Here is a 72,089-nt window from a genome sequence, read left to right as displayed (position 1 = left end):
ATGATTGTGCTATATAATTACTATTATATATGTTATACTATTGTGCTATATAAGAAATGATGAGCAGGCTGATTTCAGAAAAACATGTAATACATGAACTGATACAAAGTGAAGTGAGCAGAACCAGGAGAACATTGTATGCAGTAACAGCAACATTGTATGATGATCAACTGTGAATGACAGCTATTCTCAGCAATACAATGATCCAAGACAATTCCAAAGAACTCATGATGAAAAATGTTATCCACATCTGGAGAAAGAATTGATAGATTCTGAATGCATATGGAAGCATACAATTTTTCACCTTTTTTCCACTTTTTTTTCCTCTTGGTCTGTGTCTTCTTTTACAGCATGACTAATATGGAAATGTTTTGCATGATTGCACATGTATAAACTATATCAAATTGCTTACCATCTCAGGGAGGGAGGAGGTGAGGGAGAGAGGGTGAGAATTTGGAACTCAAAATTTTTTTAAAAATGTTTAAAAGTATCTTTACATGTAGTTGAGAAAAATAAAATATTATTTAAAAAAAGTTAGGAGAGAGGTTAGGGATGGATATATAAATCTGGGAATCATCTGTATATGATTATTTCATATTGGGAGCTGATAAGGTTATCAAGTGAGATAGCATAGAGAGATAAGAGGGCCCAGAACAGTCTTTGGGGACATCTATGGTTAGTGAGAGTGACCTGGATAAAGAATTAGCAGAAGAGATTGAGTAGGAATGGTCAGAGAGGTAGGAGGAGAAGCAGGAGAGAGTAGTGTTGTAAAAATGGAGAGAGGAAAGAGCATCCAAGAAAAATAGGTAATGGACAGTGCCACAGACTGCAGAGAAGACAAGAATTAAGATTGAGAAAAGGCTATAAGATGTGGTAATTAAGAGATCATTGATGACTTTGGAAAGAAATTTCCATTGAATAGCTGGCACCAACTTCTCAAGGAGATTAACAGAGAAAAGGAAGAGAAGTTTAGTCATATCTTTTCCCCCCATTGTTAGATAGGGACTGTATAAACATCTTTGAGATCATAGGCTCCCAAAGTTAGTTGGAAGAAACCTTACAATCTATCCTGGTCTAATGCCTTCATTTTAAAGATGCAGAAATTGAGACCCAGAGGAGTTAAGTGACTTGTCCAAAGTCACACAATCAGTGGCAAAGCCAGGTTTCAAGCTCAGATCTTCTACCTCCCAATCCAGCACTCTTTCTACTGTACCAGACTTCTAAGTTATCTAAAACATTTTGTTGTTATTGAGTCATTTCAGTCATGTCTGACTCTTTGTGACCTCATTTGGAGTTTTCTTGGCAAAGATACTGGAGTGGTTTGCCATTTCCTTCTGAGGCAAACAGGGCTAAGTGACTTGCCCAGGGTCACACAGCTAGTAAGTGTCTGAGGCCAGATTTGAACTCAGGAAGAACGTGCCCTTCCCATAAGGTTAAAAAGATCTCTAGGCTCCCTTCATTTTTTTTCTCAACCTTCCTCAAACAGACATACATACTCCAGTGTTAAAATGAGACTATATCTTACACCTGCAAGTATCATAGTCTAAAGAAATACGAGATGTGAGTCATACTTCCTGTTTTTTATGAAAAAAAAAAACCCCAACACATTTCCTTTCTAAAGCCTTAAATCCTTTAAGGTCCAGTCTAATTTTTTCTAAGTCTTAGGTCTTATATACCTATGGTCATAAGATGAGTAGGAGTGTACAGTGTTAGTAGGAAAAGCAGGAGAGAATAGTGTCATGAAGACAGAGAGAGGAAAGAGTATCCAGGAGAAGTAGGTAATGAACAGTGTCAGAAGCAACAAAGAGGTCAAGAGTGAGGATTGAGAAATAGCCTTGAGATTCAGTCACAGGCAATTAGCGGCAGAGCTGGGAATGGACCTGGGACTATGGTCATCTGTTACATCTCACTAGGAAAGTAGATAGTAACTGCTACACATCATGTCATCACTTTTGTTCAACATCACAGAGACTGCCAAAATGCTCATTTAAGGTATAGGACTAACTTCCATAAATCCCAGGCCAACTGGCAGGATATAAATTAGTTATGTTTTATCTCAAGGAATAAAAACCTAGTTGCATATGCCTTAAAGCTGACTCTACAGGGTTTAATATACAAATCCCTGGGGGTACATACAAAAAGGATACAAAATACATGAGTTATTCAGCTCCCACCATCCACCCAATTCCTCACTCTCTATTGTGATCTGAATATTTATGGTTAATTCTTTTAATACTTAATTATTTTACTGGGTTGCTACAGCCAAAGATCCATCACTTAGTGGCTAGCCTACGGGTAATGTCAGTCTCTCTGTACTTAGCAAGACTGGTCCTCAGAAAGCAGACAGAGACTGCTATTACAGTGTTGTAAAACCTATCAGAGCTTTTCCTTCACTTTACCAAGGGCAATTTTTATGTTACACACACACACAAAAATGAAACAAAACAAAACACAACTGTGTAGAAAAGGGCATGATGTGTTATTTGATTCCACTAACCACGCCTAAAAACTAGCTTAGAATCATAAAACATTAGCACTAGAAGGACTCTTAGATAAGTCTATGTCAGCTCCTTCATTTTACAAATAGGAAAACTGAAACCCAGAGAAGTCAAGTAAGTTGTTCAAGATCACATAGTGAGTTAGCAACAATGTCAAGACTAGGACCCAGGTTTCCTATTGTTGTTGAGTTGTTTTGGTTGTGTCCTACTCTTGGTGACCTCTTTTGGGGTTTTCTTGGCAAAGATACTGGAATAATTTGCCATTTCCTTCCATAGCTCATTTAATAGAGGAAGAAACAGAGGCAAACAGGGCTAAGTGACTTGCCCAGGGTCACACAGCTAGTAAGTATCTGAGGCTGGATTTGAGCTCAAGAAGAGGAGTCTTCCTGACTCCAGGGCAGGTGTTATCCATTGTACTACCTAGCTGCCACTTCCTGACTTACAGTTATATTGCTTTTTTCATTACTTATTACCTGTGTGACCTTGGGAAAATTATTTCATACCTCTGGGCCTCAGTTTCCTCATCTGTAAAATGGGGATTGGACTAGGTGATATTTAAACCTAGTGATATCATTAGGTGATATTTAAAGCCTAAGGTCAACTCTAATTAAGATCCCACGATGCCTCCATTTGGACTGTGATGCTATAGCTGAGCTACCTCTGTCTGCTCGTTGGCAGATTACCCAAATTTCTTATGGATCAATTAATTCTATTTGTTTAAAATAGGATTGATCGTGCTTTAGGTACCAATCTTCCTTAACTAGATGATCACTTGAAATCCTTCTTTTATCTTCAACAGTAAGATCCTCAAAGAAGTTCATACTTCAACTGATCTATGATCTCATCAGTGTGGGTCTTCCCTTCACTGGTATAGATCACATTTGTTGAAGTATTAAATGCAGAGATTCGCATTAGCTATTCAAATATGGCAGTGTATATTGCCTGAGACTGGATCTCAAATTCCTAGGTATCTCTTCTTCTGTTGCAGGAGAGGAGGAAGAAGAGAATGAGGGAAATTTCCCCCTCACTCTCTTGCTAGTCCAAGGGAAAGCTCACAAAGTCTAAAGACCCTCAAAAGAGGAGGAAAATGAATGAGAGTTGTGGTGAGAACAATATCCTAACCCCAAGCCTCCATGCTAGTGAAGTTAATTTTCCCTTAAAAAGTACTCATCGTTGTCCTGAGCAAACTCAATTGGCTCAAGGGACTAAAGGCTCAGGCTGTTGACATCATTTCTGGTTGCCTGAAAACAATAGAGCCATAAGGAGTTTCAGGATCTCTCTAATGCTTGGCTGGTGAACCATAATGGGCAGCTTAGGCAAGGGAACTTTGCTCAGCTGAATCAACTCAAGGAGGCCTCAATGCCTATCCTTGTTGAGCATCCTTCTCCAGCTGTGGCCAAGTAAATCTCAGTTTGTTCATTGTTGAAGGACTTAACAGATTTCTCATTTTGTTTCAGTATTGAACATACTTTTTAAGTCTACTGAATAGGTGAATTCTCCTGGTCCAATAATCAGTCTTCTTTGGGACAGCCCCTCCTCTCACTGGAGCCAACAGACTAGCTAGGAGCCTCTAATCTTGTGTACTACTTAATTAGAGATCTAAATGCATGTTTAGAACAATTAGACCTTGTGTCTTCCACCAACCAAGAACCTCTGATCCTGCCTGCCCTTTGGAAAGATGCCAGAGCATGTGTGTCCATCACCAATATGTCACCATTACTATGAAACCAGAATACATATGCCATAGGCTTGTCCCTCTTTCATTCCATAGTACTCATAAGTTGCTGGAACAGGAAAAAAAAAACTTACCACTTGGGGTCCCCCTTTCATCAGATGAGCTTAAAGTCACAACACACACATAGCATTTATAAAAATGTTCTTTCTTATTATTATGAACTTGGCAAACAAATATTTCCTTATAGGATTGTAACTGGGCTTTCACCTAAGCCCTGGGGCATTTTGTGTAGTGCTGATTTATAGGAGGAGATGTGACTGGATTGGCAGAGAGAAAGCTGGGTGTAAATATGTATGCCCTAGTGAGGGACTTAGAGAGTTGGTGGCAGAACTTCTTGGGAGAGATAGAAGACACTCTAGAGAGATCCAGACAAGAATGGGGAGCTGGCCCCATCATATCTCCGGACTCGCTCAACATTTTAGACTCTAGATTGCTAGAATGGATCTCTTCTGGGAGAAAGTGTTCTTTGTCTTTGGGTTTAAGCTGAGATTCATCTTGCTTTCAGCTAAAGAGCAAATTCAATTTTGTGTATTCTCATTTGTATAGAATACACAAGATTCTTGTGTATTCTAATTTGTATAACTTCTCTGATTCCTGTTTGCTGTTTTGGTTCACTTACTATTTGTTATCTGCAGACTCCTGGTTTATCATTTGGTTGATCAGAATTCTAAAGTCTTTCAAAGTTGTTTTTCTCTTTAGTGTTGTTATTAATATATAAATTATTCTAGTTCTCACTTCTATGCTCATCATCTTACAATCACTAATAGTTGTCATTTTTCTTTTTTATCATCTTTGTTAACCTGGTGGACATGAGATGACTTCAGAATTGTTTTATTTGCATTTTCTTATTACTAGTGACTTGGAACGTTTTTTCATGTAGTTGTCAATAGCTTGGATTTCTTTCCTTGATAACTGTCGAGTCATATTTTTTCGCCATTTATCTGTTGAGAAATGGCTCTTGTCTTATATATTTGTATCTATTCCCTGTATCTCTTGGATGCTGGACTTTTACTAGAGAAATTTGTTTCAAATATTTTTCCCAGTTAACTGCATCCCTTCTAATTCTAACTTTGTTATTTTTGTACAAAACCTTTTCAGTTTTAAGTGAACAAAATCATTCATTTTATCACCTGTGATACTGTCTATCTTTTGTTTGGTCAAGAACTCATACCCTATGTATAGCAGATAATTTTGTTTTCTCTCTGCCTTTGCTTATTCCCTTAAATTCTTTTTCTTGTCTTATTGTTAAAGCTAACATTTTTAGCATTATATCAAATTAGAGTGGTAATGATGAATATCCTTGCTTTACATCGGATCTTATTGGGAAGACCCACAGCATTTCTCTATTATAGGTAATATAAGCTCTTGGCTTTAAGTCAACAAGCATTTATCAAGCACCTACTACTGCATTTCATTACATAATCGTTGCGGATTTTATGCCAAATTTGGGCAAAAAGTGAGGTGTGACCATTATGTGAAGCTTTTAAAAATCTGTGCTGGTATTACTTAAAAATCATTTATTACCAAACTGTCTTTGTTGAAAGATTAGGATACACAAAATACTTGGAATGTACGTTAAAACTGAGAAGATGAAAGTTTTACCACATCATATGACTTGCTCTTGGCAGCTTCTCCCATCAGCCCACTCCCCTTATTTTTGGCCCTTCATTGGGTTGAGGGACGATACCGTTAGTACTGCAGCAAACCACACAAATCAGATTTTGGAAAGACACTAACAATGTTTGTGGGCTGAGAATTCTAGGCTTGTGGCTAGCAATGAGGGAGAGAGAGATGTGTATCCACATGCCATTGGTGAGTACATTGCTGCTCTGTTTACCTTTTAAGTGGCATGACAAACAGAATTATACTGTGTGAGAATTATGTGATGAAAAGTTATAAACCAGTTTTTGGACTGAAAAAATAGGGCACGATGGTGGCAACGATTTTGTGGTGAAATATAGTATGTGCCAGGCGTTATGCTAAGCAAGAGCTGGGAATACCAAGAAAGTTTAAGAAAAGTCCTTGCTCTCAAGGAGCTCACAGTCTAATGGGAAGAACAGATAGTATTTACCATATAAAGGAAGATTGCAGTCTAATAATGATGATAGATACTCTTTATTAAGGAATAGTCCATTTATCCCTCTGCTTTTAAATGTTTTGAACAAAAATGGGTATTATATTGTGTTGAAAACTTTATATCTGTTGATATAATCATATGATTTTTATTTTTTGTTATTAATATGGTCTATTCTGTTTTCAGTTTTCCTAATATTAAAATATATGCACTTTAATATTCATAAAGCTCTTGTTTTGCTATAGGCCTGTGAGATAGGGTAAGTATTATATTTGATGTATGAGACACTGAGGCTCAAAGTGGCTAGCTCAGTGTTACACAGATAGAAAATATCTGAGCTAGGATTTGAACACAGGTCTCATGATTTCAAGTTTAATGTTTCTCTCCACTACAGCATAGTGCCTATGATAGTATTAGATAAAAGACATACAGATTCTCACTAGGTCCATATATAAATTTTTCCAGATTTGTAGGCGTTATCAGAGCAAGCTTAAGTGCAAAGCCAGGATTAGAAGTGAACCTTGCTACTCAGCTTGTTTAAATAGGAACATGGAATGACTGCATTTTGGTTTGTCCATTTATCTATCTTGGCACTAAATAGGATGGCACACCTTTAGGGAAGCTAAGAAAGATAGAAGTCTTCAATGTAAAGCTTGCAAAAACTTTTTTTTTGATATAGTGATAGTCTAAAAACTCAACAGGGTGTTTTTTTGGGGGGGGAGCTGTCTAATGCTTCTTGTGTAGGAGCATGCTGGAGTCAATTAAAACTGGATGGGAAGATTGTTAAATTTTCAGTATGAGTATTTACCCCTCAGTGTTGGTTATCTAGGCTTAACGAAGTGATGGAGAAAATGTTAATGTAGAATCTTTCCATACTTATACAGTGGCAACTTCACTCTCCTTTCTTTGGTGTCTCTCTGACTAAGCCATCAGAGATGGGAAAACAGTCAGATACATTTGAGTGAGAGGCCCCCTCCCCCCTTATAAAACTGGTGATTCCTGCATCATCAAGCTGCCCAGTTATGGGAGTGACAAAGACAAAAAGCTAATTTAATTTTAGGCTATAGTAATGAATGAATGAAAAAGCCTTTGTTAAGATTTTACTGTGTGCTATGCAATGAAGATACAAATAAAAAAGTAAAACAGTCATCATGCTCAAAGAATTCACATTCTAATTTTGTTGTTCAGTTATTTCAGTTATGTCTGACTCTTTGTGACCCCATTTGGGATTTTCTTGGCAAAGAGTCGTTTGCCATTTCCTTTTCCAGATAATTTTACAGATGAGGAAAATACAGATGAGGAAGGGCTAAGTGACTTGCCCAAGGTCACACAGTTAGGAAGTATTATGTGTCTGAGGCCTGATTTGAACTCAGGTCCTCCTGACTCCAGGGCTGGTACTCTACCCACTGTGCCATTTAGCTGCCCCTTTAATATCATTTCTAATGATAAATCAATATCCACTACTGATATTGAACAATTTGACAATGCTAAAGACTTTGATAGCAAGAACTTTCTTTTCCTATTTATCAGTAGCTGTGGCTGATGAAGAGGTAGGGATCATAGCACAAAAGTCATCAGGTTTCATTTCCATAAAGGTTATTCCCCTGGATGGTGGTTTTTTTTTTTAAGGCAATTGGGGATAAGTGACTTGCCCGGGGTCACACAGCTAGTAAGTGTCAAGTGTTTGGTGAGAGGCCGGATTTGAACTCAGGTCCTCCTGACTTCAGGGCGGGTGATCTATCTACTGTGCCACCTAGCTGCCCCGCCCTGGATGGTGGTTCTGAGAGGTCAGGCTGGAAGGCAAGCAAGTGAATAACATTGCTATTCCTGGGCCTCTTTGGGTTGTCTGACCATTGAGGGCATTCAGTCAGACGTAGGTGACGGTAGTGTCAAAGATGGTGGGTCCCTTCTCTATAGAGTCCCTAGAACTGTAGTCTCCAGAATGAGAGAGTTACAGTCTAGCACTGTACTTTATTCTTGTCATGGCACTAGAGAATTGTATCTCTTTGGTGCTGAAAGCTAAATTCTCAGCTAAAGTCCCGTCTTCTACAGGGTTTTCCCAAGGATTCCCCTTGATTCTAGTGCCTTTTCTATGTTGATTATTTCCAATTTATCCTATCTATAGCTTGTTTCTACATAACTGTGTACTGTCTCCCCATTAGACTCCTTAAGAGTAGGGACTCTCTTTTGCCTTTCCCTAGACCTTAGCACGGTGCCTGGCGCATAGTGGATTATTAATAAATGTTTATGAACTGACTGAATGACTGTTAAAGGACTGAAGAACACATTTTAGTGGAGATATTAATAAACTGAAGCATGTCTAGAAGAGGGTAATGAGGATGATGAGAGGCTTGGCCATCATGTTGGAAGACTGGTCGAAAGAACTGGGAGTATTTGTTGTCCTTGATTTTTGAAGATTTGTATATGAATTAGATTTAAGTGAGGCAGAACTATGCAAAGTTGTCAGCCTCACTCTCTCCTCCAGAGTCATCAGTCCAATTTCAAGATAAAAGTCAAGATGACTGGCGATGGCCCAGGATGCAGTGGAGAAAAGAAGATGGGGAAGAGTTGGAACATGACAGATGTCTTTAAGCATTTAAAGGGGTGAAAAAGGTATTAGACTTATTCGACTTGGTTTCAGAGGGCAGAATTAGGAACAGTGGGTAGAAGTAGCAGCATGAAATTGCAGAGAGAGTCCTGAATTTGGAGTCACAGGACTTGGGTTCAAAGCCTGGTTTGGATGGTTACTACCTGTGTAACCTTGTACAGAACACTTAACTTCTCTGGGTCTCCAGTTCAGTTCTTCATTTAAAGTAAGAGGATTAGATTACATGAGCCCCAAAATCCCCTTCAGCTTTAAATCTTATGAACCTCAAATGATGTCTCTTTGATTTGAATTCTTAGTCTTTTGTACTTGTCTCATGGGCTTAGATTTTATTTTTAATGTAGTTACTTGTATATGGTTCTTGCGCAGTGGAAATATGCAACCACTTCAGTGGATTCATTATTCACACTAAATGGACCTAGCTATATATGTCTTACCTGTTGGACTGCAAGCTCCTTGAGGATAGGGGCTTTTCCTTATTGATCTTTGAATTTTCTTCAGTGCCCAGAATAGTACCAAGCATATAATAGATGCTTAATATATATTTGTTGAATAATGAATGAGTGAGCAAATGAATGAATGTTGAGGAAAACACAACTCAAGATGACCATTTCTTTTAAAAAAATCAACATTTTATTTTCCTTCTATTGACAAGTACAGGTGTTCACATATTTAAACAAAAGCATAAGAAAAGACAATATCAAGCAAGTATGATGAAATAAAATGCCCAAGAGATTATAAATGATGATATATTTGTCTGAAAACTACTATTTACCAATTATAAACCCCATCCCAAAAGATGGGCATATTGTCATACCACTTTGTCCTTGTTTTCATAATTCTTTTTTACTTTCTTTATTGAGTATAAACTCATGGTGATGAATATAATATTTTACCATGTATGTGTGTATGTATGTAACACATATTAACAGTTGTGTTGCTGTCTGCAATTCTATAACTGTACTTAAAATAGTATAGCTAGGTGGTGCAGTGGATAGATTGCCAGCCTGGAGTCAGGAAGACCTGAGTTCAAATGTGACCTCAGACACTTACTAGCTGTGTGACCCTGGGAAAGTCATTCAACCCTGTTTGCCACAGTTTACTTATCTGTAAAATGGGCTGGAGAAGGAAATGGGAAACCACTCCAATATCTCTGCCAAGAAAACCCCAAAAATAGGTCACAAAGAATTGGACAAGACTGAAATGACTAAACAACTAAAAATAGTATACAGCTTTTTCAAACCCAAAATGTGTGTTTCACAAATCCATCCTGATAAATGCATTTTTGATGCAAATAATAGGGACAGTGTAGAGGATAGAGCAAATAGAGAATTACTTTGGTTGCTATGTGTCTTTTCTAATAGCAAGGCCCTCTGGACATTAATGCAACAAGCTACACATACATTCTGGATTTGGGGGTAATGATACTATAATCATCTTTGTTCTCATGTTCCACTTATTATATGAAATGCTAAAAGGGTCTTGCAAAATAGTATTTGATTTTGCGTGGGGTTGCTGTAATGTCAGCCAGCATAATTATCAACCACTATAAAATATAAAAACAGAAAGATAAAGAAATTAAGTGATCGGGCCATTCCCTACCAGGATTCAATATTATGACCAGCCAAGCGTTAGTAACAAGTATAGAGGTTGGTAGAGAAGCATAAGTGGAGATGTCCACCAGAGATAACCAGAGATTCCACTCTCATCTGATTTAGGAGAGGAATAGGTATTTGGGCCAGCTTTACATTTTTTTTCAGTGCTGGTATTCCTTGGTCAAAACAGACCATCTGTGCACAGTGTGAAAGAATAAGGAAATGAGCAGCCATGTAAATGTAGATAAGTTTGGGTGTGGTGATCCGAATTTTTCCCTCTCCTCTATTTCAGGTTTGTGCGTAGCCCTAGCTACTGTATCTCTGAAGAAGATAGATAGATAGATAGATAGATAGATAGATAGATAGATAGATAGATAAATAGATAGATAGATAGACAGTCATGAGCTCAATTAATGTATTTGTCTTCCATAAAGTGTTTTGTGTGGTCTATTGCTGGTCTCTGCTGCTCTGGAGCCAGGAAATAGATCATATGTTTTGAAGTAACAAAAAGAACATTGGATTTGGAGTCAAGGGCCTTGAGCTTAAATTCTGTGTTTGGTGCTCACTGAGCCATAATTTCATCATCTGCAAAATAAGGATAAGGTACTTTCATCACATACCTGGAGGAGTTGTAGTGAAAATGCTTTGTAAACCTTAAAGCACCTGCTATCTGCCAAGCACTGTGCTAAGTGCTGGGATACAAAGAAAGGCAAAAGACAGCCCCTGCCCTCAAGGAGCTTACCATCTAATGGAGTCTAGCACTGTCTTGCGACACCATGCTGCTTCTTCCTCATTAGACCACAGGTACCACATGTTGCCACTGTTGGCCTGGAAAGTTTCTCTGAAATTGTTTTTCTAATATTCCTGGGCTTAGTGACTGCTGCATTTTCTCTGAACAGATTTATCAGTTGTTGTTGTCATGTCCAACTCTTCATGATCCCATTTAAGGTTTTCTTAGCAAAGACACTGGAGTGGTTTGCCATTCTCTTCTCAAGCTCATTTTATATATGAAGAAACCAAGGCAAACAAGGTTAAGTGACTTGCCCAGGGTCATATAGCTAGTAAATGTCTGAGGCCAGATTTGAACTCATGAAGATGAGTATTCCTCTTTCCAAGCTCAGGACTGTATTCACTCCTCCACCTAGCTGCAGGTTTACCTGTAACTCAGAATTATTTCATGTATCGCATAGCATCCTAGCCAGGTCATTGGGCATCCTAGTCATCAGAGAACTAAATTAGTTAACACAAAGTGACTTCTTTGGAAGAAGGATTTACAGCATAATGATATTTTTCACGACAATGATAACCAAATGTTGGCCACTTTTGAAATAAGTAAAGGTATCCAAGTGATACTCAAATTCTTGAAGCATCCATATTTTTGGTAAAAATTTGTGAAACAAACAAATTTGTGAAAACAGTTGCTAGCCAGGAGGTTTCTGAGATGTGAGGTACTGAATTAGGGCCACTCACTTCAGCAATTGAAATGAGGACCCTCTGAGTTCATATACTTTAAAAATAAAGATACTCAGTTACTCTCTTACCCATTGAATTTCTTCATTTGGTGGTAAGTGCCCAACCAAGCAAGTTATTGTTTGTTAACTCTCATACAGAGTATTGAGATAACTTGAAAATAATTGGATAAAGTAAAAAAAGATATTCATCTAAAATTCAAATTTGAACTTCAAAACTTGAAGTTCAGAACAATCTGTTCCACTTTTCTTTCACTCTCCTTCTCTACACACTAGCCTGAAACAGAAGACTGAAAGTATTTACAATAAGAAAAGGCTTCCTTTTCTGTATTTTCAACCTAACAACATAGAAAAACACCATGACTCGAAAACCAGAGGTGCCTTAAATCACTCTCAAAAAATAAGTCAAAGGAATATGGCTGTTATTATAAGTACTAGTGGAAACCACCAGTTTTTTGTCTCTCCCCTTCATTGTTTCTAGTGATTTCTTCAGGCTTATCATGGCTTCAAGAAAATTTTCATAGCCGGGTGCTAGCTACAAGAGGAGATGATGGGGGAAAAAAACAAAACCCTCTAAGTTTTCTGAGCAACCTTTTTGTGGGCCAGCTAAGGAGACAGATGAGGTGTATTAACGACAGAGCTGGAAATGGATTGACTAGCCCCAAGTCATGGAGCCGGGGTGGTCCCACTCTATGGCTACAGTGACACTTCCCAGAAGCAGCTGCAAGGAAAGAAGAGCTTTATCAGATGGCAGCTAAGAAGCCAGAGAGCAGCAATATAAGAAACTGGTGGCCATTGGCTTCAGAGGCAGAGGGCAGAGGCACAGGTAGACATTCAGTGGGTGACAACTATGAAAGCAGAATGGTGATGGCTCAGAAGTTCCTGGACAGTGCCACCCATCTAAAGGATAGAGGTGGAGCTCAAGCAGAAATTTTCCACTAATGACAGAAAAGAGATGCCACTGGTACTGAGACCCTCCTTTACCTTAGACCAGAAGTTTTCCATGTCTTTGTTCCCTTGATCCACCAGTCTGTGATTCTATTTTTACTTAAAGGACTGAGTTTCCCTATCTCAGCCAGGCTGGAAGTGTAGAGGTTACTCAGAGCCCAGCCCCTCTCTGATCTTATAAGTACTGGAGTTGCAACCAGTTTTGTTTCCAACTTGGGTTGGTTCACCTTTCCTTAGGCAATCTGGTAGACTCGAATTAACACCAGGCTTAGTGTAGGCGCTGGATCGGCTTAGACCATGGTGCCTCAGAACTCCTGAACTCAAGTGACCCACCAGCTTCCACCTCTCTAGTAACAGGTGGTTGCTTGTCTGTGGGAGTTTGTGCTCATCTGTGTATGGGAACTGAGAATTATTCTACTGAGTGACTCCTCCCTCCCCACTATTTATTGTGCTATTTTGTCTCAGTTAATTACTTTGCTATTTGACTTATGGTTTCTGCCTGATCTATGATTAGTATAGGCACTGAAGAAGGCCTGGAGACAGATTTCTCCCAGAAAATGAATCTAAGTAATCTGTGATTCAATAGTAGAGGGGATTTGTTGTTGTTCAGTTTTTTTTTTTCTTCAGTCATGTCTGACTCTTCATGACCTCATTTGGGGTTTTCTTGGCAAAGATGCTGGAGTGGTTTGTCATTTCATTATACAGAGGAGGAAACAGATGCAAATAAGATTAAGCGACTTGCCCTGGGTCACACAGTAAGTATATGAGGCCAGATTTGAACTCAGGAAGGTGAGTCTTCCTGACTCCAGGCCTGGTACTCTATCCACTGCCCCCTCTAGCTGCTCAGTGGAAGGGGTTGCCTATTACATACTGAAAGGTTCTACTGGCGTCTAATTACTCTCATCCAAAGAGGTTTGGATACTGCTAGGGGAAAGTGGCTTTCTTCTTTCAAAGCTCACATTGCTTTAATATTTTCATTTCCCTGCTTTCAGGCCTTCCTTAGATCAGGTGAAACCTAATAGCATCTTAGAGCTGGCATTTTCTTAAATGCTAGAGAGAAAAGGTTTAGAGTGGAAGCATTTAGTTGATGAAAGGAAAGGGAGACATAGTAGCTTTTAACAAAACAATAACTGGGCTCAATTTGACCGCACATATACTAAAACTGAAATGAATACGGAATTTAGCATGGGCTCCATGCAAGTGATACTCAAATTCTTGAAGCATCCATATGTTTGGTAAAATTATAATAAAATAGTTTTTTGAAAAATAGACCTATTTACATCCTATCTTGACTATTATTATAGAGTTCCTTCTTTGCCCCAGTAAGAATGAGTTTCTCTTGGAGTTAATTTTCTTTCTTTCTTTCTTTTTTTTTTGGCCAGGCAATGAGGTTAAATGACTTGCCCAGGGTCACATAGCTATTAAGTGTTATGTGTCTGTAGCTGGATCTGAACTTGGGTCCTCCTGAATCCAGGGCCAGTGCCCTATCCACTGCACCACCTAGCTGCCCCTTAGAGCTAATTTTCAGAGAATTAGATGAATGTCTGATTGTATCTAGAAGTTACTATTTATAAACAAGAATTGTGTTTGAATGTAGGTCTGGTCTGAAAGTTTATATCACAATCTTAAATACTGTGTAGGCTTTTATTCAAGTCTGAGTGGGATATCCTTATTTACATCTGCTCTGGGCTAGGACCAGGTTTTCAAATCCTTTTTCAACTTCAGAACACCTTCCATTCTATCTGGACTTCAATCCAGAGAATTTACTTTCCTAATATATTCCCTTGGTTAGCTTGTAGCTTGAGCTTACTTATATAAGGCCGTAACTGCCCTCTCTAGAAATAAAACAGGACAGATTAGGAGAGAAGGCTGGGGATTCATTAAATCAGTATGTGTGTGATGGTAGGTCTGGTTACTTGCTAATTCAGTAAATGAACTAATTCAGAAGATCCATTTTGGGAGAAGGTTATTGAATAATTTCTGAAAACCAAGCAAACAAACTCTGATTTCCCTTGATTGGGAAGTTCTATAGTTTAAACCTCTTTCTAGCACAGCTTACCAACCTCCCCTCCTCCTGAAAGTTCAGACTTGTTTTATTTTTTTTATAAAACATTATTGACACCTTGTGTTTTTCACAGCGGAGTTATTTCTAATAGTATTTGTTATTGTTGTTGTACAGTCATTTAGTTGTGTCAGACTCTTGGTGACCCCTTTTTGGTGTTTTCTTTATAGAGATACTGGAGTGGTTTGCTATTTCCTTCCTCCAGCTCATTTTACAGATGGGGAAAGTGAGGAAAACAAGGTTAAATGACTTGCCCAGGGTCATACAGATAATGTGTCTGAGGCCAGTCTTCCTGATTCTAGGCCTGGCACTCTATCCACTGGCTGCTCTTTCCAGTAGTATAGTCTACTGGAAATACCATTATTGGCATCAAGAAGTCCTGGACTCATGTCCTGCCTGATATAAAGAGTGGCTATGTGACCCTGGGCAAGTCATTTAACCACTCACTCACCCAGATCACCCTCTCAGACTATAAGTTACAGAGGATTTGCTGATCTACATTGGTGGAGTGAATTTCTACACTGGAAGTTCTCTGCATTAATGGAATTAAAGGAAAAGAAAGGAAAGAAACAAAAAAGAAAAACAACCAACCACCTCCTTCCCTTCCACTGAAACTTGCTTTGTAATTAAAAAAAAGCTAAATAAAACTGAGTAATCACCTCTGACAAGGTATTCAACATTCCATATCTATAACCCCCTCCTCTCTATTGAGAGGAAGTACATTACATTATCTGTTCTCCAGGACCAAGAATGGTCACAGAAATTAATCAGAGTTCCGTCTGGCCCACTTTTAATAGCATTTTCGTCTACGAAAAAATAAAGTTGCCAGAAGTGGACAGGTTGTTGTTGTTCGTCCTTCATTCTTGAAGAAGACCAGTAACATCAGGAGGGTGATGTCTTGAATTTCAAGTGAATTGGATTTAAGTGAGGCAGAGCAGTGCAAAGTCATCAGCCTCACTCTCTCCTCCAGAGTCATCTGAGTCCAGTGGCAAGACCTATGGTCAGGACAACTGGAGATGACCCCAGATGCAGTGGGAGACCTTAGCCTTTTTAAGCTAAGGTCTTTCCCAGCTCTCAGTTTGTCTGCGGCAATACCCATTCAGTGATTTAAGGCTAGTAAGAAATGAGGCAAAAGATTGGTCTTGTTTGCCTACTCTCAAAAAAAAAATCAATCTGGGAGGGGAAGACCCTCAGGGTTTCTGGCCAGAATAAAAACAATTGCTATTTACACTCACTGTGAGACATCAAAACCCAAACAATGACCAAGTGAGGTTTGGGCAGCCAATCAGTGAGAGTCAGAGTGATTTGGGTTTAAGGTATAGTCAAGTAGCTCCATTTGAATCCCAATGCACTTTATCCATGCCTAGTTTTCCAGAACTCTGTTTCAAGAAATCATAAATGAAACTACATGGGATAGAAGAGATGGACAAGGATATTTTTCAAAGAAGCTTGCTCATGACCACGTGATGTGATGAGGCAAATGTGAGCTGGTGAGGTCACCAATAGAGAAAATGAAGAGAGAAAAGAGAAGAGGGACCTGGGCAGAACCTACAGTTAGTGGTCATGTCATAATGTGGATGACAAATCATCAAAGGAGACTGAGATTGAGAGGTCATACAGATAGGAGGAGAACCAGGAAGGAGCTGTACCCCAAAAACCCAGAGAGGAGAGATTATGCTGGGGGAAAAGAAATTTAAGAGGTCAAATTCAATAGAGAGGTCAGAGAGAGGAAGGATTGAGAAGAAGCCATTACATTTGGTCTTAAGGAGAGTTGGTAACTTTGGGGAGAACAGTTTCACTTGAATGAGGATGTTAAAAACCTCCTTTTTCAGGAGGTTAAAAAGAGAATGTAAAGAGAACAAGTAGAGCCACTGAAATCCACATGGGTGGATTTTTTAAGGAGTTTGGCTGAGAAAAGGAGGAGAAACATAGGACCATAATGAGCAGAGATGGTAGAATCTTGTAAGAATTTTTGGAGGATGGAAGGGACTTGGGTGTGTTTGCAGGTAGCAAGAAGAGATTAAACATTAGAAGAAAGAGGGGATGATAATGGGGGCAGTCTGCTGTAGATAGAAGGGATGGAATCAGGAGTACATATAGGAGTCAGTATTGGCATGGAGAGGTGCTGCCTCTTCAGAGACTGAAGTAAGAGAGGAAAAGGTGGGGGGCAATGTCAGAGAATGGAGAGATGAGGAGGAGAAGAGAAGAGAGAGTTGTCCATTGGGCAACCTCAATTTTTTGGATAAAGTATGAAGGTATCAGATGAAAGTTTTGGAGAGGGATGGCATTAGAGGCTTGAGGAGGAAAAAGGTTTCAAACAGCCATTATGGATAGTGGAATGGAAAGAGGGAAGGAAGGATGAAAGGAGGGAAAGAGGTTAGGAAGGAGGGAAGGAAGGGAGAAACAAGCATTTATTATGTGCCAGTCATTGAGCTAAGCACTTTACAAATTTATCTCATTTGATCCTCACAATAAACTTGGAAGGTAGGTGTTACACTTACAAACACACACACGTTTATGTGTTGTCTCTCTGAAGGAATATCAGATTCTTGAAGGCAAGGACTGTTTCATTTTTTTTTCTTTGTATCCCATTGCCTAGTACAGCACCTGGCACTTAGTAAGCATTTAGTAAATGCCTCCACCTTGGTAATGGTGGGAAATGAGCACAATTTGATTCATCACTTCCTAACAAGAGGCAATGTGTTGCTCCAAATTATGACAACAATCAGCAAACATTAAGTACTAATTGATTGAATGTTTCATCTCATTTGATGAGTCAAATTGTGCTCATTTCCCATCTTCACATGAGTGTTTGAAACTAGACTCTAGACTGTAGAGATCCCTCCTCTGTCTTGACCTTAGCTACAAATTAAGTGTTTACTTAGTGGTGCCTCTAATCAGGAAGAATCACAAACTATCTCTTTGAGATAATAGTCTAAGAGACAAGGTGGCATAGTGGATAGAAAGCTGGCTTTGGAATTGCAAAGATGTGGGTTCAAGTTTCACCTGTGACATATATTGGTTATATCTGGAATAAAACACTAACCCCTCAGAGTCTCAGACAACTCTCTAAGACTTAGTGGGAGTGAGCAATTAATTGCTTTAGCAGAGGAAGTTCCTACATTAGAAATCCCCTACACACATGTAATCACTGGTATGACAAAAATATACTTCTCTTCTGGAGAAGCTTGAGGAAGAAATGAGATCGTTGGGTTAAAAAAAAAAGTTTCTATGAACACTGCTGTAAGGTTTGCCTTTTCCATCAGTTAGTCCTAACTGCCTCCCGAAAGGTCACCTTCCGTATTCACTATTTTCATCATTTTAATCCTTTTGGAGGTTATGAGGTTATAATAGCTGCCCTCCTGGCAATAAGCTATGTATTTTCCAACAGAGTACAAGATCTAAGTTTCATCATGTGGACAACAGGGGTCCCCAGCTCCAAACAAGCATTCAAGGTAATAAATACCTGTCAGGTAAAAGACATCCTTTATTTTATCCCGTAGAACATGAAGTTGATCCAGAGAATTCAGAGGTGTGCATAAACAATTACAAAAGCACATACTATCGTGAACTAGAACTTTTGTCCTCAGCATTCCCTCAGCCCCCCTCCCAATATTTCCAACCCTCTTCTGAGCCTTCCTACTTCTGTAAAAGGTACCGTCATCCTTGTAGTCACCTGGATTCACAACCTTGGAGTCACCTTAGATTTTTCACTCTTATTCACTCCACATAGCAAATAAGTCATCTACCTATATCACATCTCTTCCAATTGTCCCCTTCTCTCCACTTACATAGCCTCTGTCCTAGTGTCTGGACTATTGCAATAGCCTACCAATGAGTGTTTCTAACTGAGGTCTGTCTTCACTCTGACTCAGGTCTCTCTTCGATCCAACTCATTCCTCACACTGCTGCCAAGGTGATTTCCCCTCCTAAATTGTAGGTCTGGCAATGTCAACTTTTTACTTGGTAAAATGCAGTGGCTCCCTATTACCTCTAAGATTAAATGTATACTCCTCTGTTATTTAAAGCCCTTCACAATCCAACCTCAACCTACCTTTCCAGTTTTTTTACACATTACTTCCTTTCACACCAAGCCAGATTGATCTTCTTACTGTTGCTCATACTTGGCAGCACCCCATTTCCCACTGCCATACCTTTGCCTTGGTTGTCCCTAATACCTAATGTGCACTAACTCTTCACCTCCAACTCTTAGAATTTCAAATTTTCTTCAAGACTCACCTCAAGTGCCACCTTCTACATGAGCCCCTCAGATGCTAGTGCTTCCCTTCTAAATCCTTATATCTTTTTGCATATGTCTATTTATATACGTTGTCTCCTCAGGATAGATTGTAAACCCCTTGAGGGCAGGGATTGGATCATTTTTGTATTTGTATTCCCAATGCCTAGCAAAATGCTTTACACATAGTGGATGCTTAATGAATTCTTATTGATTGGCTGAGTCATAGTTCTTCCTTTTAAAACTTTATTTTTGTTTTTACAGCAGACCTCAAAGGCAAAGGCGAGAAGTACATGAGGAGACACACAAACAAGGAAGGTATGCTTATTCATTCAATATTTATTAATCAATCAAGCATTTATTGAGTGCCTACTATGTGCCAGGTACTGTGCTGGGTGCTGGGGCCCAAGTACAAAGGATGAGACCATCTCACCTTGTATTCTCATATGGGAGAAAAGTACATATAGTATATACATAATGACATAAATACTGTTAATAAACACATATCTACACACATACACACATATACATATGTGTATATATATATATTGCATATTAACTATAAATATTCTTATCCCAACTCCCACCCCTACAGATGAATCAGTTCCCCAGAGGTTGGCTAACTATATCACCCTACTCAGGGTTCTCAGGGGGCCTCTGAGGGGTCATGAGTGATTCTCTGATGACATCAGCTGAAGCCCCCATTGACCTGCTCGCTCCCTTCCAGATTATCAGCTGAGAATCATTTAAGTCAGCCAGACTTAAGTAGTTTTTAGAATAGAGTATTTTTTTAAGGTGGTACCATAAAAATGGGGAGGCATGATAGAGAGAATATTTGTATGAAAGTCAAAGGATAGAGAAACAGAAGTGATTTTATCATTGTAGTGTGTTGCAGATCACCAGGACAGAAAGAGGAAATGGATGAGGAGTTTGGAAAACAGATTAGAATACTGGCACAAGGGCATGATATGTAGGGGTGGGAAGCTTCAATTATCCAGACATCTGCTGACGTTCTCTCTCTGCCAAAAGCAGAATAGCTGATAATTTTGTGCTTTGCCTTAGTGGTAATTTCATCCTTCATTTTTTTTTTTATTTTAATTTTTTTTTTGGCTAGGCAATGGGGTTAAGTGATTTGCCCAAGGTCATACAGCTAGTAAGTGTTATGTGTCTGAGGTCAGATTTGAACTCAGGTCCTCCTGAATCCAGGGTTGGTGCTCTATCCACTGCACCACCTAGCTGCCCCAATTTTATCCTTCAAAAGGAAGAACAGACAAGGAAAGTTTTATTCTGGAACTGATTCTAACATGGAGGATCTAATTGCTAGAGTGGAAATGATGGGAATCTTGGAAAGAAGTGACCACTCCATTCTAGAGTTTGTTAAACAGGAGGAAAGAAATCTGTGCATTGTCTGACATACATGTTAAATTTTGAGAAAGCATATTTCCAAAGATTCAGTGGAGAGATAGGTAAAGTCCCATGGATTTAATTGCTTCAGAGGAAGCCATCTTAGGACACTCAAAAATGAAATTCTGAAGACAGAAAAGGAAACAATTCTAACAGAGAGGAAAAATGGGATTTATCTGAAGAGACTGGTATGGATGCACAAGAAACTCACCAACTTAGATTTTTTTTAAGGAAGATGAAAGCAAGGCCAGATAACAAGGGATGAATAACTTGTGGGAATGCCCTATAAAAATAATGCCAGGAAAATGAAAACTCAGAATGGGCTCTGATTATTGAGGAAACCTAGAGATAAGGAAAAAAACAATGTTTAAAAACTATGTTCGGAGGATAAAAGAAAAAGAGACTCAAAGAAAGGGATAGGATCTCTACTTCGAATGCATGGAAAGGATAACTGATAATGGGGAGAAGGCAGAACTGCTCATCTTTTACTTTATTTCTGTTTTCTCTGCAAAAGAGAATGACCCTCAGATTGTATATGACAGAGAAAAAAATTTATTAAAGGGGAGTTGATACATACCCAAGATAAGTAAGGAAGCACCCAGTTGACCTTGATAAATTCAAGTCATCTGGCCTAGATGAACTATACTCTCAGGTCCTGAAGAAAACTTGCAGACATGATCGCTGAGCCATTGTCAGTGATGTTTAAAATCACAGGAAACAAGAGAGGTACCGTAGGATCAAGAAGGGAAAATGTTGATTGTGTAACATACTTGCATACTAGCATTCTCTCCCAGAACCAGGCTGGCTACATCTCACCTTCAAGTTTTGGGATTGTGTCTCCGCAGAGTCCAAACATCCGAGCATCCCAATAGATTTGTAGCCATCTCAGTATTGATGCCTGGAGTAGCAAGTGATGACTTTCTCAACACAACCCAATGGTGGCTAAGACAGAGACTCTTCAATCCAGCAGTCATACTGCATCTGGACATGAATTGGATGGGACCAATGTAATGTAGAAACGTGTGCTAAGAGTGAGCCCACTATCCCCAGAGACTAAGATATGGGACAAGATGAGAGTGTATTCCTGAGATGTTGGGGGAAAATGATTATAGTTTTGTTCTTGCTATATCTTCAAAGTAAGTGGCACTCTGTAAAAACCAATCAATGTTAAGTGGTTAAATGGAACTGGAGCACAACTCATTCACTGGCACCTAATAGTGGAAGGAACATAACTGTTGGGGACTCTTGCCAATGGCAGAGATACCTACAATCCCCTCAGAGCCCTGTGGAAGAGATGTAGCTGCCTCATTATGGGAGAATGGGCCAGAGTATATTTGCTACATGCAGATTTTCAAAAAAGGGAAGAGTGAACAGAGAAGAATAGTGTTTACAAAATTATAGGCCACTGAACTTGACTTTTATTCCTGGGAAAATTCTAGAATGGATCATTAAAGAGATGATTGGCTAATATCTAGAAAGGAAACAATGATTATAAAAATCCAATGTGGCTTTGTCAAAAGCAGGACTAACCTCTCTTCTTATTGATAGGACTGTTAAACTAGCAGATGAAGGGGGTGCTATGGATATAGTTTACTTAAATTTTAGAAAAGCTTTTGACAAAGAATCTTATACTATTCTTGTGGAGAAGGTAGATATGGATCAGATGATGACACAATCATATTTAGAACTGGTTAGATTGCTGGACTCAAAGAATAGTTTTGAATTGTTCAATGCCAGCATGACAGGAGGTCTCCAGTGGAGTATCCCAGGGATCTGTGCTTGGCCCTATGCTGTAAAAACACTTTGTTATCGATGAATTGGATGTAGACACAGATGGTATGCTTACCAAATTTGTATATGACACAAGGCTGGAAGTGATTGCTAATACAGTGAATGACAGAGTCAGGACCCAAAAGGGTCTTAACAAGCTGGAGATTGGGCTGAATCTAATAGGATGAAGTTCAATAGGAGTAAATGTAAGTTCCTTCAACTAAGTACAAACAATTCAACTTCACAAGTATAATGTGGTGGAAGTATGAGTAGATGCAGTGCTGAAAAGGATCTGGGGGTTTTGTTGTTCAGTCTTGCCTGACTCTTCATGACCTCGTGGACTTACTTGTCCACAAGGTTTTCTTGGCAAAGATACTGGAATAGTTTGCCATTTCCTTCTCCAATGTGTCCCCGTTTTACAGATTAGTAACCGAAGCAAATAGGAGTTAAGTGATTCATCCAGGGTCACACACAGCTAATAAGTGTCTGAGGCCAGATTTGAATTCATTGCTGACTCAAGGCCCAGTGCTCTATCCACTGCACCACCTAGCTGCTTTGAGGGGCACAGGAGTTTTAGTGGACTACAAGCTAAAGATGAGGCAGCAGTGGCATATGGCAGCCAGGAATACTATTGTGGTCTTGGCCTGTAATCAGTCAATCAGTCAATATTTATTAACTGCCTACTATGTGCCAAGCACTATGCTAAGCACCGAGGATACAAAAAGAAACAAAGACAGTCCTTGTCCTCAGGAAGCTTACGGTCTAACGGGGAAGACAATATGCAAACAAATATATACAAAATAAGTCATATACGAGATAAATGAAAAATGATTAACAGAGGGAAGGCGTTAGAATTAAGAGGGGTCAGAGAAGGCTTTCTGTAGAAGGTAGAATACAAAAATGGGCATCATTTCCAGGCATAGGGAACTGATAGATTCACTTTACTATGCCCTCATCAGGACTGATCTGAAGATATGGTGTCCAGTGCTGGGCACCACAGTTTTAAGAAAGACATCAATAAACTGCAGAGTGTCCAGAGGAGGACAACCAGGATGAGAGAGAGCCTTGACTCCATACTATATAAGGATTCCTTAAAGGAACTGGTCATGATTACCCTTGAGAAGAGAAGATTCAGGATGGGGTGGGAGTAGGAGGGGCAATATTCAATTATTTGAAGGACCGTCATATAGAAGAGGGATTAGTCTTATTCTGTTTGGCCTCAGAGGGCAGAATCAGGGGCAATGGAGGGGGAAGGGGGAGTTTCAAAGAGACAAATTTAGGCTTGATGTCAGGAAAAACTTCATTAACAACTAGAGCTTTCTGAAAATAGAATGGGTTTCCTTAAGAGATGGTGGGTCCTGCCTCATTGGAGGTCTTCAGGCAGAGGTTATACCATTGATTGATGGGTATGTGTTAAGAATGGGCCTAATGCCAGCACCCCATTAGTTCAGGTTGGATACTGTGATTTAAATGTGGCACTTACAAGTCACTGAATAGGTAACAAAAGGAAGTTTACTTTGCCCTATCACAACAAAGATATGCAGCAAGGATACCATGGCACCTAGCTTTATGGTCCTCGCTGGTCTCCATATGGAAAGGATTCTGGTCAGCAAGGCCTGAGATGGTCACTCAAGGGGACTTCCAAAATCCACCAAATTGGAGACACTCAGACTCCTCATAGCTGAGACTTTTATGCCCTTAGGAGACCAGGAAGCTTCATCAATCAAGCAAGAGTCAATCAAGTCTCCAAAAGAACTTTGTTTCCTTGTTTCCTTCTAGGGAAGACTAAAAGGAGAAACAGTAAATGACAGAGTCAGGATCCAAAAGGATCTTAACAAGCTTGAGACTGAGCTGAATCTAGTAAGATAAAATTCAATAGGAATAAATATAAAGTCCTTCACTTGGGTACAAATGGAGAAACAGAGGAACTCTGGTCCTATGACAATGTTACAGTTGGAGTTCTTTGAGAATATGATTTGGACTAGATGGACAATAGTGTCCGTTAGAACTTTGAAATTCTGTGATTGTGACCTGAAGTTGGTTGCTCTGATTATCTGTGAGGATATAGTTCACATCAAAGATAAACTATTAGATAAAGGAGATGGATTGGAGCAGAACTGAAATTAGAAAGCAATAGGAGCCTGATGTGAAGATGGGTCAGGTGATTAATAATTTCTGAGAACACTATTTTGTGAACTGAATTTTATGGTAAGAAGCAATGAAATGAAACTATCTCCTATGGTGTATATAAATTAGGGTTTTGGCTCTTGTAAATCCATGAAGCTGGCCAGACAAATTCCCAAAATGTCGATTTCTTTAGAAGCAGTAGATGACTTCTGTGTCTTCACTCTCTTTTTACCCTTCCCAAAGTGCAAAAAGAGGCAGGTTATACCACAGTCCAAACAATTGGGGGGGCAGGATTTAATGTTATTAAAATTATGATTTGATTCAAAATCTCCCAGACTCTCTGAATAAGAGCTATCTTATGGAGGAAGTGTTTACCTTGTGCTGGCATGAGAAAAGGAGAAAGGGAAGGAAGGCAGAAAGGAAGGAAAGCCAGTGGGGAGGGGAGAAAAGGGAAAACAGAGAGAACAGAAGAGAAGAGAAGTAGGAAGAAGAAAAGGTAGAGGGAAGGAAGGCAAATAATGAAAGAAAAAGAAGGAAAGGAAGGGAAGGGATATGAGGAGGCAAGGAAAAGGATAGAAGAAATGGAAGGAAGGAAATATAGGGAAGGAAAGAGGACAGGTGGAAAGGAGGAAGGTAAGGGCAGAAGGAAGAGAAGAAAGGAAGGAAGGACTGGCTTTAAAAAAAATGTTAAAAAAAAAAGTAAAAAAAGAAGTGTAATACATCCCCCCCTCCCCTACCACCCTGAGGATTTAGAGTAGCTGAAATGGAATTTGCTGGATGGGAAGGAAATCTTCAGTTTGTTTTTGATCTACTGTCAAAAGAGGGACTATTGCTCAAAGGAACATTCCTCTTGGGCTAGAGAAGTCTGAGGAGAAGTGAGGCATTCTTAGAGGTGGGGGGAGGGGCCAGGGAGGAGGAGACAGTGGTTTGAGCTTGGATGCTCTGGCCCAAGGGTGGGTGATAGTGCTGTCATTTCAGCAGTCACTGGAGTAAGCCTGCCTCCACTACCTCCTGCCTCATTGAGGCCAGTGATTAGAGGGGTGTCAGCACATACAGGACATGGTTGAACTTTCCATTTGGGAGAACTGATACCAGATGGTGATTTTGCCTATCTCTCATCCTCCCATCCCTGCCCAAGAGAGCTTATGTTAAATCCAAAGCTCATTAATTCTTAGCAGTTCATTTACATTTCTGTTCAATTAGTCTTGAAAGCTGGCATAATATAAGTGTGGTCAAACACAGGACTTTTCTGTGTTTCATTATTGAGAAAGGAATTCAAAGGAAGAAGCAGTGGCTAGCAGGTTATATATGCACAGAGCATAAGGCTGAGAAAGTAGACTCTGTCAGAAATTATCAGATCTTCGCATTTGGGGGGCTCTGGAGCTAAATAAAAGGGAATGTTTTTGGTTTATATTCCATAACTTTCCCAAATCAGGAGAGAGATTAAATGAATGCAGTCATCCCAGAGCCAGGAGTGGGGAACCTGCGGCCTCTAGGCCACGTGTGGCCCTCTAGGTCCTCAAGTGCTGCCCTTTGAGAAACTCAAACTTCCCAGAACAAATCCCCTTAATAAAAGGATTTGTTCTGTAAATCTTGGACTCACTCAAAAGGCCATACCCAAGGACTTAGAAGGCCACGTGTGGCCTCATGGCAGCAGGTTCCCCACCCCAGTGACCTAGACAAAAGACTGAGCCAAGAGTAAACAATTTTAAGTGGTGGGAGGCTTGGTGAATAATAGAAGCCAGAGGAAGCCTCCTCAGGTATATTTCTCCTTTCTTGTTCTCTGCACATGCTCAGAGACACCCTGCTCCATGGAGCAAAGGACAGTGACCAAAGAGTAAGTAGGAGATAGAGCATGGTTAGAAAAGCGTGACTCTGCCCACTTGAGAGTAGGAGCCAGAGAGAGGGAGTGGATGGTTTTCCTCTTCAGTCAAACACCTCTATAACCCAGACATCACTATTAAAAACCCCCTGAAAACAAACATGTCACATTTGTTTAGAAGAAGGAGATGAGTGACTTTATGTTTTCTGTATAGCTCAATATTGAAACGAAGTCCTGACATCACCAAGTCTCCACTGACAAAATCTGAGCAACTTCTGAGAATAGATGACCATGACTTCAGCATGAGGCCCGGCTTTGGAGGTATGAAGCATGTACTTTTGCTGCTTCTCTTTTGTCTGTCTACCATTGGTGAAAAGCTAAGCAAATCTATGTCTTGGGAGGTAGTTAGGGGGTGATAGAGGACCAGCTGTGGAGTCAGGAGGACCTGAGTTCAAATCTGGTCTAGACACTAGCTGTATGACCCTAGGCAAGTCATTTCACCCCGACTGATTACAAAAAATAAACCAAAAAACTATGTCATAAAGTTTACTCTTCTCAAATTAAGGTTTTCTGCTGTTGGACTTGGTCAGCCAGTCAAGTAAGCAAGAATCTAGTGAGCATCTGCTGAGTGCCATCCCTGTGTTAAACATTCTGATTTTAGTCATATAAGGCATGTGCTATCAGGTGGGGATATCATGGGGCTCAGTGCTCACTCCACCACTCTCTAGATTAGCACAGTTTTCTTCTTTTTTTAAAAAAATGATTTATTTTGTTAAATATTTCCCAATTACATGTTAAATTTTTTTTAACAATCATTTTTTTAAAATTTTGAGTTCCAAATTCTCTCTCCCCCCTCCTTGAGAAGGTAATCAATTTGATTTTGATTTATGTGAGGTCATATAAAACATTTCTGCATTAGCCATGTTATAAAAGAAAACACAAACAAATAAAACAATAAAGATAAATACATTCTTCAAAAAGAGTATGCTTCAATCTGCATTCAGAGTTCTCTCTGGAAGTGAATTGCATCATGGGTCCTTTGGAATTGTCTTGTCTCACTGTACTGATCAGAGTATCTGAGCCTTTCACAGTTCATCATCCTTATAATACTGCTGTTACTGTGTACCATGTTCTCCTGGTTCCATTCCTTTCACTTTGCATGAGTTCGTATAAGTCTCCTTAGGTTTTTCTGAAACCACCTTGCTTGTCATTTCTTATACGCACAGTAGTACTCCTTCACAATTATGTATTACAATTTGTTCAGCCATTTCCCATTTGGTGGGCAATCTTTCAATTTCCAATTGTTTTGGATCATTGTGTTGATCAGCTAAGTCTTTCACAATTGATCATCCTTATAATATTGCTGTTATTGTGTACAAAGTTCTCCTGATTTTGCTCACTTCACTTTGCATCAGTTCATATAAGTCTTCCCGTGTTCTTCTGCTCATCATTTCTTATAGCACAATAATATTCCATCATAATCATATACCACAACTTGTTCAGCCATTCCCCAGTTGATGGGCATCCCTTCAGTTTCCAATATTTTGACACCATGAAAAGAGTTGTTATAAATATTTTTGTACAAATAGGTCCTTTCCCCTTTTCTTGGATCTCTTTGGGATACAGACCTAGTAGTGGCATTTCTGGGTCAAAGGGTACGTACAGTTTTATAGCCCTTTGGGCATAGTTGATCTGCACAGTTTTCCATCCATCTTAACTCTTGATAATGACTTCTAAATATGATAAAGCATCACAGCCTACTATGTGATCAGGAAAGAATGACTGGACTACTGTAATCCAAAATATCCCAATGGAAGGCAGAAGAAAAAAACACTGCCATAATGCCTATAGACTACTGGGCAGGTAATATGGTACTATGGAAAGAGCATTGGCTCAGAAGACCTGGGTTCAAATCTCCCTTGCACCTCTCCCCTTCTTACTACCTGTGTAACTTTGCATATGGCACCTAACTTCTCTGGGCCTCAATTTCCTCATCTAGAAAATAAAGAGGATGAATTCGACGGCCGCTGAGGTCCTTTCCAGCTCTAAATCTGTGATCCTATAACTAAATCCTTCTTCATCTGGGAACCTGAAGCAGGAACTGTGTATGCATAATTGAGGGCAGAGTTTGATCTGCTTGGTTTAATTAAATAAGGGTTGGAGGTGGTAAAGCCCTGCAACAAATAACTGGCCAGAGCCTAGTGTTGGCAAAGCTTTCTCAGTTCAGTCTGTAGGCAGCTGTGTTATAGTTTATGTACAGCTTCTCCTTGTCACCAGATGATTTCAACTAAGGTATAATTGTCTTACTTTGTCTGACACTCTGGTTCAGGTCAGGGGCAACTAGGTGGTGAAGTGTATAGTGCACTGGGCCTGGAGTCAGGAATACCTGAGTTCAAATCTGAACTCGGACACTTATTAGCTGAGTGACCCTGGGCTTAACCCTGTTTACCTCAGTTTCGTTGTCTGTAAAATGAGCTGGAGGAAGAAATGGCAAACCACATCAGTATCTTTGACAAGAAAACCCCTAATGGGGTCGCAAAGAGTTGGACACAACTGAAATGACTGAATGACTACTAGTTCAGGTCTCTCTGCTCCTTCAAAGGAAGAGAATTTCAGATCCTATCTTTGTCCTTTGAGAGTTCTGTTAGCACTCCCAAGGCTTTTATATTTTGTTGCTACTCTTTAATGGTTGAGTAGGGAGAAAAAACTTATTTAAATGTATTCTTATTGGCTATACATGTTAGAGACTCTGTAGTTCAAGAGGCAAAGAAAAATGGAATGGCTCCAAACTTCACCAGTTGGCTGAGTGGTTAGTTGATTACCCCTTACTACAATTCCAGCCCATATTCTTCAGTAATAAAGAAAAATGCCTTAAACTTAAGAGAAGTATTTGCCTAGTAAATGGTCCAAATGTTGATAAGGCCCTACCCACATTCTCTACATGTGGCCTTCTAGGTCCTCAAGTGTGGCCTTTTGACTGAGTCCAAGTTTTACAGAACAAATCCTTTTATCAAGGGGATTTGTTCTGTGAAGTTTGGATTCTGTCAAAGGGCCATCCACACTTGAGGACCTAGAGGGCCACATATGGCCTTAAGGCCGCAGTTCCCCACCCCTGCTTGCTCAATGAACTCTTGGTCATTTAGTAGAAAGTACTATCCTCTCATGGCTAGGCTGGACCACTGGCTCCTGATGTGTAAGAATTGGATCATGAGATCATAAATTTAGAGACAGAAGTCAAATTCAGAGCTGGAAGTTAGAGGTCATCTAGCTAAAGCCCCTCAGTTTAGAGATAAAGAAATTGAGGCCCAAAGCAGTAATAATAACAATGATAGGATGATAGATTTAGAACTTGAAGGGACATCTAGTCCTGGGGTTCTTAACCTGACATCTGTGAACTTAAAAAAAAAACTTGGATAATTATATTTCAATTCTCTTTTGAAATCCTATATATATATATATATATATAATTTTATGAATTTAAAAACATTATTCTGAGAAGGAGCATAGGTTTTACCAGACTATCAAATGGGTCCATGACACACAAAAAGATTGAGGACCCCTGATCAAGTCCAATCTCCACCACCTTTTACAGATAAGGAAACTGAGAACCAAGTAAGTTAAATGAGCTGCCTGAGGTCACAAAGGTAAGGTAAGTGTAAAGGGTAGGATTTGAATACAAGTCCTATAACTCTAGAGAACATAACAATATGTTCATTGTACCATGAAGAAACTGAGGCCTAGTGATGTTCAGTGCTTAACTAAGTTCACGCAGATATAAAGTGGCAGAGCCAAGATTAGAACCCAGGTCTTCTGACTCCGAATGTGATCCATTTTCTATTATGCTAAGAGGCCTCTAGAAGAAAAATGAGTAAAAGAGCAAAATGAATTAGTAAAAAAGGTGGACATAGCAAATTGCCACTGGAAAGCATCTCACTTCAGTAATTTCTCAGGCAAGACTTTTGAATGATGAGCCTCTTCTTGAAGTTCTTTGGGTTACCTTGAGATTGCTTTCTCTAATTACAAACTTGGCACATTATTGCTGTGATCACAGTCTAACATGGGTCTGTGCAAGCTGGAAATTCAGTACCATGTGAGTAAGTAAAGTAATTTGGGTAAAAGAAATAGCCTTCATCTGAATTTTCTAGGTTCTCACCTTAGCTGTTCTTACCTGTCAAATATTAATTTCATTAATGGCAGGATGGCAGGAATAAAGACATGACACCCAGGTTCTAAGGAAATTGCTCATGTTCTTCTCCTTTTGGGGGGAGGGAGTGGATACTTGCTAACACAAGAATATCTGATATCATCATCATCATCCACTTTTCAGGTCCTGCCATTCCTGTTGGGGTAGATGTTCAAGTTGAAAGTCTGGATAGCATTTCAGAAGTTGATATGGTAAGTACCATTCTGACAACAAAGAGAAAAAGAGGTTGGATCTGAGAATCAAGGCACAAGGTTATAAGCTGGCAATTTGTTATTCAGATGTTAATATGATATCAGAAAACTTCATCAGTTAGTTGACTGCCCACTAGATTCTGTGATTGGCCCTAGAAATTCTCTAAATGTACAGGGTTCTGCGTCCTGGGTCCTCTTCTCTTCTCCTTACATACCACTTCATTTGGTGATCTCCTCAGCTCCCATGGATTCAATGATCATTTCTGTGCTGAAGATTCTCAAATATGATATAGCAGGCCCTAATTGCTCTGCTGACCTTCAGTTTCACATTTACAACTGCCTAGTTGACCTTTTGTACTGGATGACCCATAGGCATCTTAAGCTCAGCATGTCCAAAACTGAACTCATTATCTTTCCCCCCAAACCCTCCCTTCTTCCTAACTTCCTTATTAATTTTGAGGGTACCACTATCTTCCTAGTCATCCATGCTCACAGGCTAAGTGCCATCCAATGGTAATGGCCTCCTTGCTGTTCCTCGAATACAACATTCCCTTTCCCAATTCTGGGAATTTTCACTGGCTGTCCCTCATGACTGGATTTCTCTTCCACCTCATCATTTTTGCCTCCCGGCTTCCTTGGTTTCTTTCAAGTCCCTAAAATTCCCCCTTCTACAAGAAGCCTTTCCCTATCCCCCTACATGTTAGTGCCTTCCCTCTGGTGATCATCTCCAATTTATCCTGTATATTGCTTGTTTGTGTATTATTATTTGCGTAGTTTCCCCCACTTAAACTGTGAACTCCTTGAGAACAGGGACTATCTTTTGCCTTTCTTTATATCCATAGTGCTCAGCACAGTACCTAGATAGTAGATGCTTAGTAAATGTTTACTAACTGGTTGACAAAATACAACAGTTGTCCCATCCACCTGGCTGTGCCCAGGAGAGAACATACTGAATGGAAAACTACTTTCCATAGAGAGGTTAACCCTTTGGGGTGTAAAGGAATGGCTGAGTCCCTGTAAATAGGACAGGAGGAGGAAAGGCAAAGGACTTGTTAGCAGAGCCATAACTAGGGTGTGGCAATCAGTGCTTTGCCCCAAAGACGCAAAATTTAGAGGGCATTGACTTGCAGTCCTTCAGTAGGTAGGCTTTCTTCTGAAAACCTCCCCTCTGCTTAATTGTCCTATTCTTTCAAGGGCATCTGCCATTATTCCAGTCTCCCCAGTTTGTAATCTTAGTATTATCCTCAACTCCTTACTCTCCCTCATGCCATACATCCATTCAGCTTCCTGATCTTGCTATCTTTTCCTCCACAACATCTCTTGAATCCAACCCATCTCCATATTCACACAGCCATCACATTAGTTCAGGCCCTCATCACCTCTTTTCTAAATTATTACAATAGTCTCCTAATTTGTCTTCCTGACTCAGGTCTCTCCCCATTCCAATCACCCTCCACACTACTTCCAAAACGATTCTCTGTAAGTACATATTGACCATGCCTTTCGCCTACTTTATAAACTCTAGGATCAAATATAAATTCTTTGTTTGGCTTTGAAAGCCCTTCACAACTTGGCCACAATCTATTTTTCCAGTCTCGTTACACATCATTCAACCTTCCACATTCTACTCTATGGCCAAATGGGCCGTCTCTGAATTCCTCACCCCTGGAATTCTATACCCTGTCTCTGTGACTTTTCGCTGGTGTTCTACCACGCCCGGAATTTACTCTCTCCTCATTTCTGCCCAGGGATGTGCAGGAGCCAGCTGGAAACAGCTGCAAGAGCTGATAAAGTTTCCAGTGTAAATACTAGCATTGCACATCAGAAATAAACTACGACAAACTGCAGGTGTTGATTTATTGTTCTGTTGATTGTGTAGCACATATTTGTTTGTTTGTTTGCTTGTTTGTTTTTCTGGAGAACTGGCTATTAAAACATTGACCAGCACACTCTTGCCTCTGCTTCAACTTCCACCTTCTACACAAAGCCTTTCCTGATACCCCGCCAGGTTCTCTCCCTCCCTAACTACTCTGTTTTTATTTTATGTATATTTACACAGAGACATGTCTCTACTAATAGAATATACATTCCTTAAGAGCAAAACTGTTTCACTCTTTGTCTCTGTATCCTCAGTACCTAGCTGGAATTTTTGTTGATTTATTGATTGGTTGAAGGTTGAACACCCGAAATTAGGACCTAGTTCCAAGAATAATTAGTTAAAATGGATGATACCCAATGCTGTGCCAGAGGGGGCATTCCTGATGATATTTTTCCCTGGGGTATCACTTCCCTACCCTCCCTTACCCTTAAAAACTCCCCAACAGCATTGAAATGTGCATTTTGTCCTGTTTGTCTCAGGTAAAAAAAAATGTTATTTATGTCTTTTCTTGTCAGTACACAGAGAAACAGGGCAAAAGTCATCACAGTTGGGTAAACATCCTGAGATGCAGGCATCAGGAGACATGAGACTTCCTGCCAGACAGCAAACAACGGTCAGAGAAGGATTTAGGTTAAACTTGTGTTGAGGTGTGAAATGCCAGTTCAATTAACACAGAGATAAAAAGAACACAGGATCAAAGGGCAGGGATAACTGAATTCTGTAATCTCAGGGCGCTGTGATTTACTCTTTTGTTTGTCTGTTGGTCGAATAATTTTTTAAAAAATTATTAAAATCATAAAAGGAGAATAATAATAACAATACATACAGGTACATCCCTTTGCCGACTTTGAAGGGCTATATAAAGGCTAGGTATTACTATTAGAGGTCATCTAGTCATAGAATCAAGAAGCTAGCTGGCACAGTGGATAGAATACCACACGTGAAGTCAGGAAGATTCAAATCTGACCTCAAGACATTTACTAGCTGTGTGACCCTGGGCAAGTCACTTAACCTGTCTCAGTTCCTCATCTGTAAAATGAGCTGGAGAAGCAAATGGCAAACTACTCCAGTATCTTTGTCAGGAAAACCCCAAATGGGGTCATGCAGAGTCGGACATGAGTGAAATGATTAAACAACAACAACAGCAACAACAAACAAATGGCCCTGACCTCCCTGATGGAGCTTGACCACAGGGTCCCTGACAAAGTAGCTTCCAGCTACTTCAGAGAATTAGAGTATGGACACTCTTGACCCGGTGGCTTCCTTACGTGCTCCTCAGACTAAGTGTCCACTTCATAGGACATTTCAACAAACATTGTGCCATAGTTATAACCACCAGAACTCTCAAGGGACTGCATGTAGGGTTAAAATTTTTAAAAAAAATTTTTATTACTTTCTTTGGTTTTTATATCACCTTGATTTCCAGATATATTCTTTTCCTCTTCAGCATCCTGAAAACCATACTTTCAAACAAAGAACAAAAAAAAGGAGAAAAAGGGCAGTTCAGGAAATTTAACCAATGAATCAATCAAGTATTGCACAGTTTTGCAACTATAGCCCTCTATTCCTGCAAAGAAGGTAGAGTCAAGTTTGGTCACTATCATTATTGTTCAGTCATTTTAGTCATGTCTGACTCTTAGTGCCCCATTTTGGGTTTTCTTGGAGTGGTTTGCCATTACTTTCTCCAGCTCATTTTACAGATGAGGAAACTGAGGCAAACAGGGTCAAGTGACTTGCCCAAGGTTACACACCTAGTAAGTGTCTGAGGCCAGGTCTTCCTGACTCCAGGCAAAGCACTCTATCCACTGTACCACCTAGCTGCCCTCATTGTAATGTTCCATTTCCAAACCATAGATGCTTGTAAAGAAAGTGATTTGTTCAAATCTTCATGATGAGTTAATTGCAGAGACATAAGGTGATTACTTTTATTTTATTTTTTCCAAATTTTTTTTAAAAAGCAATGAATTCAACAAATATCAGCATTTCCATATATAATGCAAATTGGACTTTGGCCATGACCTATATAAGACTATTATGTCATAGGCCCAGACCTGCCTACAGAACTATCTCTAGGGAATATAGACAATAGCACAGACACAGACAGAATAGTCTTTTGGATATCAATCCTTCCTTGGCTATGGGCCCCTTGCGCTTTTGGAAGATGGTCATTTGGAACCAGGTAGGCAGCTCCCAAATCTTTTGCTGGTGGGTCATTTCAAATAGGAAGAGCTGGGTGGTGCAGTGGATAGAGCACCAGGTCTGGAGTCAGGAAGACCTGAGTTCAGATCTGGCGCCAGACACTTACTAGCTGTGTGACCCTGGGTAAGTCACTTAACCCTGTTTGCCTCAGTTTCCTCATCTGCAAAATGAGCTGGAGAAGGTAATGGCAAATCACTCCAGTATCTTTATCAAGAAAACCCCAAATAGAGTCATCAAGAGTCAGAAAAGACTTAAAAAAACTGAACAACAACAATAAATATTTCAAATAGAGCTAGTGGGAGCTGTGGACCAAAGAAATTCTTGGGATGTAGCAATACCTCTCATAGGGAGTGAATCATGTAGTGTCCACACTCAGGGCTGATTCTGTGATGGTGCATTTACTCTCTTGTAATGTCCCAGGATGAAAACTATAAAAAAGTCAAGGCGTCTAAACAAGGACACCCAGATGTCCCTAGCTTCATTTCTGGGCAGTCTGAAGATGCTTCTAGTTTCAGTGGAATTTTTATAGAGCACTTATTAAGCAATTACTATGTACCAGGCACTGTATTAAGTGCTGGAATCCAAATACAAGTTAGAAAGACTGTCTATACAACCCATAAAGAGGAGCAGGAGAAAGGGGGATGGCATGATAGGATGTTAAACCCATCCACGTGATACCTCTAAGGCTCAGCTGTGATTTTTATGCACGTAGCTCCTACTTTTATCATAAGTAGCTCAGACTTCCTAGCTGAGAAGGATTTGCAAATTTGCACATTGCAGAAATATGCACAGTGCCAGCTTCCTCCCATTGCAATACCTGAATCCATTTGTGGGGGTCTGTGTGCACTATAGAGGAGACAAGATTTGTTAAGAGCCCTGTTTGCTGTGGGCATCCAGGTGAATACCTTCAGTAGGTGCTTCAGCAGGACTACGGGGAGAACTCATGAACCAAACCATGGTAGACTGGACACACTGGCAGGTGTTGTTTCCCATAGGGGCTCCTCCAAAATATCAGGCATACCATGTTTACAAGGCTCACCACTATGCTGTTACAGGACATTTCCCATCATGCCTTCCTGGGAAGATCATGCAGACATAAGCAAAGGTGCAGATTGCCAATACATGCCTTCCCATCTTGTGTACCTCTTATCCCCAAAGTTCACCACATGGTATCCGTGCAGCATTCTGGAGGCCTTCCTCACTTTCTCCACAGATCATATGGCTACCCATGGAACAGTTTAGTGATCTTCCTGTCATGCCTTGCTCTTCATGCCAAGCTCATCTTCTAGTGTTATTTGTAACAAGAATGATGAAATTAATATACTTTAGCTCTTCCATCAATGTGTCAACTTGTTGGTCATTGGACAAGGAAGGGTTTCACATTTAGAATAACAATAGTCAAATTAAAATTTGTTGACTCTCTAAAAACTGTGATTCTTATTATCTTCTTACCTTCTACTGTAGAAGAGGAAAGGGGAGGCACAAGACCGAGAGCCTGGGTGTATGGCTAAGCCATCCTCAATCCCACAAGCCCCCTCCTATGTGTGTTGAGCTACCAGCAGGTGGTCTTGGAGAATGATGGAAGGGATACTTCAACTTCAATAATAACCAAAGGGAGGACTCGAAATGAGTATATTGCTCAAACTGGTGGTTCCTTTCACCTGGGCCAATTTGTCATTGATAGGTGTGACTATACCTTTTAAAAATTGATCCATCGGGGCGGGTATGATAGAATCATAGATTTAGAACTAAAAGGGATCTTAGGGGTAATCTAGTCCACTCTTTCTCATCTTACAGAAAAGTAAACTGACTTGTTCAAGGTTGCACAGAGTAAGTGGCAGAGGTGGGATTCAAACCCAGGTCCTCAGACTCTAATACCAGTTCTTGTTCTGTTGTACTGCATGGCTGGGGTGACAAGGCATAGGATCATAGATGTACATCTAAAAAGGATCTCGGAGTCAGTCAACTAGGATTTATTAAGTGCCTGCCATTTAGAATCTAGCAGGCTTAGGCATATTTACTATTCATTTGATATGTTATAATGGGGTTTCCTTTTGTGTATGAGTTAGATCAGATACATACTATGTGGTTCCCTCCAACTCTCCAATTCTGTGATTCTTCCTTAGTTACTTATTTCTTCCCAAGTCAGTGAATCCATCAACTGGAATTTTTTAATTGAAACGGTGATGTTCAAAGGCTCCTGCCACTCCTGGAGGAACCCTGTTGCATTGTCTAATAGAGGAACATTGTCTAGGATGTAGGGAGATGGTCTGCCCATCCAGGCCAGGTGTGTCAAAGGCCATCCTGCCCATGGGCTATGGCAAGGCCCTGGGAGTAGGGATCCACAAATACACTGGGCCAGAAATCCTAGGAGCTCTTCAACTGGCCTTGTGAAAGGATATGGGAAGCTCTCAGTACCGATGGCAGAGTAGGACTGCTACCTCTACTGACTTCCAGAGCCCCTTGTTTGTTTTTTGCAAACAAACACACCCTAGGAGGGTAGCCAGTCCTGAGAAAATCCAGTCCAACTGTTGTAAACAATGAGGTTTCTGAGGAACAAGTCAAAGGATTTATAAGGTCACTTGAAGTTCAGTCATTCTCTGAAGCAGAAGGGCAGCCTGGGTGTGAGACAATGTTGTTGAACCTCAAATCCTTTGGGGAATTAACGGGGCTCAAGGAAGGAAATGTGAAAAAGAAAATGTGGTTCAATTTGTGATCCAAGTCCTGACCTAACAGAGGAAGTTATGTTGAGTCAAACTAAAGTTTTCAAGGTAAACAAAACCAAAGGCAAGGTGAGAAACAGGAAAAAATCCTTTTGTATCAATGGTCCAAAGCCAGGGACTTGAGTACAGAATTTCATTCATTTATCCATTCATTCATTCAACAATTATTTATTAGTGCCTACGGGCAAGGCACAGTTAACTAGGCATCAAAGATAAAAAGACAAGAATGAAACAATCCCTTGCTTCAAGAGGTTTTCATTCAACCAGGAAAAAAACATGTGGCCTTGAGCCTCAGTTTCCTTCTGTGCAAAATGAGAGAGTTGGATTAGGTTGTCTTTTGAGGTTCCTTTGGGCTCTAGGCTTATGATGCTATAATCCCATAATACAAATCAATACAGATCCCGTAGGATAAATCAATACAGATAAATCAATGCAAAACTATACAAAGTAAATACAAACTATTTGTGCGGCACTATGGATTTCTGGACTTGGTCTTATGTTCAGAATTTGGAAAGGTGATAAATCTCTCCTATCTGTTCCCCATCATTTAATAGTAAATGTTCTCTAAATGGGAGGTCGTGAGGTTTTATTATCTGCAAGCTCACCAGAGAAATGAAAAATAGTCTTTGCAAAACATTTTTGTATCCTAGAAAAGTTTGTTGAAACACGTAGATTAGAGGAACTGGGTCTTGAATAAAGAATCAGGAAATAAAGACAGAAAAACAATTTTCTACCAAGTGCTTCTAAAGCAGAAGTTCTTAAACTTTGTTTTGTGGACCCCGTTGGAAATCTGTTGAAGTCTATAGGCCCCTTTTCAGGATAACGTTTTTAAATACATAAAATAATATACATAGGATTACGAAGAAAACATTTTAGTTTAAAATAGAACTATCCCAATATATTAGTTCACATAGATCTCAGGTTTAGAACCCCTGTTTTAGAGGAGAGAAGGGTCTTTGTCCGGGCCTATTACAGTTGGATTCAGAAATGTTTCTGCAGTGAGATGGAATTGCTTTGTTCACAGTCTGGTGGGTGTAATCACAGAAAGTAATGGGCTGATAATATAAGTAATAAGGTATTAATGTGTTAAACAAAAGTATAAAGGTGTGTCTTCACACTGTTATCCCTTCATAAAGTATGGAGAAGTTTTCCAGATGGAATTAGAAGAGCATTTTGCTATTGGGCAGCTGAAAATGGACCACACCTCTGGTGGTCTTTACAAAGCTAAATTTGCCAGCCCTGGAGATTGAGTCAGTGGAGGAAAGGAGCAATTCTGTGGAGTGATGTCTTTGCCTTATCAGAGGGCAGGCAGAGAGGAGAAGGAATCTTTCCTCTCCTTCTCTACTATTGGTCATGGCATCTTACCTGGTAGAGATAGCTGGACGTGCCTCCATAGAGCACGATCGTTGAGCAGCAGAAAGCCACCAATGAATTCAAGAGAGAATTACAATTGCTGTGAGGAGCTAATCTACAGAGAGGAGAAGGCCCAGGGAGTCACACAAATTTCCCAGGAGATAGTAGCATGAATATACCAGGAGAAGAGAAGAGGCATTGGGGCCCTACAATGTGCTCCATACATGTGTGCCTCACTACCAGGGATCTCTGCTTATTCCACTCTTCCTCTGACACTATGAGCATTTGTGGGAGCATTGTCCCAGGTTTATGGGAGGATGTTTTGTAACTACTGCTCTTGTTCTGCCTTTGCTTTGAGTTAATTGTGTCTAATGGATGATTATTAAAGGTGAGGTTCAGTGATAAGGATTCATGAGTTATGGTTTTAGGAGTATAGACCCAAAAGGTAGTAACTGCCTTTTGGGTGGCCTAACTAACTAATGCAAGGTGTTTGTTGTGGTGGAGGGGAATCCTTGGAGAGGGTGCTACATTTCTACAGAGCGGAGAGTACCAATGTTTGGGCAGGCACAAGTAGGAGGCTTGAATTGTGACTTTAAGGAAGCTAAGAATTCTATGAGGCAGAGGTGAGGAAGAAGTGAATTCCAAGCATGGAGGACAGCATGGGCAACAGCATGAAGGCCAGAAGTGGAATACCTTGTACAGAGAAAACTAAAAGACCAGTTTGTCTAGAATGCAGAGTATGTGAAGAAGAGGGATCTTTAATGAGTCTGGAAGGCAGGTTGGAGCCAGATGTGAAGGACTTTAAATGACAGAGGAGTTTATATTTTTTCCTAGAGGCAATAGGAAACATCACATTTGAGTTGAGTCTTGAAGGAGGCCAGGTAAACTGAGAAGTGGAGGCAAGAAGGAGAACATTCTAGGCATGGAGAGCAGCCTGTACAAAGGCCCAAAGATGGAAAATAGAGTGTTGTGCTTGAGAAATAGCAAATAGCTCTGTATTGCTGTATACAAGGAAGGTTGTAAAGACTTGAAAGGTAGACAAAGGCCAAGTTGTGAGGAGTTTTTAAATGCTGAACACTTTATATTTGAACTTTGGGGTAACAAGGAGCCAGCCATTGGAATTTAAGAAGGGGAGCAACATGGTCAGATCTAGGCTTTAGGAAAATCACTCTGCAGCTGAGTAGAGTCTACACTGGAGTGTGGAGAGACCAACCAGAGCTGGGGAGGCTGACCAGAAGGCTCTTCCGATAGTCTGGGCCAGAGGTGTTGAGGGCCTGAACCTGAATGGTTGTGGGGTGAGTAGACAGAAGGGCACATATTTGAGAGGTGTAATGAAGGAAGAAATGATAAGATTCGGTGGATTGGAACCGTGGAAGGAGTGAGAATGAAGAATCAAGGAGGACTGGAAGGATTGTAGTGTACCCAGCAATAATAGAGAATCTGGAAGGAGGGAGGGAAAGGCTGGGTGAAAAAGATTATGCGTTCTGTTTTTGACACGTTGAGTTTGAGATGCCTGTAACTATCCAGTTTGAGACGTCCAAGAGACAATTGCTGACACATGACAGGATTCCCAAGAGAGAATCTAGGGCTAGATAAATGGATGAGATAATTATCTTCATGAAAAGATTCATTGAACCCCTGGAGATGATGAGTTCAAGTGAGTTAAGATAGAGAAAAAAGAGAAAAAGGCCCATAACCGAGCCTAGAGGGCCACCCATGTTATTAGGTATGGCACAAGTAAAGATCCAGCAAAGAAGACTGAATGGTCACAGAACTCTAGAAGACATCGTCATGAAAAGCTAAAGAGAGGAAGGTATCCAGAAGGAAAAGGTGATCAACAGTGTCAAAAGCTGCAGAGAGGTCAAAGAAGATGAGGATTGAGAAAATACCATTAAATATGGCAGTTAAAAGATCTCTGGGGGGCAGCTAGATGGTGTGGTGGCTAGAGCACTGGCCCTGGAGTCAGGAGGACCTGAGTTCAAATCCAGCCTCAGATACTTACTAGTTGTGTGACCCTGGGCAAGTCACTTAATCCCAATTGCCAGAAAAAAAGAAAAATCTTTGGTATCTTTAGAGAGATCAGTTTTGGTTGAATAATGAGACAGGAAGCCAGATTGCAGAGAGTAAAGAAGACAATGAGAGAAGTAGTAGAGGCACCTAATGTAGGTAGTTTTCTGGAGTTTAGCCTAGAAATTAGCCTACGAAGGGAAGAGAGATATAGAATAAGAACTGGCCAAGATGGTCAGATTAATTGAAAGGGATTTTTTTTTAAAGGAGATAACAACTCACACGTATAAGACTAAGAATTTCAAAGTACTTTCTTCATAGAAACCCTGTGAGTAGATAGTATAAGTATATTTACTCCCATTTTACAAATGATAGATGCAAATGGGTTGTGACTTGCCAGGGTCACATAACTAGTGTCAGAGCCAGGATTCAAACTCAGGTCTCTCCTGACTACAAATCTAGGGCTCTTAGAAAGGTGTTTGCCATTTCATTTTCATTCTCCTAGAGGTGTGTTCTGTGGGGTTAAAGAATACAGTGTTAGGGGCAGCTAGGTGGTACAGTGGATAGAGCACCAGCCCTGGAGTCAAGAGGACCTGAATTCAAATCCGGCCCCAGACACATAATATTTCCTAGCTGTGTGACTTTGGGCAAGTCACTTAAACCCAACTGCCTCACTAAGAAAAAAAAAAGAATACAGTGTTAATACCCACCATTGTTTTTGGTTTTTCCCCTTTAGGACTTTACCATGACCCTGTACCTGAGACATTATTGGAAGGATGAAAGGCTGTCTTTTCCTAGCACAAACAATCTCAGCATGACATTCGATGGCCGACTGGTAAAAAAGATCTGGGTTCCTGACATGTTCTTTGTACATTCCAAGAGGTCCTTCATTCATGACACCACCACCGACAATGTTATGCTTCGGGTCCAGCCAGATGGGAAGGTGCTATACAGCCTGAGGTAAAAGCCTGTTCCTGTCCCTGCTTCTCTGGCCCAGCTCAAGCTGGGAGGAACCTGAATTTAGAATGCCTTCTGGCACATTCTTGCCTTTCTTCCTGCAAAATTCTTTAAATATATATATATATATATTTTAAAATTACCTAAGGAGAAGAGTAAATTGCTAATTGTGGCAACAAAAAGCGTGAGTTTCTGAATAGCAGCTCTACCTTTCAATTTTGATTACTAATGAACCCCACTGCTAATTTCATTTCTTGATATCAAGGGAAAGCAAAGCAGTATTGAATAAAGATTTTTTTAAAAAGAATTTTGCAACCTAAAATATATAATTGAGGGAGCAGAGAAATATGAATGGTGTTCTGATCTAATACTTTGACTTATATACCCAATTTTATTTTTTAAATTATATTTATTTCTACAGCCAAGAAAAATTAACAAATCCCTTACTCCATTTGAGTAATGACTCTCCCCACTTTCTGCAGGAAGGTAGCATAGAATAGTGGAAAGAATGCTAAGATGAGAATAATGAGGGTAGACTCTTTCCAGGGTACAATGGAGGGAAGGCTGAATTTGGAGTGAAAGGACCTTGGTTCAGTTGTCAACTCTGTTGAAAAGTACATGTGTGACCTTGGGCAAGTAATTCAGCCTCTCTGGGCCTCAGTTTCCTCATCTGTAAAAATGAAGAGATTGGGGGCAGCAGGTGGCACAGTGGATAGAGCATCAGGTCAGGAGGACCTGAGTTCAAATCCAGTCTCAGACACTTGACACTTACTAACTGTGTGGCCCTGGGCAAGTCACTTAACCACATTGCCTAGGCCCCGACCCCCCCAAAAAAATCAAGGGGTTAGACTAGATGGGGAAAGGGAGGGTACAAACATTTATATTATGACTATAATGCATCAGACACTTGTGTTAAGCACGTTTTGCAAATACTGTCTCATTCGATCCTCACAGCAACCCTGCAAAGGAGGTGCTGTAAGATCTCTTCTAGCTCCCATCCTATGTCCTTTCTCACACTGGTCCTATAACCTGTGAGACCTGGGTTCAAGCACTAGTTCTGTCACCTACTAGCTGTGTGATCTGGCATGAGTTATTTAAACAATCATCAAGGATTTAAACAATCAACAAGTGTTTACTATGTGCCAGGCCCTGTTTCCTCTGCTAGGGAAAGAAAGACAAAAATGAAATCAACCCTACCCTCATGGAATTTATTCTACTTGGGGAAAGCAACAGGTACAAGTAAACATACATACACATATACACACACGTAATACATACAAAGTAAGTAAAAAGTAATTTCGATAGGGGAAGCCCTAGCAATTCTGGGGATCAAAAAAAGGCCCCATGTAGGAAGTGATGTTTGAGCTGACTTTTTAAGGAAGCTAGAGATTCTTTTTTTGTTGTTGTTTTGTTTTTTGGGGTTTTTTTTTGAGAAGCTAGAGATTCTAAGAGTCAGAGGTGGAGGGGCTTCATTATAGGCATAGAGAGGACTGCAAAGGAATGAAGAAGGAAGATGGAACATTATTCATAAGGAACAGCAAGAAGGCTAGTAAGTGTCAAGTATCAGATTTGAACTCAGATCCTCCTGACTCTAGGGCGGTTCTCTATCCGCTGCGCCACCTACCTCCTTCCATTTATAAAAAAATTTTAAAGCAAGTTGTATACATAATTGTTTATTTTCAGGTATAATATTATCACATATGGAAATTTGTTTGGAACACCAAGGGAGGGGTGGTGCTGGTGATGATGAATAAATAAGCCTGGAAAGGTCTTTGGAAGCCCGGTGGTAAAGTAGTTTAAATACCAAATGGAGAAATTGCATTTGGTCCTAGAGGTAGTGGGAAGCCACTGAAATTTATTGAGCAAGGGAGTGGAAAAAGTCAGACCTGTGTTTTAGGAATATCTTGAGTTATTGTTCATCCTTCATTTTCGAAGAGGACCACACGGATGATGTCTGGACTCCCTCATGAATTGGATTTAAGTGAGGCAGAGTTGCACAAGGTAGTCAGCCTCACTCTCTCTTCCAGAGTCATTAAAGTCCAGTGGCAAAACAAACATCAGGAAGCCTGGCGATGGCCTGGGATGCAGTAGATGACCTCGGCATCAGTGACGTCTGACCAGGCTCTAAGCACTCCACAGTGGCCGCTTCAGCTTCCTTTGTGGTCTTTGGAACAAACTGTTCTCGTCCACCAATGAACGATGGATTGGAGACGGGAAAGACTTGATTAGGGAGATCAATTAGAAGGCTATTGAAATAGCCCAAGTAAGAGGTGATGAGGGTCTGAATTAGGGTGGTTGTGGTGTTGGACAGGAGAGATGTTGAGGAAGTAGAATCAGTAAGACTGAGCAACTTATTGGATATGTGGGATGAGTGAGATTGAGAAGTGGAGGATGACTCTTACCTTGTGAACCTGGGCAACTGGAGAACTGTTGGTGCCTTTGATAGAAATAGGGAACTTTAGAAGAGGGATGGGTTGGATTTTTCTGAGTTTCAGTTTCTTCATTTGCAAAATGGAAATAAAAATTCCATGACCTACCTATCGTCCTCTGGCACTTAGAAATAGCTGTTTCCATGGCAATTTGTGTGGGCAGTGGTGACAGGAGTCATGGACCTGCAGCACATTCAGAAGGTAGAGGCCCAGCCTCACAGGACCAGGCAGAAGAATATGCATGCACCCAAAGACAGCAAATTAAGGAAACTCTTAGATCTAGACACTCATTGCTATCACAGCACTAAATCACATAGCTTGATTCCTGTCCAGCTCTTTTTACTCCTCCCTCCCTTGGACTTAGGGTTGTGTGATCACATGAGATAATATTTGTAAAGCATATAATGCCTTGCCTGGCATATAGTATGCGTTACATAAATGGTAGCTGTTATTATCTTGGAACTTTTCTGCTTCTGATCTATAAGGTCCTGGACTTGGGGTCAGAAATGCCTGGATTCAAATCCTGCCCCGGACTTTAAATTGCTGTATGACCCTGGGCAAATCACTTAACCTCTCTCTCTCTCTCTCTCTCTCTCTCTCTCTCTCTCTCTCCCCCCCCCCCCCCCCCCGGTCTCGTTCCTGGATCTGTATGATGGCTTTGGAGTTGGTGGTCTCTAAATCCCTCTCAACAATAAATCTATGGTCCTACATTCTTGGTGGTTTTTTTTCCCAATTTTTTTGTTTTTTTAAGACTGGGTCTCCCCATCTAATTCAGGTTGGAAGTACAACTGCTTACAGGCCTGATCCCAATACTTACCAGCATAGAAGCTTTTCCCTGTTCAATTTTCAACGTGGATTGTTTGCCCCTTTAAGGCAGCCTTTTGGATAATGAAGCAATCCACCCACCTCGCCTCATCCTCCCTGATAGGAAGGATCCCAGGCATGCACTGCCATGCCCAGTCATCCTATCACACACTACCCTCTTAGTTTTAGCTTTACCTTGTCTTTGGTTAAGGACTGGAGCTTCCTATTTTTGTTGTTCAGTCATTTCAACAGTGTCTGACTTTTTGTGACCTCGTTTGGGATTTTCTTGGCAAAGATACCAGAGTGGTTTGCCATTTCCTTCTCCAGCTCATTTCACAGATGAGGAAACTGAGGTAAATAGGGCTAAGTGACTTGCCCAGGGTCATGTAGCTAGTAAGTATCTGAGGCCAGATTTGAATTCAGATCTTCGTGACTTCATGCCCAGTGCTCTATCCATTGTGCCACCTAACTGCCTCTCTTAGAAAGGCTTCTCGAACTCCCCATTAAAATGAGCAAGGGACTCCAGGCCATAGGATTTCCTTAGTGTCCGGGTGGGAGAATCTTAAAAATATGTTTCATTTTCAACCTGTACCATGAAACACTTGTTCTCATCCCACAGGCTTCTTAGCTTACTCTCTTCCCATTCTAGGTGACTCCAAGAACAGTGTGGCTACTTCTGGGTTGAGGTGAAGTTTGAGTGAGATGGTATATATATATTGAACATTACTGCTCTGTATTGTATGTAAAGGGTTATGTACCTACTTACAGGAACACGTGCTTTACACAGAGAAGCAACTTGTTGCAGTATACAGAGCACTGGACTTGAAAGCAAGAAGGCGGGTTCAAGTCCTGCTTTAAACACTGACTAGCTTTGAGATCACTGGCAAGTCATTTAACTTCTGTGGTTCTCCATTTTAGCAACTGTAGAATGGGTAGCTAGGTGGCACAGTGGATAGAGTGCTGGGCCTGGAGGCAGGAAGATAAGTTCAAATCCAGCCTCAGACATTTACTAGCCATGTGATCTTGAGCAAGTCACTTAGCCTGGTTTGCCTCAGTTTCCTCATCTATAAAATGAGCTGTAGAAAGAAATGGCAAACCATTTCATTATCTTTGCCAAGAAAACCCCAAATGGGGCCATAAAGAGATGGACACAACTGAAAAAAAAACTGAACAACAACAAAAAAAAATAACAGCTACCTCAAAGAGTGTTGTGAACATCAAATTAGGGCATTTATATAAAGCATTTTGCAAACCTTAAGTACTACATGAATGGTAACTATCACAAAGGGAAGAGAGGGAAAGGAATAAACATTTATATACTGTATAAAACATTTTACAAATATTATCTCATTTGATGCTCACAACCCTGGGAGGTAGGTACTGCTATTATCCCTATTTTACAGTTGAAGAAACTGAGGTAAGCAGAGGTTAAGTGACTTGCTCAGGGTCACACAGCTAGTTAAGTGTCTGAGGCCAAATTTGAACTCAGGTCTTCCTGACTTCAGGCTCTGCAGTCTATCCACTGCTCCACCTAGCTGCTTCTATCATCATCATTATACTAGCATCAAAGGAAGGTGACTGAGTTAGCTAAGTGCTCAGAATGCTATCTCTGTTCAAGTTATCAAGTGATGCTATAAATGCACACTGCTCCAGCTTAATTTTGTTGGGCCAATGTGGGTAGGGACTTGCAGCTGCAGGTTCTAAGTCTCATTTTAATCCCTCTGCATGGGCTTTTTCCTTTCCAGTGCCTCAACCAGGGTTCCTGTTCACTTAAAATAGTAGGATTTAATCACATTAAAATTCATAATTTGATTGGCTTGTGCCCCCATTCCCAAAGGATCCTCTTTCCCAACTTCATGAAAACTGAGAGGATTATTCACATATGGATTAAAATACATTTACTAAGCAAAATTAAAATGTAAGAGGTTCAGCATTAAAGCCGTTTGGGCTTGAGTAAGCCACAATCATATTGAGTAAGCCACAATACCTAGGCTATTGCAGACTGAACTTTTTAACTATGCGCACCCAGGTCTCTTGAACTCTGCTTCTCACTGCCTGCACTGAGACAAGTATAACATGGTTGCTCTGGCTCCTGTTCTCTGAGATTACATTTTACTCCTCCCAAAGGGTCTTCCAATATTCTGAGAGGGTTGAGGAGTCTCTCTTCTCTGCCACTGACTCAAGATCCTACTGATTGTATTTTCCCCAATTTAAGGGGCCAAGTGAGTAGCATCCCAGTTCATTTAACCAGTTAGCATTGGATTAGCTTTGACAAAGGGATATTTGCTTCAAAGATATAGCAAGAAGAAATGTACATTTACTCCAATACTTTAGGGATACATAATCTCCTCTACATTACCTAGGTCTCTGGGAATAGGGGTTAAGGATTAAGTTCACTGTTTATCTCAGTTCCTTTATAGCATTAGTCCCACTTAATTCAATTTGAAAGCCCCACTGGGTTAGCATCCTGGATTCTTTGCTCCTCAGAGCTTCCTTGTTGGACTAGCTGTAGCAACATACAGTCCTGAGTCCTGGATTCCCAGACTGTCATAGCTTGAGACTCCACTCAGTCAGAGACTCTTTGCAGCCAGGACAGAAAAGGACAAAGGAAAAGGGCAAAGCCCCAGGACCATTTCTCTGGGCAATATGGTCTAAGGTGGGGAAGGAGTGTGGGGAGGGGGAGTGGACCTCAGGCCCTCTTCCCTTACCACATGGTGTGAGTGAAGGAATCCTTCACTCTCAGATGGGAATGTAGGAAAAAGCCCTGACCTTGCTTAGTCAGGCAGTTTTAAAGACACAGACAGTACTGGTAATGCAATCAGTAGAAAAACACTATTCCCAACCCTCCGGTAGGCCATTGCAGAATGATCAGTTCTCCAGTCTTGCAGAAACGGGTCCCCAGCGTCTTCCACTTTCATACCAGCTAGGTGACACTATCTTAGGTGTAATCTGCATTATATAAGCATATCCCCAAAGACCTTTATACCAGTGCTTGGTCACAGTTCACAAAGGGGTTGGTTGTTTGTCACTGTGTAACTAGAGGCTAACATCCATCTTGACCCATATAGGGACCGTCTTGCCTCCTGGCCAAGTGCCAGGTGAAACCTAGTGATCTAATCCGTTAGTAGGCAGATTCTTCCAGTCGGGTTCTGTTTCTGTATTCTGTCTCGGGGACGCTGCCTTATGCCACACTGCCCCCCAACCCCAAGTCCTCAGGAATTTCCACTGAACTTCTGAAAATAAAAAATAAAATAAAAATTAAACAAAGCCACAGACCCAGGTTAAGGACCTCTGCTGTAGGATAAAATATAGACTTCTCTGTTTGGCATTTAAAGTCCTTTAATACTGAAGGAATGCACCAGTAGGAGAAGGGTGACCAGCATGGTGGAGCGATGTTCCAGGGTGAGTAGGACCCAGGAGGTCAGGGAAGTTCTGGGATTAGAAGGAAGCTGAATCATGCTGGTGAGGTTCAAAGAGCCAGAAGTTCAGCATTCCACATTCTGTCACAGACACTCCAGGATCTCACATACCACATAATCACTAGCAACAAGATCACATTCTAATGTTCTTTTATACCTTAAAGAGTAATTGTCCAAACTAAAGTCCAACATTTCGGTCCCAACTAAAGTCCCACCTTCCACCAGAAGCCTTCCCTAATTTCTCTTAATTCTAGTTCCTCCTTTCTGTTAATTATTTCCTACTTATCCTCTCTGTAGTTTTCTTTGTATATATTTGTTTACATGTTGCCTTCCCCATTAGATTGTAAGCTCCTTGAGGGTAGGGACTGTCTTTTGTTTCTTTTTGTATCCCCAGGGCACAATGCCAGGCACATAGTGAGTGCTTAATAAATATTGATTGATAATTATGGACCTCTGTGTGAAGGTTGCCCTCTCTATACATAACTATCTGCTTTCCTATGGTATTCTCAGCCTTCAGGTGTTAGCATCCTTGTTGTTCAATATCTTTTCAGTTGTGTATGACTCTGTGACCTCATTTGGGGTGTTCTTGGCAAAAGTACCGGAATGGTTTGCCATTTCTCCAGCTTATTTTACAGATGAGGAAACTGAGGCAACCAGTGATTTACTCAGGGTTACACAGCTAGTAAGTGTCTGAGGTGGGATTTGAACTCAGGTCTTCCTGACTCCCAGTCCAGCACTCTATTCACTGCACCACCTAGGTGCCCATTAGTATCCTTGTACTTCCCCTAAATCCTGCCACTTTAAACTCCAAGGTATAACTGCCTCTTCTGATGGGAATGTGAATGAATGGTTAAAATGTTAATGTTAAAAGTTACTAAGGTACTTTCTATTTGGTTCTCCAAAGTTGATAGCTCACTTAAACTTTATAGACTAGGTTTTAGCTTAAGCATTTATAAATCATAAAGATTAAATTGCCATACTTGGCAAAGTAGGATAGACAGTGGTACATAAAATCTTGTACGTTACATTGTTATTGTAATGGACATAATGTAACTCCATATAAGATCCAAGCAATTTTGAAGCTGGCTTTATGCCCAGATGGGAAACACCGTATCAACCAATAAATAGTCACTTCAGTCCTCATCCCAGTTTGAAAGCTAAGCAATCTGACATCAGGTTCATCTGGCAGTGTTGCATGCATGAAGTCATTGGAATTTCATCTCCAAGTTTTGAAACGTGTCCTCATAGAAAAGCCTTTTCAAAGAGCTGTGAAATCTTATAGTCTTTGAAGTTCTGAGGCTTATTCCTCTACCCACATACATCATGTGAGTTTTCCCAGGGCTCACTGCATTGCCAGCAGGATCTTTTAGTTATGGCAGATTTTGGGACTTCTATACCTATTTCCAGAATTGTGCCCCATTTTCCTGTGTGCTTGCTTAATCCAAATACTCAGAAAATGTAAAACCCTGACAGTAATCCCTTGTCACATCCTCCAGAGAACCAGTGATTAAAATAATTATAACATGGAGGATAAATTAATAAAATGAGGAACTGACGATAGAGCTAAGTTACAAGTGGAGAGAGTGGAATCTGCTTGCTTTGAGTGACAAATCAGCAGGGAGCACATCTTACTCCATAGAATTGAAGTAGTTTAAATATATCCATATATGTATGTGTTTATATATGTATATATATAGAGAGAGAAACAAATTATTTAATGTTTTAATTAAATATTTAATTGAATTAAATTTAATGTTTAAATTAAACACTTGTTTAATTGAATAGAAATTAAATCATAACATACATATTAGCACTATACATTATTTAAAATAAAAATATGAGATAGGTAGTAAAAGTGAGTAGTCAGTAGGTAGATTGATCACCAATGTTGTCCTCTGACCTGCCAATGTCCCTTAAAGCCCCCAAGATCTTGCTGCCTGCCCTGCAGCTTATCCCTTAGGATCACCAGATCTGTCCATCTGCTGTGTACCTGAACCCACTTCTTTATGCTGTCTCCTTTAGAATATAAGCTCCTCCATAATAGTATATTTCCCTTTTCTATTTGTATCTCCAACATTTATCATAGTGCTTGATAAATAGTAAGCAGTTAATAAAAATGCTTTTTTATTCATTCAACAAACATTTATGTGCTTCCTGTGATCCAAGTAGGCATGTTGCATAATTATTCACAAAATAATGACAAAAAATTCACAATATTCACAAAATATAGAACCATAGGAAGGCCTCTAAGGTGTTACTTGGGTCCACTTCAAAGGATTTATAATTAGGCAGGATCAGGAATGTGAGGTGTGAATAGGTTAAGATCTGCATGGGCTAAGGAGTACCCATGCCTATGAAATAACAGGTCCATTGAAGTATTTGGTGCAGTGGATAGAGCACTAGGCTCGGAATCAGGAAGACTCATCTTCATGAGTTCAAATCCAGCCTCAGACACTTACTGGCTGTGTGAGCTTGGGAAAGTCACTTAACCCTGTTTGCCTCAGTTCCTCATCTGTAAATGAGCTGGAGAAAGAAATGGTAAGCCACTCCAGTATCTCTGCTAAGAAAACCCCAAATGGGATCACAAAGAGTCAGACATGACTGAAAAAATGACTGAAGTGCTAAAAAGTCATAAACTACTGGGTAAAAACATTCTGAATCTTAAGAGAAAGGGAAAAATTTAGAGAAACTGGACATGTACTGGCAGTTACCAAATCACTGATTTTTATAATTTGTCATCAACATATCAGTCTTCTCTTACACGATGATCTAATCTACCATTCTTCTACTCCCTCTCAACTTCATAGTAAGATGTCCATGGGTCTATCCAAAGAGAGGAAAACCCATAAAAAGATAAAAAAAATCAGCATCAAATTCACTTCCATATGAAACTTGGGCCAAATTTAAGGTCTCACTCAGATTCAATGCCTCATCTCATTTTAGTTCCCTGCCTCAAGTTTCTTTAATTGTCCATACAGAAGTAGTCTTCAGAACTTCTTATTCTTTGAGTATTCTTTTTATTTTTACTATTTCCACTGCATGTTAAAATTTACTTGTTATGTTAATAATAAGGGGCACACAGAGACAATAATACTTTTCTTCATTTGTTGGTTTCATTTTCTTATCTCTTTGCCATCTGCAATACTAAGAAACCAGGAAGTAATTCCAGAATTCTGTAATATAAAATAATTTTGGGGGGGAGCTGTAGAATGAATAGAGAAGTCATACTTTGCTCCCTGCCTTGGTGCCCAACAATACATCTGAAAACAAAAGCAAGAGGCTTTGGGGGGAGGTTTTTGCATTCCATTCAACAGGCATTCATTAAAGTCTACTTCATGCCAAGTAGTATGATGGGAGGACAGGGGAATATACAATGACAAAATGAAAAATAGACTCTTGCCCTCTGAGAACTTACATTCTATTGAATACCTTCTATTTGCATAAATTTAACACTCAGAATTTATTGATTCTAGAAACCACTGAGGTACACTGATGAAATTATTTAGTGACATCTAAGCAGGTTCATACCTATGCTAAAATAAGACTTTATCTCTATTTCAAGGTACAAAATAACAACAGGAAGGAATTTCCTGAATTTGATACTCTTCTAAGTTTAGTCCCATGGAAATTCCCACGTGGATGATATTCAAAGCTGGTCCTAGAAGTGCTGCTCTTAAGTGTTCTGTTTTTAGCTACTTCTTCACTAACAACGCTACAATTAGTTCTGTTCATAATTTCCCAGTAGATGTCGAAGCCTCACCTGCTATATGTCAAAGTCAGTAAACAGCTTGCCTTTCTACAGCATCTCTCTCTCCATCATGGCATTTTTCCATCATAATCCACTAGTTTGCATCTCCATTTGCAGTGTTTCCCAGTTGAAAGGGAAATACAAATGGCAGAGGTTAGGAATCTCTGAATAGGGCTGAGTCTGCACATTAATGGAAAGATCTGGAAAATTCATCCTGAAACATCATATCTGCTCAAAATTTACAAATGATTGACCCTGAAGTGGTCTTTTGATTTACATTAATTACCCAGATATTTTCCTCAATTCTTCACAAAATACAGACCCTAGTCTGTATTGGAGGATTGGATTGGAAGCAAAAGAGCAAAGCAAGAATAGAGAACAAAGTAAAAAGAGAAAAACAACCAAGTGCCTTTATTTATAGTCAGAAATAAGATTTTCTTACTGTGTGTACTTTGAAATAATTTTTCTTCAATTTATGTTGGACTAAGTGGAGGTTCTTTGTTTCCTCATAGGTAAAGTGCAAATAATAACAGCGCCTACCTCCCCAGATTGTTGTGAGGATTGAATGAGATAATATACACAAAGCACTTTGTAAACTTTAAAGTGCTCAATAAATGTTGGCCATTATTATTGTCATTATTGTTGTTCCATATTATTTTCTTCAGAAAGAACACTTCATTTGCTGTTTTTAATTTCTTATCTCTTTGCTATACTCAATGCTCTGAAAGCAAAGACACCCCTTTCTTTTCAGGATGGTATTATTCTAAACTAAAACTATTAAAAATTGTTTTAAACCCATACATATTTATAAAGAGAACATGTTTGGTTCTTTTCAGTCCTGGTCAACGCCATTAAATTCTGATAGTAAAAACATTATCTATGCCCCCTAGTGGAAATTATTGTAACTAAAAAAATATCATTGTCCTGTCCAAAAAATGTAGCTCCCTATGGACCAAAATTTAAAATTAGCATTGGTAGTTCATTAATTTAATTTCTAAAATATAACATATACATTTCTAATGCCTACAAAAGAACCTTAAAACTGGGTAATTTAAAATGAGTAGCACAATATAGAATCTCAAAGTGTCTTTTAATTTCAATTCAATAATCAATCAATCATTGAGCAGTTAATTAAGAACCTACTAGGTGCCCACCAGGTCTGTGTTATGCACTGGGGATTCAAAGTCAAAAATCAAATAGTCCTTTCCCCCTAGGAGCTTCCATTCTTTTGAGGGATACAACATTTTCATAGATAAGTAAACATAGGTTATACAGTCAGTCAAATACTGTTTGTTAAGTGCCTACTATGTGCCAGACATAGTTCTAAGCACTGGGGATACAAAGAAAGACAAAAAATAGTTCCTGCTGTCAAGAAGCTCATAGTTTAATGTCTAATATGTACAAAATAAATACAGTGATTTTGAGAGGGGGAATCTCTAACAACTGAAAGAATTGAGAAATGCCTCTTAAAGAAGATGGCAGTAGAACTGAGTCCTGAAGGGATCCATGGGTTCCAAGAGGTGGGAGAGAGAGGGAAAAACATTCCAAACATAGAGGGCAGCCTGCACAAAGGGATGGAGGTGGGAGATGGAATGTCATGTACAGGAAAACAGCAAATAGGGCAGCTTGGCTGGAACATAGAAGGTATGAGTGACAGTAATGTGTAAGCAGCCTGGAAAGATAGATTGGAATAAGATTATAAAGGACTTTAAATGCCAAACAGAGCTGTCCACATTTTATCTTGAAGCAGGGATCCTTAACCTGGGGGTCTGTGGCCTTGTTTTATTTTTATTTTAATATTTTGATAACTGTATTTCAATATGTATTTCAAACTGTATTTCAACTGTATTTCAATTTCCTTTGTAATCCTGAGTATTTTATTTTACACATTTAAAACATTATTCTGAGAAGGGGTCCATTGGTTTCACCAGACTGCCACAGGTTTCCATGACACAAAAAAGGTTAACACCCCCTATCCTAGAGGTTATAGGGAGCCACTGAAACCTCTTGAGCAGGGGAGTGACATGGTCCAAACTGTGTTCTAAGAATATCAAGTTGGTGTGGTATGTAAATGTAATGGAATACTCTTGTGCTATAAGAATGGTGAGTAAGCAGATTTCAGAAAAACATGGAAAGACTTACATGAACTGATGCTGAATGAAGTGAGCAGAACCAGGAGAACATTTCACACAGTAACAGCAACATTGTTCAATGACCAACTTTGATAGACTCAGCTCTTCTTGGCAATACAATGATCTAAGACAATTCCAAAAGACTTATGATGGAAAATGCTATCCATATCCAGAGAAAGAACTATGGAGTCTGAATGCAAATCAAAGCATACTATTTTCACTTTTTTTGTAGCTTTTCCCTTTTGTTCTGTTTCTTTTTTCACAACATGACTAATGTGGAAATATGTTTACATGATTGTACATGTATAACCTATATCAGATTGCTTGCCATGTTGGGGAGGGGGGTGGGAGGGAGGTGGAACTCAAAATCTTATAAAAAATGTTGAAAACTATCTTTACATGTAAATTAAAAAATACTATTTATAAAAAAAAATCAATTTGGTAGCTGTGCGGAGGATGAATTGGAAAGGAAAGAGACTTGAGGTACGGAGATCAATTAGAAAGCTATTGCATTAGTCCAGGTGAGAGACTATGAGGAGCTGAAGTAGTATGGTTGTGGTATGAATGGAGAGGAGACAGGATGCAAAAGATATCTTAGAGATAGAGCCCACAAAACTTGGCAACTCTCTGACCATGGATGAGCAAGTCAGAGTGAAGAGTGAAGAATGACTCTAAGATTATAAACTAGTATGATTGGAACAATGGTGGAGCTCTCAACAGAAATGGGAATTTGGGAGGAAAGGTGATTTTATTTTATTTATTTTTTTTGTTTTGTTTTGTTTTTTTAGGCAATTGGGGTTAAGTGACTTGCCCAGGGTCACACAGCTAGTAAGTGTTAAGTGTTTGGTGTGAGGCTGCATTTGAACTCAGGTCCTTCTGACTTCAGGGCCGGTGCTCTATCCACTGAGCCACCTAGCTGTCCCGAAAGGCGATTTTAGAGACAAAGATAACGAGCTCCATGTTGAGTTTAAGATGCTGACGGGATAGCCAGGTGGAGATGTCAAGCAGGCAGCTGGAACTGGGACTCCAAAGAGAAATGAGGGTGGAATATGATTTGGAGTAATCTGTATAGACAGGATAATTGAAGCCATGGGAATTGATGAGGTTGCCAAGGGGGAGGATATAGAAAAGAGGAGAGCATAAGCATTTATGAAGACACAGTTCTTTCAGAAGTCAGATATGCTTTTATCTTATTTATTTTATTGCCATGTTTTGAGACCTTTGTAATGGCATAGTGTTTGCACATGATATAAATTAGTGGAAGCATATGGTTAGCCCTGACACCAATGTGGTACGGGGGGAAGAGTCGTGGATTTTGCATCCAAGGACCTGGGTTTGAGTTCTGGCTCTTCTGCTTGATGGCCATCTGGACCTTAGTTTCCTCATCTGTAACATGGGGCAGTGGTACCATGATCTTTCCAGTCCCTCCCACCTCTATAGCCTCAAACTATTTTTTTTTCCATCTTCACCTAAGTCCCAGAATATTTAATTATACTGCAGGAGGTTAGATGTTTCACCTTCACTGGAAAACAGCAGGTGCCTTTTTTACTGATCATTTTATATTCATTGTATATTGTACAGGCTCTGAGAGCTTCACTTGTATCATTTTATTTCTAGGGTCACTGTGACTGCAATGTGCAATATGGATTTCAGCCGCTTTCCCCTGGACACACAAACATGTTCACTCGAAATTGAAAGTTGTGAGTATAATTGGGTCCAGAAATTAAAAACATGCCTCTTAAAATTGATCCATTTGATTCAATGCAACAAACATTAAATAACTGCCATGTGCTACACACTATGACAGATGCTTTAACTCCAATCCCTCACCCCCTTTCAACTTTCCTTACTCAGAGTTACAAGCACTATTCATATATTTTCTTTTGCCACAGAGGCAGCTGGTGGTGAAGTGGATAGAGTGCTGGACCTGGAGTCAGGAAGTTCTGAGTTTAATTGGGCCTCAGACATTTACTAGCTGCATAACCCTAAGCAAGTGACTTTACCTTTGTGTGCCTCAGTTTCCTCAACTATAAAATGAGGATAATAGCAGCACCCACCTTACAGGATTGTTGTGAGGGTCAAATGAGATCATATTTGTAGAAAGCACTTAGCACACTGCCTGGCACATAGTAGGTTCTATATGAATGCTTATTCTCTTCTTTTGAATTACAGTTATCTGTGTGTCTTATCTTCCTCCTAGCCCTCATTTAATCATAAACTCCTTAATGGTTAGGGCGAGGTCTCTCTTTTTTCTCTTTTTATTCTTTATATCTCTCCCAATGCCTAAGTGCAGAAGTCTGTACTTTCATAGGTGCTTGATAAATGTTTGTTGCATTGAACTGCTGTTAGATGTTATTGTAACATAGATATTATTGGAACAAGGGAGAGACTTGAGGCAGGGAAGCTCTTTGGAAAACCATTGCAATAGCCAGACAATGAAGGCCAAACTAGGGTGGTGGCTATGTGATTGGAGAGGAGGGATGGATGTGAGAGATGTGGAAGAAGACCAAGGTTTGGCAACTTATCAGATACACAAGAGAGAATGAAGGGTCAGCGTGGAGTATCTAAGAGCTGGGTGATTAGAAGGATTTTAGGACTAGTAGTAGAAGATGGGCCATTTGACCATGGCCCCCAAAAGGTACTTCAATGATAACTTTAAAAATCAAGGGAAATGATTTCAGGAATAAAATACAACACTCCTGCAACATGCCTTTTCTATCCTCAACAGCAGGGGTCTCCAAAGTGGAGGCTCTGCTGCTGTCACTCCGCGGTAGGGGTAAGGGTGGGTGGGTTTGAGGTATAACCCTAAGGGGTGTAAAGGGTAGTTTGGTCACATCCCACTGTTGCTTTAAAGACCTTATTCCCTAACTTTCCCCTCACTCAGATATGCCAGCTTACACCTTCAACCCTTCTGAGCTGGGTTGGGACTCTCACAGATACCTTTGGAAAATTCCATGTCAACTTCCTCCCCTTACCCTACCACCGTGACCTTGAACTATAGCAAGTGCCCCTCAGAGCACCGGCTGTAGATGCTTGGAGGCATGACTGATGAGTCAGAGCCCTGCCTCCTCCTTTTCATTTTGGGTAGGACAGAGAGAGTCACATGGAGTGAGCAAGTAGGGATGGCTTATGTTTTGGAACATAGATTTTATTATATTATCTTTCCCCTAAAACCACCCATCTTCCAAACTCTTCTACTACTAGTCCTAAAATCCTTCTAATCACCCAGCTCTTAGATACTCCACGCTGACCCTTCATTCTCTCTTGTGTATCTGATAAGTTGCCAAACCTTGGTCTTCTTCCACATCTCTCACATCCATCCCTCCTCTCCAATCACATAGCCACCACCCTAGTTTGGCCTTCATTGTCTGGCTATTGCAATGGTTTTCCAACGAGCTTCCCTGCCTCAAGTCTCTCCCTTGTTTAATTCATCCTCCACAGAGCTCCCAAAATAATTTTCCTTAAGTGCAGATTCATTATATTCCCCGACTTAAGAAAGTCCAGTGACTCCCTATTGAATCTAGAATCAAATATCATTTCATTTTTATCTTATCCTTCCTCATTTCCATTTTTTTTGTATGTGGGTTCTGCAATGCCTCTAATTATTAGTAGAGTAGTATTTGTATGTAATCTGTACATAAGGAAGCATACATATATTTAGAGGTACACATTCAAAATATTTTTACTAATAGAGTAGCTATCAAAAAGATTGGGAGATCTCTGGTCTTTTGTTTCCAAAAAGACTTTTTCATATTGAAAGACCAATCTCTGGTGGCTCCTGTGACAAAATTCCCTCTTCCCTAAAATGATGGTAAATTTTAAGGTTATATCCAAATAAGGATGACCCAGATTTTTGTGTTAAAAATACATTTGGTGTCTTAAGTATTTTTAAAGTATTGCTAATGAAAGTCCATAGGAACTCTGGATTGCTGTCAACTGGCAAACAGGTATTATAAACCCTAGAGATGGCTAGGTGGCATAGTGGATAGAAGGCCTGGAGTCATGAAGATGAGTTCAAATCCAGCTTCAGACACCACCTAGCTGTGTGATTCTAATTAAGCCATTTAGTCTGTCTTCCCCAGTTTCCTCAACTATAAAATGTAAAATAGGGGCAGCTAAGTAGTGAAGTGGGTAGAGTGTCAGGCCTGGAGGAAGGAAGATCTGAGTTCAAATCAGTTCTCAGACACTTACTGGCTGGGTGATCCTGGGCAAATCACATGACCCTGTTTGCCTCAGTTTCCTCATCTGTAAAATGAACTGGAAAAGGAAATGGCAAACCACTCTAGTATCTTTGCCAAGAACATTGCAAATGGACTCACAGAAAGTTGGACACAACTAAAAATGACCGAATCAACTTTGCTAGGTGAGAGGGATAAAAAGTAAAAAATAAAATATTCCTAGTCCTCAAGGAATTCACATTTTAAGGGATAGGAGGAAGATGATGGAGAATGTATACATATAAACATATACAAAATTATTATTAATAATAGATATAATTTATATAGCACTTTAAGATTCACAAAGTGCTTTACATATATTTCCTCTTTGGATGAAATAATATGGGATAATGGAGGGGGCGGAGTTTGTTAGGAATTAGCAGCCGAGAGATTTGGGAAGAGCCTTATGTAGGATGTGGCATTTGACTAAACCTTGAAGGAAGCCAGGGATTCTGAGAAGTAGATGTGAAGGGGGTAGGGTGTGGGTGAGCATTCCTGGCATGGCACAGTGCTTGACACTTAATAAAATGCTTTATCTCTCGGTCATCTATCTACTTATCTGCAGTGGTCACCCAATGCACAAGCATAGATTGGGAAGATGAAATGTTTTACATGAGAATAAGTAAGAAGGCTTATTATGCTGACTGTAGTTTGGCCCAGAATCTAAAAGCAGTGAATCTAGGACCCAACCAGGAATGGTCCTTATTTCTTCAGAGACCAAAACTATAAACCTAGGGGTAAAGGTCTGGAGAAGGGAATTTGAACTAAAAAGAAGAGGAAAGTGGGGACAAGGAAAGGAAAGGACTGTTTTAGTGCTTTAAACCTGGGTAACTTAACTGCCCATGCCAAATTGCAGTAAACAGAGCTGGAAAAATGGGCAGAGCTGAAGAAGCCAGAGAAAATGGAAAAGGAGCAGTAACTTCAGGATAAGGTTTTTAAAAATTAAATGAAAACTTTTTAATTAACCAAATTTATTTTCTCTTTTTCCCACTTCTTCCCCCTTTCCCCACCCAACTGAAAAAAAGAAAAACAAAACCCTTGCAACTAATAGGGATAGTCATGCCAAACAAATTACTGCACAGGAATGAGTTTTTTGATGGTGAAATTGATCCCTAATATTTTTTACCCTTGGGTGAGAGACAAATAAGAGCTAATAATATAGCACTTTAAAGTTTGCAAAATACTTCACATATATGATCTCATTTGATCCTCACAAAGTAAGGTAAAGTAGGTTCTACTATTAGTATTTACTAATTATTAGTACCCAATTAGTAAGGTACTATTATTAATACCTGACTTCATTTACTCTACAAGGCTTTACCCTGCTAGAGTAAAGTCCTATAAAGCAGGTACTGTCACCTTACCCTAGAGATAAAGCCCTGTAAAATAGGTAATATTATCTCCATTTTACAGATGAAAAAACTGAGGCTGAGAGAGTTCAGATGTTTTGCCCAAGGTAACTCAGCTAAGTAAGTGTCTGAGGGAAAATTCAAACTCAGGTCTCCCTGAGATCTATTAGGGAAAGGGAAAATTCAGATGTCTCCCCTGCCCCCAATCTCTCATTTTTAAGTCTTCTTTGACTATATCTGAGGATTCTATTAATACACAAATCTCTTGCCCAGGTTTTTTGTTTTTTGTTTTTTTGCTTTTTGGTGAGGCAATTGGGGTTAAGTGACTTGCTCAGGGTCACACAGCTAGTAAGTGTCAAGTGTCTGAGGTCAGATTTGAACTCAGGTCCTCCTGACTCCAAGCCTCGAACTCTATCCACTGTGCCACCTAGCTGCCCTCCCCCAGTCCTTTATACATTCTTCCTCAAAGTGTGCTGTCTCTAATGATTCCTTCTATCTTTTTAGATGCCTACACAGAAGATGACCTCATGCTCTATTGGAAAAAAGGGAACGATTCCTTAAAGACAGATGAGAGGATCTCCCTGTCCCAGTTCCTGATACAAGAATTCCATACCACCACCAAGCTTGCCTTTTACAGCAGCACAGGCAAGCCTGTTGGAGGGAGGCCTGAGGATGTGGGCTGGATTTTGCTTTGCTTTTTATTATAATTAACACTTTTGGCTCACATAGCTAGCCAAAATTCTATGACACCTGAATTACCAGAAGAATCTGATGATTCTCAAAGAGGCAGCATCATACAGTGGAAAGAGTACTTCCTACCTGGCATCCAGGAAATTTTCATCTAATTTCTGTCTCTGTCAAGTCAACTGGGTGACCCTGGACAAATCATTTTTCTTCTGTGGTCCTTAGTTTCTACATATGTAAAATGAAGGGGTTGTATGTGATATTTCCTAAGGTCTCTTTCCAATGCAAAAAAAAGGCTATGAGCAACAAATTCTCAGCAGTTACAGGGTTTTGAAGCCAAAGGTGAGAATCCTGAAGAGATGTGTAATTAAGCTGAAGTGATTTGGACATCCTCTTTACATAGCAGATAGACGGTCATGACCTTTATCAATTGCAGCCTCAGTTTTGCCTTTGGTACCGTATACACTCTACTAACTTAGGCAGAGCTCAGAGAAACTAGTACTGGTTAACATTTATAGTGCCTGCTACTACCAGGAAGACTAAGGCTGGTGGATCACTTAAGCTCAGGAGTTCTGAGCTGCAATAGGGCTAAAGCTGAATAGTATCTACACTAAGTCTAGTACCAATATGGTGAGCCCCCAGGAGCAGCAGAAGGCTGCCAAGCCATCTAAGGAGGGGCAAACTGGCTAAAGTCAAAAATGGAATAGATCAAAGTTTGAGTTGATTAGCAGTGGGATAAGGTCTATAAATGGTGGATGCACTTAGAGCCTAAAATAGGGAAACCTAGTTTCAGAGAGAGAGAGGGAGAAATTTAAGATTTGGAAAGTGATATGTGTTTGTATATATACATGTATACACATACATTTTATACATGTGTGTATATACATATACATTATATATACCTATATACACACATTTTCTCTCTACATATATATACACACATATATAGCATTTCATTTGATCCTTACAACTCTGTGGGGCAGATCATTATAGTTATATTATTATATATTATTCCAATTTTTCAGATGAGGAAACTGAGGCAGGCAGAGGTTAAATGAGTAGCCCAGGGTTATACAGCTAGAAAGTATCTGCAGTAGGATTTAAACTCCAGTCTGCTCCTTCACCTTGCAGAGTGATATTCACTCTATCATTTCCCCACTGTATCTCATCATTCTTATTTTCTTCATTCATAATTCTTTAATATTATGAATACAAGATGAATTTATAAACATATAGCATAGATGGACCTACAAATGTCTACTTTGCAATTAAATGCAGCTCAGCAATTTAACTAAAAACATATTTTTTCTCATAAAGTAAGATTGATCTTATGGGGTTCAGTGGCCAAAAAAGATACACTTGATCTTGTGTTGTTATTCTGGGGACTTAATTGTGTGGTGTAGTTAATTATAAAACTTCTTTCTCCACCTGAGTCTTCTTCACTCCTACTTCCAGAGGTGTGAGAAAGTGTCAATAACGTTAATGTGGGGCACCTGGGGGAGGGGAAGTGTTTAAGATATTATATGCTCTTTTCTTTCCCTCCGTCACGTAGGGTGGTACAACCGCTTGTACATTAACTTCACTTTACGTCGTCACATCTTCTTTTTCTTGCTCCAAACCTACTTCCCTGCTACTTTGATGGTCATGCTGTCCTGGGTGTCCTTCTGGATTGATCGTAGGGCTGTGCCTGCCAGAGTACCTTTAGGTAAGGATATCTCAACTACAACTCAGGCATTAAACAATATAAATAATTGTCTTAGGATCTACCTAACCCTTACAAAGCTTCCTCAAGCAAATATTTATAGGAGCCCTTTTTGTGGTACCAAAGAACTGGAAACTGTGGGGATGCCCATCAGTTGGAGAATGGCTGAACAAGTTGTGGTATATGGTTGTGATGGAATACTACTGTGAAATGATGAGCTCGATGATTTTAGAAAAGCATGGATAGAACCTGCATGAAATAATGAAGAGAGAAATGAGCAGAGCCAAGAGAACATTGTATACAGTAACCATAATATTATTTTAAGAACAACTTTGAATAATTAAGCCATTTTGACTATAATAAATAATCAAATTAACTACAAAGGAACTTTGAAGGGAGACATTATCTGCATCCAGAGAAAGAACTGATAAATAGAAGTATGTATAGAATAGTTTTACATACACACACACACACACACATTTATGTCTAATGGTAGCCATCTCTAGGGTGGCAGGGAAGGGAAAAAAAAGTAAGAAAAAAAGAAAGTTACATGATAATTTTATTCTATATTTAAAAGGAATAGCAAGGTGTACACAATAGATTTACAGTTTCATGCATAATCATCTTTTTTTTTCTATTCTATGATGTCATGGAAATGCTTGTTTTATTTCTTACATTCAGAATAAAAAAAAAAAAAGCTTTCCCTTTATACCATTTCATACTGCAAGGTTGGAAAGATTCTTAACTTATAGGTAAAATCCCATGACAATGACTGCCATTTTCAAGAAAGTTTCTATGTGGCAAAGCTGCTCTTATGACCCCATATGAACCATGTAAACAGTGCTTCATTCATTTGATTACAAAAGAATCATAAAATCTCAGAGTTGAAAGGGACCTCAGTGATCATCTAGTCTAACCCAGGCAAGTGGTTGGCAAGTGGTCCTTCAACATCTACTTGAAGATTTTCCAGGGGTGGGAGGACCCACCACCTCTTCCACTTTTGGTCAGTTCTAATGGTTAGGAAGTTTTTCATGATATGAAGCCTAAATTTGTCTATTTGCAACTTTTTTGGCTGGTGGTGGGGCACTCGAGGTTAAGTGACTTACCCAGTGTCATGCAGCTAGTAAGTAAGAGTCTGAAGCTGAATTTGAACTCAGGTCCTCCTGACTCCAGGTCCAGAGCTCTATCCACTGTGCCACCTAGCTACCCCTATTTGCAACTTTCACCCTAGCCCTTGGTTCTGCCTTTTGGGGCTAAGCAAAATAAGTTCAGTCTCTCTTGACCATGACAGCCTTTCAAATGCTTAAGGGCAAACATTTTATACAACAAGATTAAGTATAAAAAAAAAATTAGGGGTTCAAAATCAACTCCAAAAATTCAAGGTAGGGAGACAGTATTAGATAACTGGTCTTTTATTTTTCCTAAAAAAACAAAAAACAAAAAACTTAATGGATTACAGGTCCAGTACGTAGCCAAAAAAACCTGAGGTATGTATAGTAACCAGAAATCAGGTGCAAACTCCACAATGCTGTAGTCAAGTCACATATGAAGTACTGCGATTAGTTCTGGGCACTACATTTTATGAAGGACATTGAAAAGCTAGAGTGTTCATCAAAGGATAACCAGGATGGTGAAGGGCTATATGAGGATAGGAAAAATTGCAAAAAAGCAAAAATATTATATATCTATATATATATATATATATACTCTTCACTGATTGTAATTCAATAAAAATTATATTAAAGGGCCATTTAAAAAGCATTAAAAATCAACTAATAATTCTAAAAAATTGGTGAGTCAAAGAACAAATCACAGAAATGAAAGATAACCTCATTTAAAATAATGACAACACACTATACTCTCTTTTTTTTGGTTTTTTCTTTCTTGCGGTTTTTCCTTTTTATCCTGATTCTTCTTTCACAACATGACTAACATGGAAATAGGTTTAATATGATTGTACTTGTATGGCCTATATCAGATTGCTTGCTGTCTTGGGGAGTTTAGATGGGGTCACTATATTATTGCTGTTGCTGAGTTGTTCCAGTTCTTGTCCTACTCTACATTTCACCTTGTTAAAAGAGACATATTAGGGAGTGAGGATAATCTGTAAATGTTTGTAATGTGAAAACAAAATTACATTCAATAAAACTTTGGGGGGGAAAGAATGAGGGGGCATGATGATTTTTGATAACTGTATTTCAATATAATTGGTTTCCTTTATAATTCTGTGGATTTTATACATCATATGATTGTAAAAAAATCATTACCCCCTTCTGTGCTTCCATTTCATATCCTCTTAAATAAGGAACAATGTTATTTTATTACTTACATTCATGTAAAAGCCACTCATTGTAAGAAAGAGCCTGCCTTAGTACAATTGGCATGGAAGGTGGGGAGAGGACCTTTGGCCTGCCATCAACTAACAATCATACTTCAAGACCCCTTGTAGCTAACCACTCTAAAAAAAACCAAACCCCGCCTGTTGTTTGTATCAGGTATAGCTGCATTGGTGGTAGTGGGCGCACCACCAAGAATGATAACAACCCTGATGGAGAGGTCTCTAAGGATTACCCCAGTTCCTTCTGATTCCATATTTGCTAAGCTGATGTTCTCATCTTAATTTAATAAATTTTAAAATTAATTTCATTCCCAGATGAATTTTCACTGGCAACCTGCTGTCTGGTGAGCAGCAGTTACACTGTAGCATGAACTGAGGATTGATTTCCTAGATCCACAGTGCTACTGAAGCCACCTCTGGAGCAAAGGTGACAGCTTCAAGTTAAAGGGTCAGGCAGCAGCAGCAGCAGCAGCAGCAGCAACAATAACAACAAAGAGTCAAGCAACAAACATTCAAAAGAACAATATTTGGGTGCTAAAGGAGAGAACAGCAAAATTTTAAAGCCAAGTATTTGTTCTGGTCCACGTGCTCTTCACCCTGGCCCGTACCAAAGCTGTGAGCTGATAGGAACATACGGCCAGGGAATGTTGCTTGTAGAGTCATTTGCCTTGGTGGAGGGATATTTATGGAAATAAATATTTATGAAGTCCAGCAGAAGTCATTATAGAGTTAGTTTGGATAATAAGCACTTTTCTTTCCATACTTCCTGTCTTCCTGGTGGCACAACGGATACAGCACTGGGCCTGGAGGCAGGAAGACCTGAATGCAAATCTGACCTTAGACACTTACTAGCTGTGTGACTTTAGACAAGTCACTTAACCCTGTTTGCCTCAGTTTCCTTATCTGTAAAATGAGCTGGAGAAGGAAATGGTAAACCACTCCAGTATCTTTGCCAAGAAAACTTCAAATAGGTCATGAAGAGTCAGAGATGACTGAAATTACTGAACAAACAAGGCTGGCAGCCCAGGCCTTGCAGGGATGGATATTATTACACTTATAAAGTTTAGAATCATGGATTTAGAGCTGGAATGGACCTTAGGGTCTAACCTCTTAATTTTACAAATGAAGCCCGAAGAGTTTAAGCAGCGTACAGGATAGAGCTACCTCTAGAATCAGGAAGACTTGAATTCAAATGTGACCTCAGATACTTACTAGCTGTGTAACCCTAGGAAAATCACAATCTCCCATAGCCTCAGTTTCCTCATCTATAAAATGGGGAAAATAAAAGCACCTACCTCTCAGGGATGTTATGAGATCAAATGAGATAATACTTGTAAAGCACTTTGCAAACCTTAAAGTGCTACATAAATGCTAGCTATCAGCGAGTGACTTGCTGAAGGTCACATGAGTAGGCAGTTGCAAAGGGGCATTTAAACCCAGTCTCCTAACTCCAAATCCAGAGCTTTTCCCCCCATGATACCTCTACTCCGCTGCTATATCTACTTTCTGACAAATAATTCACTGGTTTCAGAATTCCTGGAATTCTTTACCGAGGGCTTAACCACATAACACAAAGGGGGATTTTTTTTTTCAACTAGAAACTTAAGACAGATAAGAGGCAGCAAAGAACTAATGAAAACTCTGACAATGCAAACTGAGCTTTCCTTGGTTCATAGTCTTCAAGTACAATGGTGTGTTTCCAGGTATCACCACTGTCCTCACCATGTCTACAATCATCACTGGTGTTAACGCCTCCATGCCCCGTGTCTCCTACATCAAGGCCGTGGACATCTACCTGTGGGTCAGCTTTGTGTTTGTATTTCTCTCTGTGTTGGAGTACGCAGCCGTGAACTACCTGACCACCGTACAGGAGCGGAAGGAGAGGGAGCTTCGAGACAAGGTGATGTCATTGTGTAATTAAAGCTGTGGGCTTGTGATTGGCAATCAGATCTCACATTTTCTCTCATACTTTGGCCCAGTGGTTTTCAAAGTGTGACGTAAGGACCCCAGGGGTCCCCAAGACCCTTTCAAGGTAAAAACTATTTTCATCATAGTACTAAGATGTTTTTTGCTTATTAAAATTACTCTCCCTTTCCAACTATATATCTGCACAAGGCTGAATTTTCTTCATATACTTCAACCAAAATAACCTATCACAACAGAATATAGAATTGAGTACAGAATTATTGAATACAGAAGTAGATATAAGAATCTAAGCTATCTTCTATTGAGTCAGATATTAAAGACATGTGCAAAAATATATTTAAAATTATTTATTATAATTAAAATATATTTAAAAATTAAAAAAATTTTTTGTTTTGGAAAAGAATTTCATAAAAAAGTTATATATGTTAACATGTAATTGGTTTGTTATTGTTACTTTAAAATCAATAAATGATTATTCTTTAAAATATCAGTTTTAGTGTCTAATATGGTAAATATTGATGGATATAATCCACATAAATATAAATTATTTGGGATCCTCAAGAATTTTTTGGAGAGCAAAGGGGTCCTGAGACCAAAAAATTTGAGAACTGCTGCTTTGGCCTGTTTAGTATGGTGAGGCAATATGACATGGTGCAAAAAACACAGGATCTGGAAAGAATGAAAGAACACAGCTTCATGTCCTGGCTCTGTGTCTTACTGTCTGTGTGCCTTTGAACAAGTTACTTAACCTAAGCTTCTGTTTCCTAATCTAAAAAATGTGGGGTGGAAAGGGTGGGGTTGAACTACATGATCTCTAAAGCCCCCTCCGTATTTATGATTTTCTGATTATTTCTCGGTAAGCTGAAATCTGTAAAAATATTAATAGTTAATATTTATAGAGGGTGTCCCAAAGGTTTTAGGGAAGTTCATAACTTAAAACTTTAATAGCATAAAACTTCACTAAGACTTTGGGGACACTCTATGGAGCCCTCTAAGGTTTGCAAAGTGCTTTGCACACATTATTCCCATTTAATCTACATATACATCTCCCATGTTTTTTCCCAGATTGCCCTGTTTGCCAATCTATGTCCCTCTGTTCTACAAATTGCATTTTAAAGTCTGTCTTCCAGAAAGCTTTCTCTAATGAGTAGCTGCTTAGCAGTACAAGTCTATGTCTTCTTCTCTACTATATTCTTGCAATTGTTGTATTTATCTATATACATTTATGCTGTTTCCTGTATTCTATTATAATTTCTTTGAGGGTAGGAGCTATATAGCTAATCTTTAATATGTCCCCTCAAGCAGCTGAAACAGTGCTATATTTCCCAAAGGGAATAATAAATAGTGAGATAAAACACAGATAGTTACATGTCATTTTTTGCTCCTAAATTTTTTTTTATTAAAAAGAATTATGGGGCAGTTGGAGTTGCTGCCCTTGGGGCATGGCATCAGTATTTCAAAGGAAATACTGTTATCTCATCCACATTAGGTTAGGGTGTGGTGCCCCAGTGATCTGGGAAATCTGTATAAAAACTTTTGGCCTTCCTTTGTACCAAAGATGTCTGAATTATGGTATTAAAAGATAAAATGTTGTTATTATACAATACTATACATATATTTTATGTATTTCCGAGTTTCTAAACTTTTTTGGTGTCATCTGTTGGCCTTTATGTATTGTTTGGGGCTTCCACAAAACTCCCCAAAAATTCTCACTTAATTTCTTATGCTTACCTTGATATATCAAAACCACCATGGAGAGAGTTGTGATGTGGAAGGGATAATTGTACTAGGATATCACTGCAAGGCCTGTGTCACCACCAGTACTGGTGCCATCATTAGGTTGGTGGTGTCTGCCTACCACCTTATGTTTTTCCCTCCTGAATCAGTTGTTAAGGGAATGGTGAGGTTTGAGGAACATCACCATGGCTGCAGCAGGCACCATGTTTGGGATCACTTCCTGTGCCATTACTCAGCTCCAAAAGAAATCTGGTTTATTCAGACTGCTACTCTGATAAACATGGGAAAACCAAACATTTGGCAGATGGTTAGTGGGTCCTGACTCTGAGCCAACAATGCCTTTTCTTATTCTCATCTGATGTTAAACGACATAACAACTCCTTTAAGGTGTGTGTGTGTATGTGTGTTTTAAGGTAGGGAGAAATGCAACATTCTTTAATTATGGAATTGCTAATTTTGTAATGTCTCCAAGGCTAGTCACACTGAATTAGTTTTTTTTTTCCTTTTGGTCTCTTTGCCACGTTCACAGCTTCCCTGTACTTGTGGTATACCTCAGCCCAGGGCCATGATGATGGATAGCAGCTACAGTGATGGAGAGGTGAACGATCTAGGAAATTATGTGTCGGACCAAGGAGATAAGCAAGACCGGATGATGGTGCAGCTGGCTCTGGGTTCTGAGAGGAATGCCATAAGAAGGAAAAGCCAACGGAGTTATGTGAGCATGCGGATTGACACCCATGCCATCGATAAGTACTCTCGGATAATATTCCCAGCTGCATACATCTTATTTAATTTAATATACTGGTCTATTTTCTCATAAACGTTAGTCATTCTCAAAGCTCCCCTGCTCTGCACAGTAGGCACTCCAAAAACAATGACACAAAATAATTAACCTAAAAAGAAAATGGTGGGAAAATATTTCATTCAGTGCTATGGATAGGATAAAGAACCTGGAGCTCACTTCTACCTTCACCCACTCTAATGTCATATTAAGCAATCCTTAAGTCAAATCACATGTATCAGGCATTGACTGTATGTACACTATACTAAGTATTATAATAATACATATACCCAATGGCATCTGATGGTAGTAATATTAGTCTGAAAAAAAATATGGTACTGTGATGTGGATTTATTTCTTATTTCTGGTTCTGCTAAAATTCTTGTTTTTCTGCAGTCCATTTTCACTTGGGCCCTAGAACTCTATGTCTTTGCTTATTTTTACAAATATTAATTCAAATAAATGTTTTTATATTCTTTAAAATGAGTAGTGATATCTAAAATGCATTAATATGGGACCTAAATACCCCTAAAGCTCAATTTTTAACCAAGGTTATCTTTTGATACTGATTTATAGTAGTTTACTATAGTCTGTTCTTTCTGTCCCCTTGGAATCCTAAGTCATTGTTACTGAAAGCTTCACAATCATGTATTCACAACATACGTTGTGTTTTCATGGACTTCCCCCTTTCCATGTAGAGGATCTCTTAATACACAGGAACTGCTTTTGACTTCAATGGGAAATCCAAGGGGAACTTCAGAGAGTGGATCATGGATGCAAACCATCAGTAGTGTCATAAGGAGCTAGGAGAAGCTAATTAAGTTATTTAGGTATTTCTTCTGTTGTAATAATTACATAGTACTAACTCCTATTTCACCAGCTGGCGTATGATGAATAATTCTAGTGCCCTTCATAGAGGAGGCTTATGATAAACTTATTTCCTCTAGAGCAGGGATTCTTAGCCTGGGAGGGCCCCAAAGGGGTCCATGGGTAGATTTCAAGAAATCTATGAACTTGGATGGGAAAAAAATTACATCTTTATTTTCACCAACTTCTACCTGAAATTTAGCACTTCCTTCAATTATTTAAAAGCATGATTCTGAGAAGAGGTCCATAGGCTTCACCAGATTGCCAAAGGAATCCATGACACAAAAAAGGTTAAGAACCTTGGCCATATAGTAACTCTCAATGAGAGGGGTCAAGAAGAATGGAGGTCTAGTCCTGCCTCTAACAAATGCTTTGCTTGTTACCCTGGGTAAATCATTTAACCACATACACACATATGCACATATATATTGTCTAACATGCTACATACACATATATGTATGTGGTTATATACACAAATATCAGAGTTAAGTCTACAAGAAAAGAATCAGGTTCTTCATTCAAAATGTGCAGTCTATATGCTTTGTTGTTAAGTCGTTTTCAGTTGTGTCCAACTCTGTGACCCCATTTGGGATTTTCTTGACAAAGATACTAGAGTGGTTTGCCACTTCCTTCTCCAGCTCATTTTACAGATAAGGAAACTGAGGCAAGTAAGGTTAAGTGACTTGCCTAGGGTCACCTAGCTAGTAAGTGTCTGAGGAAGAATTTGAACTTGGGAATTCTTCCTGACTGCAGGCCCAGAACTCTTATCCATTGTGCCACCTAGCTGCCACTCTCTAGGCTAGAAGTCAATTGGCTTACCCAGTGGAATTTTCAGGAAGCACCTGAAAATTAATTCATGTAACCAAAAGATAAGGTTACAAACTGCAAATTTTATTTAAGAGGGGAAAAAAGTTACAAATTTAACTAGAATTGGATCCTCTAAAGTTACCTAAGCAGTTCTTGATTATAAAGCAATTTCCCTAAATGACAGTGATTATTCACTTTTATGAGGCAGTAACTACTTTAAATAGTAGCTTTCAGCCACGAGCAGAGGCAAAGACCATATGGTTTCAGAGTCCTATTGTTTTTCACATCTAGAGTAAAATACTTTCAGAAGAGTCACAGCAGAGACTAATACAGTAACCCTATTATCTGGCATTGCTGGAATATACTCTATAGTGTTTTGGTTAATCAAATATACTGATTAGCATACACATACCAATAACTACTATTTAAGGATAGAAGCTCTTTGCCAGTAGGCATTGTTTCATTCATTGTACTGTATTTGTATTCCTCTACCCTCCCTGTCCCCCCCCCCCAATATGCCAGGACAGAGCCTGACACATAGTGTACTAACAGCCAATTAATTGCTGAGTGATTAAAGAATGACCAAAATTTAAAGACCTTAATCTCTCCCCAAGGGTTCAGAAAGCACTAGAGAATTAGCATTTAGGTGGCTTAGTGGATACAGCACTGGGCCTGGAGTTAGGAAGACCTGAGTTTGAATCTAGCCTCACATATGTGTGACCCTGGGCAAGTCATTTAACCTCTATTTGCCTCAGTTTCCTCCTCTGTAAAATGGGGATAATAATGGCATCTATCTCCCAGCGCTGTTGTGAGGATCAAATGAGATAATATTTGTGAAGTGCTGAGCATAGTGCCTGTCACATTTTGTAGTTGTTTTTTAGTCTATTCATGACCCTATTTGGGATTTCCTTGGCAAAGCTATAGGAGGGGTTTGCCATTTCCTTCTCCAGTTCATTTTACAGATGAGGTAAGCTATCCACTGCGCCACCTAGTGCCTGCCTGGCACACAGTAAGCACTATACAGAAACCTGGAGATACATGGACAGGTGTCAATTATCAGAATGTTTAGGTTAGCCCAATGTCAGATTTTGCTCTATTTACTTTTGTCTTTCCAGGAGTAATATAATGTTCCATTCATAGGATGTTCAAGCTGTATCTACCTCTACATGTAGAAATGTGGCAGTTATAGTCAGGCAACTGGTAGTTTTTCATAGAAAAAGAATTTCTTGGTTGCAGCACTGCACTTAGCTTTCCAAAGTAATATTGGTCAGTATTATGATTTTGTCTACA

General features: G+C 39.6%; 1 protein-coding gene across 3 annotated transcripts; it reads left to right on the top strand.

The window, feature by feature from the left end:
* Positions 1-12,672: 12,672 nt before the first annotated feature.
* On the top strand, positions 12,673-69,468 carry LOC114038532 (gamma-aminobutyric acid receptor subunit rho-1). Of its 3 annotated transcripts, XM_027855846.1 has the most exons (10): positions 13,662-13,679; positions 19,488-19,541; positions 26,561-26,667; positions 30,674-30,741; positions 41,639-41,862; positions 56,009-56,091; positions 60,462-60,602; positions 62,194-62,346; positions 66,385-66,581; positions 68,874-69,468. In XM_027855846.1, exons 3-10 carry the CDS (start codon positions 26,649-26,651, stop codon positions 69,162-69,164), a joined length of 1,176 nt encoding a protein of 391 aa, XP_027711647.1. In that variant the 5' UTR covers positions 13,662-13,679; positions 19,488-19,541; positions 26,561-26,648; the 3' UTR covers positions 69,165-69,468. The 3 variants fall into 3 exon arrangements, with proteins under 3 accessions (XP_027711637.1, XP_027711647.1, XP_027711629.1); XM_027855828.1 differs by lacking the exons at positions 13,662-13,679; positions 19,488-19,541 and adding an exon at positions 21,629-21,763; XM_027855836.1 differs by lacking the exons at positions 13,662-13,679; positions 19,488-19,541; positions 26,561-26,667; positions 30,674-30,741 and adding an exon at positions 12,673-12,802.
* Positions 69,469-72,089: the final 2,621 nt, after the last annotated feature.

Source organism: Vombatus ursinus, unplaced genomic scaffold (genome assembly GCF_900497805.2).
Source record: "Vombatus ursinus unplaced genomic scaffold, bare-nosed wombat genome assembly UNPS02000582.1, whole genome shotgun sequence".
Taxonomy (NCBI): domain Eukaryota; kingdom Metazoa; phylum Chordata; class Mammalia; order Diprotodontia; family Vombatidae; genus Vombatus; species Vombatus ursinus.
Note: the sequence above shows the minus strand (reverse complement) of the source record. Positions and strands in the feature narration are given on the sequence as shown.

Bases quoted from the DNA above. Each gene is read 5' to 3' on its own strand.
- LOC114038532 (XM_027855828.1), top strand. From the start codon at position 21,717: ATGTTGGGGGAAAATGATTATAGTTTTGTTCTTGCTATATCTTCAAA. The intron at 21,764-26,560 runs GTAAGTGGCACT...TTTTCTGTATAG, and splicing joins GTTCTTGCTATATCTTCAAA to CTCAATATTGAAACGAAGTC. The intron at 56,092-60,461 runs GTGAGTATAATT...CTATCTTTTTAG, and splicing joins TTCACTCGAAATTGAAAGTT to ATGCCTACACAGAAGATGAC.